Source organism: Pangasianodon hypophthalmus, chromosome 20 (genome assembly GCF_027358585.1).
Source record: "Pangasianodon hypophthalmus isolate fPanHyp1 chromosome 20, fPanHyp1.pri, whole genome shotgun sequence".
Lineage (NCBI taxonomy): Eukaryota > Metazoa > Chordata > Actinopteri > Siluriformes > Pangasiidae > Pangasianodon > Pangasianodon hypophthalmus.
The window spans coordinates 10,311,277-10,376,070 of record NC_069729.1 but is presented as its reverse complement, the minus strand read 5'-3'; the positions used below and the strand labels follow the sequence as shown (position 1 = coordinate 10,376,070).

Here is a 64,794-nt window from a genome sequence, read left to right as displayed (position 1 = left end):
GCAATATTTCCCCACCCCTGCACTGCACCCATTCCCTCCAGTCGAGCAAGTTTTTAGGGCCGGGGTGGACCCAATTTTTCCGGCCTGGGACCACCGCACAGGAACCCACACCAGTGGAAAAGGGGCCTGTGAAAGATGTAAAAGACTCACACATTCAAGAACCACTGAGTGCTAAGTTTATCTAGTTTATTAAGTTTATTTAGTGGTTAGTTTACTTACCCTCACCGAACACTTTATTAGGAACACCTGTACACCTACTCATTCATGCAATTATCTAATCAGCCAATCATGTGGTACAGCAGTACAATGCATAAGATCATGCAGAAAAAGGCCAGCAGCTTCAGGTAATGTTCACATCAACCATCAGAATGGGGAAAAAATGTGATCTCAGTGATTTTGACTGTGGCATGATTGTTAGTGCCAGACTTGCTGGTTTGAGTATTTCTGTAACTGGTGCGATAAAGAAAAAACATCCAGAAAGCGACAGTTCTGTAGACAGAAACACCTTGTTGATGAGAGAGGTCAACAGAGAATGGCCAGACTGGTTCAAGCTGACAGAAAGGCTACAGTAACTCAAGATACTCTGTGCAACAGTGGTGAGCAGAAAAGCATCTCAGAATGCATAACATGTCGAACCTTGAGGAAGATGGGCTACAACAGGAGAAGACCATTTTGAGTTACACTTCTGTAAACCAAGAACAGAAAGCTGAGGCTGCAGTGGGCAAAGGCTCACCAAAACTGGACGGTTGAAGACTGGAAAAAAATGTAGCCTGGTCTGACGAATCTCGATTTCTGCTGAAGCAAACAGATGGTAGGGTCAGAATTTGGCGCCAACAGCATGAAACCCAGCCTGCTTTGTGTCAGCAGTCCAGGCTGGTGGAGGTGCTGTAATGGTGTGGGGAACACTTCTTGGCACAATTGGGCCTGTTAATACTAATCAGTCATCACTTAAATGCCACAGCCTCTTTGAGTATTGTTGCTGACCATGTGCATCCCTTCATGGCCACAGTTTATCTTCTAATGGCTACATCCAGCATGATAATGCTGGAGCAAAGGGAGGCCCTACCCAGTATTAGTACAGTGTTCCTAATAAAATGCTGAGTGAGTGTACCTCTAGTAAGTTGTATTGTGCGTGCATATTAAGTAAGTACGACTGCACTATTTTTATTTGTTTGATTTTAATTAAGCCAAATGAATAATATGGTAATGTTAAGGTGATAAATGTGGTTTCTGGTGTTAGTATGGCTGTTACAGTGAATTCTGCCACTATTATGTATTTAAATTGTAGTGCTGACTTAAAGAATATAAATGGATGTAGTATATTTTTCTGGCTTGTGATATTGTAGTTTATAAATAATCAACATAGAGCTGCACGGATCGTAGCTACTGTATACGCACTGGGTCAATCACACAGTCAGCACGTGAAGACCTCATGTTTAAGAACAGTCTGTATCCGCCTACTAGGAATTCAGTGCTTATTATAGAGAATGTTATAGAGACAACAGTGGAGTCAGTTTAGTTCATTAATTCATACAGTATTTGCCCAAAATTGAGGCAGAAGGATGCTCTGGATGAAAAAAAAAATGACAAAATGCACACATTATCCATTAGTAAAACAAAAAATATGAGGCCTTTACTCATGTTACAAACATGAAGGGCCATGGCTTGAGAATAATTTCATGCAAAATAAAGTCTTGATCTTAGTTTCCACATTTTAGTTCTGCTTTTAAAACGATTTTTACATCCTAGCTAAATGTCTGCTGAAAATTCTGACCTTTAGGTCAATTCACATTCTGTATCTGCCTCAAAATGTCGGTTTGACGCCCACTGCATCACCAATCTAATGTCACTAAATATAAATCTGTAACATCAACAGTGTTCTCCTATGTGATCATTTTTTCCAGACAGAGCATGCCATGACCCAAATGTTCCTGCACAGAACACAGGCAATGATTTTAACTGTAAAGTAATTGTATGTAAAGGTTACATGCATGAGTACTTCAGTCAGGATGCATTCCTTCAGTACAACAGTCATACAAGAAAACATAGTTCATCTTACAGATTTCAGTAGTGCCCCTACTGGCTTAGATTCAAATAACTGTTTCACAGGGTGTAAGTCCTATGAAGCTAAAATTTGTGTACTGCATTGTTGTGCTAATATGTGAGTGGATTTCTACTGTCAACTAGGTTACTTCAAAAAACTTACTGCAACACACGCTTCACAGTTTTAGCATTATGCTACTGTCACCAAATTGTAATAGTTATAGTTTATAGTTATTTAATAGCAGCTATATATAAGGGTCCAAGCAAGAAGTGCTGGTAACCCTATTATTTTAGTTAAGATTTTTCTTCTTCTTATTATTATTATTATTCTGATTGTTCACTAAAACTCGATGGGTAGCCCAAACCGTAAGTCTTAGAAACACCAAACTTTGTCATATCATGCAGAATTCCCACCTGTACTCAGGGAAGTAAAGGGACCAGCATCAGTCTGATGGTGGCACTACAGTGCAAGCATTTTTGTCTTATATTTCGAGAACCATAAGACATGCACTCAAAATTATTTATTCCACTTATTCCGTGTCTTCTGCTGAATTTATCTACACCTGTACTATAATTTCCACCATGACAGATTTTTTGCTAATTTTTTATAATATGCAAAACCTACTTTTGCAAACTAGTCCTAGAATTTTTGACCGATCTTAACAAACCTGGGGTCAAACTACTGAGGAGAGTGTGAACCTCAATAAATTATCAAATTTATGTTGACATATGTAAAAAACTTGGCCGCCACGTCAATCAGTTCTAACGAGGTGGAGCATAAGTTACTCAAAGTGCTGTAACTCATGTAACAAGCTTGTGTACATTAACCTGAAAGGCATGTACAGGACAAGATTGTGAGGTCATGGGAAAAGTGGACATGCATAGGATGCAGCACTAAGGTTAGATGTGATTGGACCTTTGATGATGACCTAATCAATTGAAAACATGGCCACCACTGGCCAATCAGTTTTAAGCAGGCATTTGACAGGGTTAACATTGAGCCTTCTTCACAAAACTTGAATTGTAGGTTAGAGTGTGGACCTACTACTATCTGATGCGATCTGAATGCATCACTACCACTCCACTGGGAGTGATAGTCCTATCTCTTGATAAATAAGAGCCCAGTACAATTTATTGTTAGTATTAGTGGTCTGGCTCAGCCCATATAAACTTGTCATTTGAATAATTTGGCACAACCCACTGCAATTTACAATAATTTGCATAATTTGCGAAACACACTTTTGCGAACTAGTCCTAGAATTTTTGTCGGTGTGTCACATATTTGGTATCAAAATACTCAGGAGAGTGTGAACCTTGATATGTTGATATTTGTAAACAATATGGCTGCCACATGCCAATCAACCCAAGTGGGCTGGAGCTGGTTTACTCAGACAGCTGTACTTCATCAATGTCTGCATGGAATTGCACAAAAATTAAGTTACGTTTAAATAGCTATTTCTCAGAAACCAAAAGTCCAGTCGTGCTAAAATTTGGTGTGCTGCATAAATGTGCTAATCTTTCACTATATTTTTGATTACCACTGAATTACAAAAGCATGGCCATCTTTAGCCATTCAGCTTTCAACAGGTATGGTTTCTTTACTGTTATATGTACACTGGCAAGGACTGGCCACTGGGGGCAATGTTTGCGAAGACTGCTTGGATCCTGCAGATCACCACTTGCCGCTATTATTATTATTATTATTATTATTATTATTACTACTACTACTACTACTATTAGACAGTGGTGGCTTGGTGGTTAAGACTCTGGGTTACTGACTTTGAAGGCTGGGGGGTTCAATTTCCAGTTCCGCCAAGCTGCCACTTTTGGGCCCTTGAGCAAGACTTAACCCTGCACCAGGGCCACCATATCATGATCCCAACTTCCTAACAAGCTGGAATTCACAAAGAAAAGAATTTCACTATACTGTAATGTATATCTGACAATTAAAGGTTTCTTTCTGGCCTTCCTTTCTTTCTCTTCTTCTTAATACTACACTAACAACAACAACAACAACAACAACAATAATAATAATAATAATCTGAATGACCTTAGGATAAAGAATTCAGAGTAGGATAACAGAAAATGTAGATCTATAGACTCCTAGAACTTGGCGTCTGCAGTGAACTGTCTGCATGTGCATTCCCATTAAAGTCTAATCTGAGTGTGTGCAGTAACTCCACCCTTCCTGTATGCTCCACTGCGGCGGTTTTCAGCTTTCGGGAAGAGCAGGAGGATCCGCGACTCAGTTCTGTGCTCATACTGCTTTTGCAGCTGCTGGGCAGCGGGGGGAGGCGCAGCTGTTCATAGAACAGCCAGGCCGAGGAGTCAGTCACATTCTTGGCTGGGATTCAATGACTCAACCAGACACAAACAAACACACACACATAGAGAGAGAGAGAGAGAGAGAGAGACAGAGACTCAGACTCGCTGGTTCAGCGGAGGGGGAGACAAACACTTGAACTGTGCACACAAGGTTTTTACACCAGGTACTGAGCGTCGTCCTGTTTTTTTTCACTGGAACAAGATTTCGTTGGCGAAGGGATCGTTTTTTTCCCCCCGGTTTCAGTACGCTGTGAGGCTACTTACTGTTTTAATATGAAGCAGTCGCTGGAAAAGGAAAAATTATTCGACTCCGTGGCGCATTTAGCTTTTGAAAGTGACACGAAGCTCCAGACTTGCTACAGACTTTTCTGAATATTTTCGTTGAGCTTCGTTGGCGTTTTTTTCTGAATTGATCGGAGAAGTTTAAGCTTTTTTTTCTGTGCTAGCGCTTATAACAATAGAGAACATGGAGGCAGTGTCAAGCTTCCGACCTCATGCGGGACTTCAGCAAACTCTGAAGCAGTTCCACTTGAGCTCAATGAGCTCGCTCGGCGGCCCGGCGGCTTTTTCGGCTCGCTGGCAGCACGACCAACCTTTCGACAAGCAGGGCAAGAAGAGCGCAGATCTGCCGTTACTGCCTAGCCTGAGGACCCAGACACCGTCAGTCCTGCCTGGGCCGCTGCTCATCGCTCCGGACCGCTCCACGGAGCGCTGCGAGACCGTGCTGGAGCGAGAGACCATTTCGTGCTTCGTGGTGGGCGGCGAGAAGCGTCTGTGTCTGCCGCAAATCCTGAACAGCGTGCTGCGCGACTTCACTTTGCAGCAGATCAACAATGTTTGCGATGAGCTGCACATCTACTGCTCGCGGTGCACAGCTGAGCAACTAGAGATCCTAAAGATAATCGGCATCTTGCCCTTCTCGGCACCTTCGTGTGGGCTCATCACGCAAACAGACGCCGAGCGCTTGTGCAACTCCTTACTGCACGGTGGTGCACTGCCGCCGCACCTCGATAAGGAGCTCGCGTGTTCCTCCTCCTCCGCCGAGCTTGAGTACACTGACCGGGCCTTTAAGGTGTACCACGAGTGTTTTGGCAAGTGCAAGGGTCTATTCTTGCCGGAGCTGTATACGAGTCCGCATGCGGCGTGTATCCAGTGCCTGGACTGCAGACTGATATTCCCCACGCAAAAGTTCGTGGTGCATAGCCACAAGCGCTTGGAAAACCGGACGTGCCACTGGGGTTTCGATTCCTCCAACTGGAGGGCCTACGTCCTCTTGGATCAAGATTACGCCGAGAAAGAAGAGAAGGCCACACTGCAGCAGCTTCTCAACGAATTAAAGGGGAAATATGACCTAGGGAACAAGCACAAGAGCTCATCTTTCAGGGTAAGTTGAATGACATTAACTGACTTAGATTCGTGTGTGTGTGTGTGTTGTAGGGACTATTCCAGTGTTCTTCCATGTTCACTTACAGTTGAGTGCAGAAATCTGAATAAATTTAGAACAAAACGAACATAAAGAAACTTAATTTTCACCAAAAGGTATTTAGTGTGTTATGTTTCACGGATGTTCCTTCACTATCACAAATAAAAAAGAGTCAAATAGTGTAAAAATATTAATAGTGGAAGGATTTAAAAAAACTCAGAATGACCAGTGAAAAATTGCATCTCGGTTTCTGACTTTCATATAATATTCTGCAATAATTCCTATGGCATCCTTTGCTTTTATGACTAACATCAAGAGTTTTAATATCTTTTGAATAGCTTTTGAGACATCTCAATTGTAACATTTGTAAGAGTACATGTGTGTTTTATGTTGCAGTTTAGTTTCTTACCAACTTGGTAATTCATTCTGTAATGAAATGTTTTAAGTACACCTACTTGATATAACAGTAAGATTTTAAGTTAACTTGCATTGTGCACTAAATACAGCCAACACTTCCAATAGTCAGCACATTTTAATTATCTTTGTATTATTTAAATTTAAACTTTCTAGCTGATAGTTCTCAAGCCTTTATTATGTACATATCAAGGTCAGATTTTAAAACTCTCACATACATGGCTTGAACTTATGCTGAGACACTTGGACACCAGGTCCTTTGTTTGCAGTCAGGAGTTCATTGGTTGTCTATCTCCCATCATGCTCAAGGGCATCTGCATATGGCATATGAGTTTTGATTGTTGAGTGTATTATGAGAGCTAGAGACAGAGAGGCTGAAAATGGAGATATTGAGGTCTTGGTTGGATGGGGGATGAGAGAGCAATGGTGTGTGGGGTGCAGAAAACTTTGTGTGTGTATATATATATATATATATATTATATATATATATATATATATATATATATATATATATATATATATATATATATATATATATATATATAATATATATAATATATATATATTATGTTGGGGGCAGGGAGGGGTAGAGGTCATCACCCAAAAGCAGTGGTGAGTCTGGAGTCACTGCTGGCCTGGGGGTGTCCCTATATGTGAGCAACTTCTACAACAGGTTCACAGATGCCAAGAGCAGACAATGGTGGTGAGGCATTGCTGCTTCTCCACATGGCATCTGCTGAGTGCGACAGTACTACAAAGACTACACTCCCGTATGTGTTGTGTGTCACCATGTGTTACCATAGCTAACAGAGGCAAAAACTGATTACTATGTAATCAGATCAAATCTGAGAGAAATGTTTATTTAGGTTATGTTTATTAGAGAACTGATATTTCCCCCACATGAGTCAATCTGTTAAAGATTCATTTTCATGCCCTTAAATTGTCTGTTTTTTATTTTTATTTATTTTTTTAAATAAGAAAATTAGCTTATGTTCTGCATTATGGCCTTATAAAAAAGAGCCATGTAACATCTCTGCTTTTTTTAAAACTGCTTAAAGACAGTCTTCATTAACACAGTTTTTCTCTCTTTAACCGTTTTAAGACATTCTAGCTGATTCCTGTTGAGCCATTCTTTGCATTCTTCCCACTTTTTAAGGGGTTATAAAAGAAGTGTTTGTTGTGGTTTATTGTCAGAAGTGTCCCACTAGGTCAGGCAGGTCCCAGGGGAGCAGCGTACCTGGGCATCTGTGTATCATTCTGATGGAAAGCTGAAAGAGCAGACAGGGCTGCTAGCGACTTGTTCTGGCTAACCTACCAAGGAAACAAAGGCCCAGTTCATACTTGATTTGAACATCCATCTTGTGTGATCAGATCATGAGCGGACAGCCGGGACCATTCACACCTGGTATCATGTGTCACGAATGCATCTTCACTGTCCACTTGTGATTGCATTTTGTCAGTAGCAAGCTGCCAAATCTGCCAAAAACAAACTGTCACTTCAAACCCAGACTATATACTAGAAAAACCCAGAGTATTTATATTTAGCCATCAGATGTTGTTTCCTAATTAGATACTCATACTGTCATCTGGCTGTGCCGCATTTTACGTAACCATTGCTAAGCTAATCAAGTTTCATGTGCTTTTAACAATAAAAAAAATAAACAAAATCGAGGGAGGTTAAAAATTGAAATAAAACATAAATAAAACTTAAATTTAGTGACTGCATGGTGAGTGCATGGGTGTATGCTATTTGAGGATTAAAAATCAGCAAAATATAGTACATTTTGTGATTCCTGAGCATGTCCACCAGACATGTATCAAGGAGCTCAGGAGTTTCATGTCTGGCTTGCTAGCTATTTCTGCATTGGCTCAAATGCTTTAATATATCTTTGTGGCCCATAAGTGCAAAACACATTACTAAATTAAAATGCAATTTAAAATTACAAATTAAAATACAACAGCAAATCAGATTGCGCAACAGCAAATTCAGAAATATGGCAGCATTGGGAAGGAATTAATCATTTCTGATTGTAGCTGGCATATGACTTTCACAAGGAAAAAGAAACTCATTACACATGATTAGTGTGTCTAAACAGTGTGGAAAAAGGTGCTTAATTCAGCATGGAAATCACAAACCTGGTAACACTGGTGATTAGGTGACACTGGCAACACAGGTTATTTTGATGATGTCTGCATCAGGACGCATTGGCACTCACACTAAAATTGTATTGTGGCAACATGTATCTCGGATCACCTTCACGAGTGGTCAGAGTGATCATCTTACAAGATGCATTTGACGCAGTTCACGTGTCCACTTGTGAGCTGATCACTTGAGATGTTAATACCAAGTCTCAAAGGGCCAAAGGCTCTGCGTTTTCATCTAGCCTCTGCTACCCTGAGCCAAAGTTGTTTTTTACCTGTCAGACTCTAGCTCATGCTTAGTTCATACACATTTTCTCTGCTTCCCCTGCTTCTCATACATACACACACCACTACTGGCCTTATATTTTTATAGATTGGAAAAAGTCTGGAATAGTACACACATTTTCACATTTTTAAGAAACAAGACGTTTCGGGTGAAGATCTGAAGCAGCATCGTTTTTGTAAAGTCATGCAGTTTGACTAGATTTTTAGCCACTTTACTTCTGAAAGTACTACTTACTTTAAGACAAAACTATATATCTACACATTTTCAATCTTTAGAGTTTTCTGATGAATGATCCAATTCATTGAATATCTGTTTTATGTTATCACATGAAAGGATGCTCCACTGAAACTTTGTTTGGCCTGCTGCATCAGTGGGCAGATTGCTGAGAAAACGTGGTGGATAAGCACTCATTAGGAAAAACTGACTCAGTCACTGGGGCCTTGATGGGTAGTCAAGGGGCCATTAGATGGGACCTCTATGCAAAGCCAATGCCCTCCCCATCCCCCAAGTTTGAGATTGACCAACCAATCATGTGGCCTTTTGGCCTTCCAACTGGACAGATGGTCCTCTGATAAAAGACAGAAACATGTCAAATAAATTAAAGGCAAAATATTTACCACAAAACACATCACCCCTTGGCTCAGGTGTGGCAATTTTTACCAATCTGCATAAGTCATTGAAAAATGAACTTTGGCACTGACCCAGGTAGTTTGCCATATGCCATTTAGAAGAACTCTAAGTATAGATGTTACGCTTTTCTTCAGTTGGAGGAAGTTACACACAATCCAGCTTTATATTTTCATCTCTGGTATACATTTCATGTGTGATCAATGTATCTTGCTGAAGCAAGTAACAGTCTTATGCAGCTATTTGAGCTTTAAGTGGAAATGATATTATACTCTCACTCAACTCACTCATTTCACTTCATAATATGAGCATTCAACCTGAGACCAATCAGCTCTCAGATCTAGGTCCATAGTGGATGGACATCTGAAGTGGAGCAGAGGTGGCCCTGTGCAAGAAAGCTTGCTTGCATAATGCCTTGTTGTTGTTGTTGTTGTTTTTTTTTTTTGTGTGTGTGTGTGTGTGTGTGTGTGCAGGGGGTGTTGGGGTTTGGGTTGGAATGGTTTGCATTAATTTGAGCGCACTGCTTCCCATCTCCATCTGACCTTGTCCGTGAAGGCTGTGCAGTTTTCCACCAGCCATATTTGGTCTTTCTGCCTCTGCTTAACACCCAGATTGCTCACTGGTTTCACTACCTGCTGTCCCTACTGCTAATATTACTGATGTACTAAGCCTCTCAACAGACCCCCAAAACATTCTGATTTGCAACCGAATGCATGCCTACTCAGCTGAATAGGTTGCGATTTATTTTTGGCTGCCTCCTTGCTGAGCATCTCATTTTTAATGCTGCCATTTGATGGTTTAGCCCCTCCTCAGGGATGCTTCTTATCCCATCTCTGTTGGGAAGGACACAAGAGGTTGAGCCCCTCTCAGAGGTTGTGCCCTCTATTCTTTGCTGCCTGACCTCTTGTTTAAAGGGTGTCAGCTGGAGCTCTGCGGCCTGGTGTGGGGGTGAGGACCTGCTGTCCCCTTTGTCTCCACCAAACCATGACGTGAACCATGTTGATGCTTCCCATTGTTTGCTCCTACTGTACCAGCCAAAACTTCACCCTACATGATGAGAATTCTTTGATTTTTGTCTATCCATGTTGGAACATGTGTTCTTGATCACATACACTCGCCATCCACTTTATTAGGAACACCAGCTCAGTCATGTAGTTGTCTAATCAGCCAATCATGTGGCAGCAGCACAATGCAAAAAATCATGCAGATACAGGTCAAGAACTTCAGTGAATATTCACATCAAACATCAGAATGGGGAAAAAAATGTGATCTCTGTGACTTTGATCATGGCATGGTTGTTGGTACCAGAAAGGCTGGTTTGAGTATTTCATAAACTGCTGATTTCCTGGGAATTTTACACACAACAGTCTCTCGGGTTTACACAGAATTATGTGGAAAACAAACAAAAAAAATCCTGTGAGCGGAGGGTCTGCAGGCTGAAACACCTTGTTGATGAAAGAGATCAGAGGAGAATGACCAAACTGGTCTGAGCTGGCTAGAGAAAGTATATAATAACTCAAACAAGCAGTCTTTACAACCTTGGTGAGCAGAAAAGCATCTTAGAATGCACAACACATTAAACCTTGAGGTGGATGGGCTACAACAGCAGAAGACCTCTCCTGTCAGAATCCAATATGAATTAGGCTCACTCTTGCCATCCAAGAACAAGAATGTGAGGCTATCATGGGCCCAGACACACTAAAGACTGTTGAAGACTGGAAAAAGGCCAGGTGATAATTTTTTATATATATATATATATATATATATATATATATATATATATATATATATATATATATATACACTATATTACCAAAAGTATTCGGTCACCTGCCTTGACTCACATATGAACTTAAGTGCCATCCCATTCCTAACCCATGAAGCATTCAAAGTTCCTTTCACTGGAACTAAGGGGCCAAGCCCAACTCCTGAAAAACAACCCCACACCGTAATTCCTCCTCCACCAAATTTCACACTCGGCACAATGCAGTCCAAAATGTACCGTTCTCCTGGCAACCTCCAAACCCAGACTCGTCCATCAGATTGCCAGATGGAAAAGGGTGATTCATCACTCCAGAGAACACGTCTCCACTGCTCTAGAGTCCAGTGGCGGCGTGCTTTACACCACTGCATCCGTCGCTTTGCATTGCACTTGGTGATGTGTGGCTTGGATGCAGCTGCTCGGCCATGGAAACCCATTCCATGAAGCTCTCTGCATACTGTACTTGGGCTAATCTGAAGGTCACGTGAAGTTTGGAGCTCTGTAGCAATTGACTGTGAAGAAAGTCGACGACCTCTTTGCACTATGCGCTTCAGCATCTGCTGACCCCTCTCCGTCTAGTGGCCTACCACTTCGTGGCTGAGTTGCTGTTGTTCCCAAACTCTTCCATTTTGTTATGATAAAGCTGACAGTTGACTGTGGAATATTTAGGAGCGAGGAAATTTCACGACTGGATTTGTTGCACAGGTGGCATCCTATGACAGTTCCACGCTGGAATTCACTGAGCTCCTGATAGCGGCCCATTCTTTCACAAATGTTTGTAAAAACAGTCTGCATGCCTAAGTGCTTGATTTTATACACCTGTGGCCAGGCCAAGTGATTAGGACACCTGATTCTGATCATTTGGATGGGTGACCGAATACTTTTGGTAATATAGTGTGTATATATATATTCCGCCCCCCCCCCCCCCCCCCCCCCCTAATCTTCAGCTGTCCAGTTTGGGTGAGCTTGTGCCCATGATAGCCTCAGATTCCTGTTCTTGGCTGACAGGAGTGGAACCTGATGTGGTCTTCTGCTGTTGTGCCCATCCACCTCAAGATTTGATGTTTTGTGCATGCTGAGATGCTTTTCTGCTCACCAAGATTGTAAAGAATGATTATTCAAGTTACTATATCCTTCCTGGCAGCTCAAACCAATCTGGCCATTTTCCTCTGACTTGTCTTATCAACAAGGCATTTCCACCCACAGAGCTGTCGCTCACTCAATTTTTTTTTGTTTTCGATCTATATTAGATTAGTGTAAACTCTAGAGACTGTTGTGTGTGAAATTCCCGGGAGATCAGCAGTTTATGAAATACACAAACTAACCCTTCTTGTACCAACATCCATGCCACGATCAAAGTCACATGTGAACATTAACTGAAGCTCCTGACCTGTGTTTGCATGATTTTTTCACACGATTGGCTGATTAGATAACTGTATGAGTGTTCCTAATAAAGTGGATGGTGAGTCCACCAAAGTGTAAATACTTAGCATCATTCCCTGAACCTACTAGATGCTTAGCCAAGATCTAGGAGGTGAGAAAGTCCACAGCCTGGATCTGCCCTGTGTGTAGAGAGCTCTTTGGCCTTAGCATGATCTACTTGTGGAAAGGATTTGAAGGATTCATCAGAGGGCATGGTGTGAGGCACAGACTGGAACTGTCACCAGTCAATGTCACTAGATGGTAATATGATTGCTTTGCTGAATTTTTTTTTTTTTTTTTTTTTTTTTTTTTTTTTTTTTTTTTTTTTTTAAATATAAATTTCTCAGATTGGGCCCATCTTCAATAATGATAAATAACTTCATGTCTAATATTTCAGTTTATCATCTTCTTCCATAGACGATCCTTGATTCCGCTTCTGCTGTGCAAAAGGTTGTCTTAACATATCCTCACTAGAGCAAAATAGGAATATAGTAATGTGTGTAGATCAGAATCGTACAGGAGTCTACAAAGCTTTGGCCATAATTACAGGAGTCTGAGCATTTCCCTCTACTGTGTTCTAGTTGTTGCTTTATATACCTTCAGTGTTTTTCTTAGTGGAAGCGTCTACGAGCCTGTGTTATTGCTGGCTTTCTAGGCTATAATTAAGAGTTTATGTTGTACTATTGAGGTAAGCAGTCCAGGCTACATGGCAAGGATGTTTTCTTGGGGTTAGACGGTTTTTGTGCATGTCTTGTGACAAAGCAGCAAGTTGCTCTTGCCCATGAACTGCCCAGTGGCCAGCCCAAAAACTGCTATGAGGATTAGCTTAGATGAAATGAATGCTAAATGTCACTGGCCAAAATGGGCTCACAGACAAACAGTATGGGTGATATTAATGACTTTTACTGATTAAGAATAAACTGATTACCTGATGACTATTATGGCTGCATGGCATCACAGTCAGTAATGCTAAATTATATTTATATTGTTAGTGATATTCACTGCTTTAATGCACACTTTCTGGATTTGAAGTATGCTGTAGCATAGCACATCATCTGCTTAACCTGAGCTCTCTCTCTCTTATGAAAAGAGTGATTTTGTGTTTTTAAGCAGTCTGTGGCCTCTCATTCACTCCTCAGTGGCATGCACACAGCTCCCATTCCACGCCCAGGCTGCATTAGTCACAAAACTTCTGTGATTGGAGAGGCAATGTAGTTGCTAAGCAAAGCTGCTCTTTCTGTGCTAAATAAGAACTCAGTGCTTCCTGGCTGGTGGGCTGAGGGGAACGAGCCAGTTTTCTCCCTTTGCCTCATCCTCTCTTGCTCACTCTTTTTCTTTATAGTTCTCTCTCGCTCTTTTGGTTACTCTCTTCACTACTCTCCCTTGCTCTCTTTTTCTCTCTGTGTCTTTTGTTTCTGCTCTCTGAGTGACACTTTCGCATATACTTTCTCAGCAATACACACACATGCACACACTCAGTTTTCAAGCCCCCTTCATCCACACAGTGAATCTCTTACTGAGCAAAGGAAGTCTTCAGTGAAGGCCTGGAAAAAAAAAACCCTGAGAAATTATATCAGAGTGACCTGATCCACAGCTTCCATTTCCTTACACGAGAGAGCTGTCTGAATGAAAGAGTGTTTCTTTATTTCTGAAAGAAACTGTGGTGAGAGATTTTTTCCTGCACAAACTCTTACAGCATCTGAGGTTGAAGGCTGATTCACTCCTCCAGACCTCAGACAGCTGGCAAGGCCTCCATTTTCCACTCACTGTGATAGTCCACCACAACATGGTGTTTCAGAGCTCACAAAGCAAGATGGCTGTTCTGGAAAACAGAAGCAACCTGCAGGAGGGCATCTGCTCTGAGGTCATGTTAGATTCTCTACATTATGTCATTTTGAAAGATGTCATCATTTAAGGTACCATCATTTCCTTCTTCTTTTTATTTTTTAAAGTAAATTTGATTCATTTTATTCAGCAGTGGTCTGATTTATTTATACATTTAGGGCATTTGGCAGACGCCATTATCCAGAGGGACTTACATTTATCTCTCTCTCTCTCTCTTTTTTTTTATTTTTATTTTTTTATACAACTGAGCAGTTGAGGTTTAAGGGCCTTGCTCAAAGGCCCAGCAGTGGCAGCAGCAACTTTGTGGTGCTGGGATTTGAACTCAGAACCTTCTGATTAGAAGTCCGACATCTTAACCACTGCCCTTGCTTTGTTCTTTAATATTGCTGTATAGTTTGTATTGGGTGAAAAAAATGGGAGAAAAGTTCAAATACTTTGTAATTTCATTTAAACGAAAGAGAACATCCTTTACTATTAAAAAAATAAAAATTATTTACTATTCTCATATCTCATCAGTCTGCCTGAACCCCTTCCCTTCTCCAATTTGTGCTGGAGCTCACGCACACATTGCTGATACAGCCTACAAACTATGGGAGGAGCATTTTTACTTGAACCTAATGTTATTTGCAATGTTATATTGTATTCTGTAGTGTAGTAGTGCCTATCTCTACTTCAGCTTGCAGGTTTTGGATTCAGAAGTCGGGGTTTTCAATCTTGCATCGTTGTCATATTTGTATGTTACACCCAGCATCCGTTAGATGAACACGGATGAACACTTGTTTCCAGAAAGGTCAAAAATGGTTGGCAGTTATAGGACAAAAAAAAAATATATATATATATATATACACCTATTTTTTTTAGGTGTATATATATATTTTTTTTTCCCCTATATATATATATATATATATACACACACAAGTTTGCAGCAAGCATGTGCAATAAGTTTAGCTTTTATCTCATTATAACTAGCATTAGCATTTTCCCCTAGAGTGTTTTCTTACCAACATGACATGAATCATATACTTTAGACATTTGGCTATATTTTTGAGAGTTAGACGTCTAGACTTCTAGCTAGGTCTAACTAGGTCTAACATGGCAAGGAACTGCCTGCTTTCAGGGGAAGACTGACGTCGTAAACGGCTAGCCATGTTTACTTGCCAACTGTTTCAGTGGGACAAAAGATATGAAATGCTCAGTGACCTTTGGGTGGAGCTTCTGAATCTGAAAATATTTTGCTCCGTCTCTAGCTTCCACTTACATTAGCTATTGAGCCTGCTTGGAGCCCACACCCAAATATCTGCACCCAAAGCAGTTTAATCCACAAATGTATTAGTTCCTTCAGGTTACCTCAACAGGGAGTTCTCCCAATAATTAAAACAAGAAATCTCTGCAGAGGAAAAGGTTTGTAGAAATGTTTATACTAGCTAAAGTCAGGTCCATAAGTATTTGGACACCGACACAATTTTTGTAATTTTGCCTCTGTACACCACAACAATGGATTTGGAATGAAGCAATCAAGATGTGATTGAAGTGTAGACTTTCAGCTTTAATTCAAGGGGTTTAACAAAAATATCGCATTAACTGTTTAGGAATTACACCCATTTTTACAGAGTCCCTCCATCACATCTTGATTCATTTCGAATCCATTGTGGTGTACAGAGGCAAAATTACAAAAAATTTGTCACTGTCCAAACACTAATGGACCTGACTGTATATTAGATTAGGTTAGATTTTTTTTGTCTTTGTAGAGTGACCCTTTAAATACACACCAAATTCCTGTTGTTGGAGCTGTGGCAATGGAGTGCTGATGTCTGGGGCAGAATCCTTTACTTGCATGATTGTGTACCAGCACATCCCTGCATGATTGTGTACCATGGAGCATACATAAAACCTACCATCTCCACCTCTGTTTGGCACTCTGAATATCTGCTGTTCATGTCTGTTGCTCTTTCCTGTTTTTCTCTGTGTTTCTTTTATCTTTATTCAAACAACCTGATGTGCTTTTGCACTCATGCCATCTCCAGTTACTCAATCACAGTTTCATGTTTTTTCTCAGTCTCTCACTTGAGTTTCTCTTATTCCTTCATTCTCTTCTACGTCTTCTAATTCTCTCTTTACATGGAGGAGGTGGAAACGATCGATGCGGCTCTCAACATCTCAATTGTGGTAGAAAGCCAGTCTGCATTTATTTATAGTGCTCCAGCAGCCAGAGCCCAGGGCAGAGCAAAAAAAAAGTATCCTGACATAGCCCTACCTGTTGCAGACTAGCACCTGCAGTCAAAGAAGGAAGGGGAAACTAATTGCTAACTTTCAGCCTCAAACAGCCCTAAGCTTACCATTACAAATTTGGTAATCACCTTCCCATTTTGCTTCCCAGCACTATTACTTGCCCATCAAGTTTCTGGAGCCAATTAAATGAGCCCCTGCCCTTTAAACAGGTCAGAAAATAAATTTGATTTACTTCCCAGCCACTAAAAAAGGGCAGTCATATAAATCACCTGCTGTGTTTGGCAAAGCATCAAGGCATGTGTTAAAAATCAAATGAGAGTGAGCATAAAAAACAGGTAAGAGGTGAATGGGGTGTGGAATATAAGATTATGGTGAAATGTATCTGACAGCAGTGCTTTTTATAATGGATTCCTTAGCCTGTCACACATTCTTTATTAAACCAAGGTCTTAAGTTGGTAGGTTTCAAGGTCCTGTTGGCAAACTTATAAGGTTAAAAAAAAGAAGTGTTGGCAGAAGCGCTTATTTAGTTGCATATTGTCAGAACATGTGGATTAAAGCACCACAAAACTGATATGATTGGAATGTCTGGGTCAAACAGCAAAAGCGTCAGTTTTGACCACACCAGAAACAAGCAGAGCCCTGCAGACCAGAGGATCATCCTGACTGAGTAAATGCGCAGCTGTGGTTCAGCTGATCTCAACTGTATAGGTCACTGATTAGTCACCCTATCATCAAGCCTGCTCCCTACTTTATCTCTCTTTGTTGTGACATAGCTTGCAGTGAAAGGCCTTTACTGAATGCAGTGGGTGGAAATGTGCTTTTGTATGGCTGGCAGGTGCTCTGGTGACACTTGCATTTGATCATTCAACTGAGGGGGAAGGGGGGTCTGGGTGGTCTTTTAGTGCTTCTCCACTGAATAGTGCAGCTCATTACAGCTTGGCAACAAATGTAAACTCAGTATTATCCATATACAGGATGAGTGTGTGTTGCTTTACCATCACATAACCCTACTCATGATAGTAAGAGGAGATTTTTGGGAGGTTATCAGGTGGTCTCTAGTCACAAGCATAACTAGTAATCTAGTACTCAAAATTCAAATAACTTTTTAATATCTTTTTAGATGTTAACATGTACATAGTGCTGCTGTGTTTCATGCATAGAGTAAAAGTAAAAGCATGAGACGCAGCAAGTTTGTTCTAATGGCAGCTTGCAAGTATGCCAATATATTAAAGTCTAGTGAAAATAAAGAACAGCAAGCTTTCACTTAATGGCGTTTCCTTAATGGCTACTTTTAATCTTCAGTGAAATTACAGAGGAGTTCAAGTATGGACATTATAATATGACATTAAAAACATGCACACAAGCAGTCATGCATTTTCTAGGGCTGAATCTCAGATGCTTTTCTACTATTCCTGAGGGCTCTTAGAAGGGAATTTACCTCCATTATGTTATATGCTACATAGAGTGCAAATAAAGTGAATAGAAAGCCATTTAAGATTTTTTCCAACAACAGATGATGTTGGATTTTACTTGGATCACAGGGAAGAAATGTAAGAAATAAGAAAATATTACAGTGGGTAAATAAATAAAAATGAATCGGAAACATTAAACTGCTATTTTAAACTGCTTGTCATTGGAATTGCTGTCCTTTGACATCTACTAGATAAAGGACCTTTGAAAAGCTTGAGAAACTTTGGCAGGCAGTAGACTAGCCTACTACTGAAGATACCCAGTCAGAGACATTAATCTGAATGATTCTGTGATGACTGTGTTTGAGCAAACTGTGTTTTGAGGGTACCTAGGCAAGAAAGTTAACCAAATTCAGCACAGGTATTAAGTACTTAGCTTGTCTGCTTTAGCAGTGCTGTTGGACAACAGCTGAGATACCCCAGAAACCCCAGGAACTCCATTTGAATCCTTAATCACAGGCCTCCCTAAGGGATGGCAGTAAATTCTTCAGGCATTTTTTTCCTGTGCTTTTTTTTTTTTCTTGCTTTTTCTCTGCTCTACTCCTCTTCTCCTTTCTCCTAGTCTTCTCCTGCTCACATCTGGTGCACAGTCCTTGACTGCTTTTGCTGTGCTCATTCTCCTATAGGTAAAATGGAAATACATGAGTAGATCTGCTGGGGACATGTGTGATGCACTCCATGCCACTTCAGCTGGAAGTTCATTTCTGAAAGAATTTCATGAATCCCAAATTGATGTTTTCGAGAAAAAAAGCACTGCTTCTGGAACGTGCTCTCACTGGGTTTTAGTAAAGTTTTCAAAGTCGCAGTGTATTTGTACTGAAATTCCAGCCAAGCCTCAGCCTATGTTTGCTTTTAGGAGGCCTCACTACAAAAGTCGAGACAGCTGTGGCCAGTGAAATGTTCACATTCACTACCAAAACCATGCACTACATATGGAGAATGCAGCTGAAATTTCCTGGAATGCAAACAGCCACTCTGTCAGTTTTTTTCAGTATGAGCCAAAAAGGCATCTTTCTGAAATCTTATGAACATCTACCACAGAATCAGCCTTTATGCCTCTCTTAGGTCATCTTTCCACTCTACTTTAATTCTGTTTCTGCTATGCCTCAATCTGTCTATTTCCTTGTCATTTCTATCATTCTCTCTGTCTCTTTTTTCCTCTATTTCTGTCACTGTGCTAGAAAATACTGTAGAATATGAAAAATGTACTGGAACAGCATATGGACAATTTAGGACACACCCTCCCACACCTGTCCCTCATGTCGCACTGCATTGTGGGCTCAATCATTCAGGCATTTTGGTCGGGTTGGTCTTTTGTTTACGTGCTACAGACACATTCGCATACACTGCAAGAGCTGAAAGAGATTGCTTTGTATTTGTAGTTATTAGTACTTGACTTGGCTGGAAAATACTATAGAATATGGAAAATGTACTGGAACAGCATTTGGGCAGTTTAAGACACACCCTCCTGCACCTATCCCTCAAGCGTCACATCGCACTGCATTGTGGGATTGATCATTCAGGCATTTTGGTAGGATTGGTCTTTTGTTTACATGCTACAGACACATTCACACACACTCCAAGAGCTGAAAGAGATTGCTTTGTAATTGTAGTTTTTAGGACTTGTCATGCTTTAAAGTGAATCAAAGGAGAAGGTTGTACTGCAACAGAGGTATGCCAAGTAAGGGCACATGGATAAAATTAGTCTTATTGATGTTGTGAATCCATACAAACTCAACAGACTGGAATAATGATCTAGATATGCTGCCTCCTCTTACATTTTTCACAATTGGCGTGTGGTTGAGCACCTAATTTTTTGAGTAATTAAAAAAATATATATGCATATTTGTTTAAGCATACACTATAAGAATATATATTTAAGCATTAAGTAAGGACATATAACATTAGCAAGTACATATCAAAGTATTCTTTGCACATTAGTATTCCATACTAAATTGTTTTTCCTCTTTTTTTCTGCTCCTGTTCGGTGTCGCTACAGTGGATTACCCGTCCACTTATTTTGATTCTGACACAAGTTTTACGCCGGATGCCTTTCCTGACACAACCCTCCCCACTTTCCGGGTTTGGGACCCGCACTGAGAGTGCGCTGGATATAAAATGTGCCAATAAAACAGTAAATTAATATTTTTTTTTACAAATAAATAAATTTGCTGGTCATGTATTAAATATAACATGATGTTTCTGGTCATGAGACCAGACACACTGTGAATTAGCCTGCCATATTTTCCATGAAATTTCAGTACACAATTACAGAGCCCCTATATGAAATGAAAATATTTGGTAGAGAAATGTTAGAGACATTGATGCCATGGAGAAAACTTTTTAATTTGGCTATTTAAGCATTCACATTATTTAACATTTCCCATAACCTCAAATGTAATTCAATGTGTTAAATGATCAGAGCATTATATTACATATCAAATAAATATTGAAATATCATTTCACTTAACACTGTCCTAGCTGCTCAAAGAAATGCACTGTTTGCACTACTGACACCACACACTGATGAAACAAAGGATGTTTCGACATTTTCTTTAAAACTGCTGGTGCAAATTCTATCAATCAAAATGCATTTTGGTTAGTAAGTAGATTGTACAAAGCCCACCCACGTATCACAGCCCGTATAAAATCAGGTATTCCCCTCATATACCGTAATAATGCAGAAAATGCAAATATGGTATATGGAATATCATTCTATTACATTACTTCTGAAGCTTCTCTAAATTTCACAGCCCATTGTATTATTTTTTCCATCATTGCAGTTTCTAGCACAACAACAGCTTCTCACCATAATGGCTCAAACACTCAGTTTGTATGAAACTTGACTACAAGCTAGGATGACAGGATGACTAACCCTGCAAAAATGGCAGGTCTCCCATAAGACACTGCCTAATGACGACATTCCCAAGCACTACAGATTCATGAATATGGAGCTTTGTGGATGTGGTAAATGATAGTAGCCAATTGAGTATTTGTGTGTTGAGTTTTAGAGATTTAAAATTATAACAAAACTTTACATCATTAAATCAAACATTTTAGTGCAATCATAGTCATGCTGGATGTTCATAGTAAAATGTTGTGAACTTACATACAGTACTGTACAAAAGCCTTCAGCACCCTAATATCTTTTTTATATTCATTTTGTGTTAAATGTTTATTTTATGACGTGTGCGTAACTGGGCCAGTAAAACATTACTTTTCTAACCAAAATTAAATGTTACAGAAAAATGTGTGTACATCAGTAAAGAGGGTAACATATAACAGACCACTTTTCAGACAAAAAATGAATCCTGGCTGTCAGGAATTATCTACAAAACAGAAGCAAGTGTGACAGTCAAAGTCTGCAGATGAACTATGGCAGTTTCTCGACGATGCTTAAAAAAAACTTACCAGCCAATTTCCTTATAAAACTGTTTTCATGCCAGATATTGAATTTGTTTATTTTACTGCAGTTCATTGCTCTTTATGAAAGAATTTATTTTACATCACCTCTAAGGCACCTTCATTGTGACTATTAAATCTAGGCTTTACAATCAGACCAAGGTGAGGTGATGGACAGTGTCACTTGGACAGTGTTTAAAAAAAAAAAAAGCTCAGTGGCAAGGGTGTTCCTAGTTTTATACCAGTGCCTTAAGTCACTGAAGGGATAGTTAACCTTAACTCCAACAGCCCCCAGGCACAGCTCATCTAATGGCTCAGGAAGGCCTAGCTGGGGTTGTGGAGAGGTCAGGTTGAATTGCAGGACATAACAAATAACATGAGCCAGCAGGGTAAATAAAAGAGGTGGCAGCTGAGGTGAGATGGTGTACAAAATGGCAGAGGAACAGCTAATCTCTTAAAGTGATAAACAGGCCACTTATTTGTTCTTTTATCCTGGGGGCTGGTGGTGGTGGTGGTGGGGCTCCCCCCTCTCCAGGGGAGGGGTTGCGGGTTGCCATTTTAAACTTGTTTTTGCCCAGCCAAGGATGAGATGGGATGAACCTAAAATATAATATTGACTCAAATGTAGAGTTGGTTGTAGAGTGTAGAACTAGTAAGTTTTTAATTTTATAGAGCCCTTTCCCACAAAATATACATTATAATAATGAACATATACATGTTACAGGGAGAGGGATCTGTAGTTGATATGCCAGGAAAGGTATCTAGGCCTGGTAATGTGTGAACAAATTCCAGTATTGCTAAATTACATAGTGATGTTTTGATGACTTGTTAATGGAAAGTTATAAGGCAAGATATTGAACATTTGACCAAATAAAGGCTAGCAAGCAATATGCACAGTTTAGTAATTAGATTCAGATATCTGTAACCTTATATCCATTCAAGCTAAGGGAAAAATTAGCACTCTGTGTCAGTAACAATTGTTGGCGTTTCAACACTCAATGAGAGTTAAGCTACAGTTTTGTTTAAAACATGGTTCTGTAAATAAGTAAAAGAGGCAGCAAAATTGTTGGAAGTCCTACAAATATTTTTCATGAATTTGAGTTTGAGTTTATAATTAGTTCTGCTGTATTCATCTCTGCCTGCCCTCCACTTGGGCACCAGTTCCTGTTCCAACACAGTGGTTGCTGCTAGCCTCTCTTGGTTGTGCTACTGTTGATTGTTTTATTTGCCTGTTTGTTACCTGTTACCTGTTCGATAAACTAGAGTTGGAGACAAGTCCATAGGCAAAAGAGTGCGGTGGCATCCATCTCCTCCACCATCTGGCTGCCATAAATGGGCTGGATTTTTTGGGTTTTAGTGCCTTTTTTACAGCCATGCAGGGTGATGCACAGAGAACACAGACACAGGGTCTGAGATACACTCTAGATGCACCCAAGCTGCTGAGCATCCTCTATGCAGGTCAGAAGTTTATTGCCTTTCTGACATACTCAGCTCCCAAGCAGCGGTTGGTTGGAGGTGGCAGAATTTGCAGGCATCTTTTGCAGAATGCACCCAAGGAGGGGGTTTTACTGGGCAGCAAATGTTATTCACACAGATGGTGCTGAGTTCTATGCACTAGAATGACTCGGTGGCGTTCTGTGCGGTTATGCCTCATCTCAATCATCAACAGTTCACTTTAAAACATTTAGCAAAGGTTGAAGAAAATTTGGGATTGTGAAAGAAGAATTATGTAACAGTTTACCTCCATAAAATTTCAGTTAAAAACCCAGATTTTAGATAATAATATTTCTTTAATGTGATTTTTCTTTTTTTTTTGGCGCCAATTAAAAGGCAAACCTGCTTATGGTTATAAAATGTGCAGAAATAGTATTTCACAAGTAATAACCTGCACATAATAGAATCATGTCTTTTGATTGTGTGCTTTAATTCAATTCAGTTTTATTTGTATAGCACTTTTAACAATGACATTGTCACAAAGCAGCTTTACAGAAATAAATAGAATTAAACCAAAATAAATTGTAAATCTGTGAATTTATCCTTAATGAGCAAGCCAGAGGCGATGGTGGCAAGGAAAAACTCCCTCAGATGATATGTAAAGGAAGATAAGGAAGAAAACTTGAGAGGGCCCAGACTCAAAAGGGAACCCATCCTCATCTGGGTGCTAATGGATAGTGCAATTATAAATAAATCCCTTCTATAACTGTGCACTATACGGACAAATAGTGCAATTGTGCAACCAGTAAATTCATCACAGTTTTCACAAGAAGGACTTGTTAAACCTATCCACTGTCCACTGATGGAGTCCTGAGTACAAAGCTGCTCGTGGCAACCACAGCCCCAAAGCCACCACAGCAGTCGCAGGCCCAAGCCATCACAGTACAACTCCCCATATAAGATCCCCAAGCCATCTCCACGGCCCCTAAGTGGCACCATCCCCAGCAGCAGTGAGCGATCTCATCCGATGAGAACTCCAACCATAAGTAGGGCATCAGGATGGATCAGGCAGGTCAGGCGGAGAGCAGAAGGGGTCAGGATCACTGGTATCTCAGTAATAGCATGTGTAGTTCGACAATGAGAGGGAGAGAGAGGGAGAGATTGTTAGGTAAGCGTTTGTCCCGTAATGGTTAAGGACAATGCACTTTGCATGCAGAGTACAAGCAGGGTATCCGGCAAGATTAGCAATGTCAGAATAACTATAAGGGAGAGCCAGAAGGTAACAAAGACATGAGGGCACCCTGGGACATAAAGTGGCTAGCTACTCCAACATCGACAAACCTGAGTGAACATGTGAGAGTGGGGGGGCGACAGCATCCAAACATCCCAGTTCACCGCAACACTCTATGCCTGTGAACCCTCCAGATCTGCTCCTTTACCCAAGAAAAAAATATTCACAAAAGGCTTGACTAAACAAATGTTTTCAGCCTCGACTTAAGCAGTCACTGTGTCTGAGCCCCGAACACTGATTGGAAGGCTGTTCCATAACTGTGGGGCATTAAAGAGAAAGCTGTACCCCGTGCTGCAGCCTTCACTGTTCGAGGTACCAACAAATAGCCTGCACCTTTTGATCGAAGTAGGCATGACGGATCATAAGAGACCAAACGTTCGCTCAGGTACTGTGGCGCGAGACCATTCAGTGCTTTATAAGTCAATAGTAGTATTTTATAATCAATACAAAATTTGATTGGGAGCCAATGCAGTGTGGATAAGATAGGGGTGATATGGTCATGTCTTCTGGTTCTAGTAAGGACTCTTGCTGCTGCATTCTGGACTAACTGGAGCTTATCCAGCAACATCGAGACAGCAAGGCATTACAATAATCCAACCTAGACGTAACAAAAGCGTGAACTAATTTTTATTCATTGTGTAGTGACATTAAATTTCTTATCCTAGCAATATTTCTGAGATGAAAGAAAGCTATCCTAGTAATATTATCTACATGAGCTTCAAATGAAAGACTGGAGTCAATAATCACACCAAGGTCTTTTACTGCTGCACATGATGAAACAGAAAGGCCATCCAGAGTTATTATGTAATCAGAAAGATTACTTCTAGCTGCATGTGGTCCTAGTACAAATACTTTTGTCTTGTCAGAATTAAGTAAGAGAAAGTTAATAAGCATCCAGTGTCTAATGTTCTTTACTCATTCTTCAACTTTATTAAGCTGGTGTCTGTCTGTGATGTTTATGAATAATTTTACCCAGAGGTAGCATATATAAAGAAAAGAGCAGTGGGCCTAAAACAGAACCTTGTGGAACACCAAACATTACCTTAGAGAAGAGAAGTCACCATTTACATCTACAAACTGATAATAATCAGTCAAATAAAACTTGGGCCAGGAAAGGGCCGTTCCCTTAACGCCTACAACGTTTTCTAGTCTATTGAAGAGAATAGCATGATCAATGGTATCAAAAGCTGCACTAAGGTCAAGCAACTCAAGCAAGGAGACACAACCCTGATCAGAGGCCAGTAGTAATTTATTTACCACTTTAACCAGTGCTGTCTCTGTGCTATGATGAGGCCTAAATCCTGACTGATACATTTTATGAATGTTATTCCTATGTAAGTATGAGCATAGCTGCTGTGCTGCAATGTTTTCTAGGATCCTGGAGATAAAGGGGGGGTTTGATATTGGCCTATAGTTAGACAGCTGACAGGGTTCGAGGTTAAGTTTTTTTTAAATCAGGGGTTTGATAACTGCTAGTTTAAAAGATTTAGCTACATAGCCAGTGCTAAGGGAAAAACTGATTATCTTTAGAAGAGGTTTAATTGTTTCTGGAATTATCTGTATGAAGAAAAATATAGGTAAGGGATTTTGATGTTGAAATTAGTGAAATTAGTTCAGTCTCTCAAAGGGGAGTAAAACATTCCAATTGTTGATCTGATATCATTTTATTATTACCTACAGGGTTAGTTATAAAACTGTCTGGTTTTAAATTAATAGTCTCACTTTTTTGGCCTGATATTTTCAATTTTATCATTGAAAAAATTCACGAAGTCATCACTGCTATATAATGATTGTGTGCATGTTTCTATTATGGTCTTATTCCTAGTCAATTTTGCTACAGTATTAAATAGGAATCTAGGATTAGTTTTGTTGTCTTCAATTAGGGTGGAAAGATGCATTAATCTAGCAGCACTAAGAGCTTTTCTATGGCTCAAAAGGCTCTCCTTCCACCATTTACATTCTAGTTTTTGAGTGGTCTGTTTTAAGGTGCATGTGTGATCATTGTACCAGGGTGCTAGCTTTTTCTCTCTAATTATTTTTCTTTTAAGTGGAGTTACCTTATCTAGCGTGTAGCGGAATGTTGATTCTAAGCATTCAGTTGCCTAGTTAAGTTCTTCGGGATCAGATGGTGATCTCATCATGGTTGGTAACTCTGGGAGATTACTGATAAAACTCTGTGCAGTTGCTGACTTGAATGTACGTTTGATGCGGTAGGATGGCAAAGTGCATATATTATGATTGAGATACATTTTAAATGATCAGAGATAATGATCTGCTATAGCTTCAGACTGAAGAAATGTGGCTATATTTTCTATATTTAATCCGAATGTTAGTATTAAATCAAGAGTGTGACCACCACTATGAGTGGGTCCTATTATGTTCTGATTAACTGCTACTGAATAATGTTATGGAACAAAATGTTTTTGTTTGTTTGTTTGTTTATGTTTTCTAGATTAAGCTTCTTTTGGAAAAGATATTCTAAAAATACCTCCATTTCAGTGGCATAAGTCCTAGTATACTTTACCTCTTTAATGCCCCACAAATGTAGTTGACAAGATTTGTAATTTGTTGTTTTGTTGTTCTCCCAGGCTCTTTCTTGGCAGTGTTTGTTTCTGCCTTGATTTCCCTTGAACTGTCTCTCAAAGGAGTTGTGTTTCCACCCTCTTTGCCACACTGAAGCACTGAAGCACACATAGAAGCAAAAAATGCTGACGCAGGAGAATAAAATAAACATGTTTGGCAGGCACACCCTTGAAGGTTTCTCTGTTGGTCAAGTCCATTAAATTTTTAATTATTTCCTCTGTGTGGTATACTGCTGTGCTTAACTGGAGCAGCTGGCTCCATGCTGTCTCATAGCTCCAATGCTAGAAAATGCATTAGACATTTGTGGTTAAATCTGTCCAAACACATACTGCAAACAGGTAAGTTTTTAGTGCAGTTTTTTTTTAACCCCATGTTTATTCAGTGCTAGCCTTACAGGCAAACTGGAATGATGTGTGAATGAAACGTTTCCAGAAGTGGGGAGAGCATGTGTGTTGTAACTGCAAAAACTGCAGTACTTACAACTACATTGTCTGTATTTCCTAAAGGGGCTGCAGAGCACAGACGGCACTTACGAGCTCATTTCAGTTCCTAAGTGCAGCTTTGTCTTTCAGCCTGATGCACTTAGCATCCAGATCCATTATTATTCCCTGCCCATGCCGACAGCCGTAATACAATCTGTGTTGATTTATGAGCACAAGCGTAGTTCACATCACAACTCGCTGCCAAAAGCTGCCCTTGTCCAACACTGTCTAAGAATACCTATTGGATTTGCCTCCAATAATTATCATGATAATGACTTCAAATGTATTTTCATGGCCAGAACCTCTGATTATACTCAACAAGCGACTATTCTTGTCAAGACAAGATGGTGCAGTCCTACAATTTGACCTGAGAGGTTCTTGACATATTTTCACCTAAATCTCTAACTCATTTTCTGTCATGTAGAGTTCTTTTGAGTTTCAGTAATGACAGAAAAAGAGAAGAAAAACCAAATGTGGCTATGGGAGAGAAAGAAAGGAAGAAAGAAGGAGAGAGATTTTAAAATAAAAAACTGGAAATAATGAGCACTATTTTAAGGTGGTGGTTGCATCAACGGGAATGATTCAGGGGAGAAAAATGTAGCTTGTGTGTCTTTAAGAGCACTGAGCTGTCTGTATAATGCATTAGTCCGGCAGAGTAGATGGAGACTGGGGTGGAGGGAGGAGCCTGACCCAGTCGGTGGGGGGGTGGGGGGAGGGGTGGTAGGGGTATGGGTGTTAGGAAGGAGGATGGAACAGCCAAAGTCTCGGCCTCCAGCCTCCTGGCTAGACTGCTGAAAGTTATTATTGAGTTCCTGTGCAGGGCCTCCCCTCCCTTCAATACTGGTGTCTGTTCAGCCTGTGTTCACTTGCTTGCTCAATCTTTGTCTGTGGGTGTGCGTGTGTTGGACTAGCATTGAACCATGGACTTATACATTGCATATGGCCCATAGTTAATAATCATCATTTTATATTTTTAATTATCTTTCATTCATAAAGTCAAAAATATTGCCACTCTTTATGAAATGATCACATACTTGAAACACAAAAAAGTATGAATAGAGATTATGTGGCTGATGGCTGACTGTATAGCGAGCTGAGATGTGCAGCCTGTCTTCCCGGACCAGGAGCTGATAAAACCAATACTCATGGATTTGGATCCCAAGATCCCACAGTCTCGGATGCATGGTGAAACTCTGTGGCTACCAAACACACTCCAAAATGGGAGACTGCTGCAGGAGCAGTACTCTCGGTCAGAGACAGACTAGAGCTCAAGAACAAGACAGAACACCTGGCTCTGACCCAGAATCCTGCTACTGCAGCAGTCAGCCATCTTGGAGTGTGTTTGGCAGCCACAGATTTTCACCATGCATCTGAGACTGGGATTTTTGGATGTAGGTGAAAATGAGGTAGTGATTTCAAAGATGTTGTGTGAGCCAAATATGTGCAAATGTAGGTTTTTAATGGAAGTCAGCTGCAAAAATGTTCGGGTCTCTGTCTGGCTAATGTCAGCCACAGTGGGGTTGCTGGGAGAGGGTTGAGTCTGAGGAAAACCCTGGCGTGTACGTGATAATTTTAGTATTCTGTTGAGTTCTGCTTGTTGAGTCAGAGCTTAGCTGTGCTCAAACTGTTTTGTGGTTGCTATGGAGAAAAAACATTGGCCTCTTCAAATTCAGAGGAGTGTTGTAAAATGGTCCAGGAAAAAGACACTTCCATGAACTCCATTAGGGTCGAAAAGCAGACAGCACATAAAGTGAATGTTATATGTTATAATGTAATGTATCAGACTGTCCATCACACAAATTCATAAATTACTTTTATATTTAATGAACAAGGTGATTCATTAGCTATTCTTACAACAGCTTTGGCCCATGATTAATTAAAGAACAGTTATCGTTCTTTTTTTATTTTATTTTTAGGAAAGATGCAGAGAGCCTCTTCCATCTATTTTAGTTTATTTCCTCCAAAATAAAATATTCTTCTCTTATTTATTTTTATAAATTAATCCTTGTAATCTGGATAATAGAAAAGACAGTTTCCATAAGTAAACGTAAAATTTGTTTTCCAAAATGTTTGCTTTCTATTTCAAGATCCAATATCCCAACCTTACATGCTTATAAGTATTTTGGAAAAATATTCCATCATGAGGATATGCTCACTGTGAGAGTGGTTTGGTAGCTTTTGCTGTATTTTTTTCCCTTCTAATGAAGATTATTTTCTTCTTTAATAATGTAATTTCTTCTTTTCTCCCTCTTTAGTTATATCTAGTGCTTTCTGCCATTCTGCCCTTCCTGTTATCACTCCAGTGGCACTTCTATATGTTTTGATGAGTGCTGATGGAATGTTGGCTTTTCAAAGTGACTGTGCATAAAAAACAGAGCAAAGTAAAATAAATACATTCCTAGCCTTGGTTGGATTTGGACCTAATTAGAGTCCTTTTCCACCTCTCTCCTCAGCTCTGCTCGCAAATTAACAGTGCCTAAGACTATGTCCACATTAATCTGGGTAAATTTGAAAATGCATCTTTTTCTCTACGTTTTGGCCTTCCTTTCACTATTTATGGAAAGTAAAACGCCTGATGGAAATGACGCAGGCCAAAGCTTCTTATGTTTTTATGCCTGTGCAGTATAGGATTGTAAGCATTTTCAGACGTTTCAGTGTGGACGAACAATTTTTTTGGAAAACACCTGAAAACACCAGTGTAGACATAGAGCAGTTTTCAGATCTATCCAGATTAACCTAAGATATGAAAGAATCGGCCATGTTTTCCATTAGGTCCTCTCGTTGAGATTACCGGCAAACTTATAGAGGTCAAATGATGACTTCACTCCTGGGTGGATGGTATATCTATATATATGAATAAGATGTACAGTCAGGTCCATAAATATTGGGACATCGACACAATTCTAACATTTTTGGCTCTATACACCACCACAATGGATTTCAAATGAAACGAACAAGATGTGCTTTAACTGCAGACTGTCAGCTTTAATTTGAGGGTATTTACATCCAAATCATGTCTCCAGTGCATTTTTAGTAGAGGGATTGCCAATAGGGATGGGCATTTTTCAATAATATTGTATGAATATTTGAGCTCATAAAAAACAAATATTTATTATTATTCGTTTAATTAAATGAATTTTAATGAGAGAGACGTTCTGAAATTATTTTTTTAATCATTAATATTTTGATATACCATTTCAGAGCAAGCTTATAATTAGGCTATATCCACAACAAGCTTACATTATATCCTGTGTTTTTTGTAGTTGAAAACATTAAGCAATGTGTGTAAACAAAAAAGTACAGAACAAAAACACTAATAAAATGCTAATAAAGCAGATTGCCCCAATTAACTTACAGAACGTACATAAACACTTGACATATAATGGTTATCATGTTTATATTGTTTCACGTGTTCTTGTTGAGAAAAACAAGCGTATCCACATGCTCGGGTGAAAGTCGGCTCCTTAGTCTGTTAACAATAAGGCCGGCTGCAGAGAAAACACGCTCCGCCGGCACAGACATTACAGGGACACACACAGATAACGGTTTGTTAAGCAACCAAGTTTGTTGAAGCACTTTGTATTTTCTGTCCACCAAAGAATCAGATTCTTATCTGGTGGAATACATGGCTCCGTCAAGAACTGTTCCCACACGTCTTGGCTAGACTCTCTGTAATCATCACTGAAGAACTGGCTCAGCCTTTTCCGACGAGCAGGCACTGTGTCATCCTCTCCATCATTGGTGGCGGCGGCTGCATCCGCACCATTCATAGCATGGGAAAGGCTCTGATATTGTTCAAAAAGATTTTCTCTTACTGCTTCTCTCATCTTTTCGTCGAGCAACCTTAGGTGTTTGTTCTGCGGATGTAGGACAGACATGAGAAGAGTTTTCCCTGCGTTCTGCAAGTTAGCGGTGCTTATTCTTTGGTTGAGAGATGCTGCAACAGTGTTTTTGAATTCAGTCACTCTCCGTGATACTCCACTGCTCAGCTGAAGGTGTCTGTAGATACAGATTAATAACATAAATAACTGAATAAGAAAACTGAATTGTAGCCTTATTCAGCATTGCCTACTTATTTAATTTAGTTAATAAATAATCATTTAAATAAATGCTAAAACAAAAGACGTTCCTCATCAAATTAATTTGTTTTATTCATTTCTATGAATTTATATGTTTAAATTGAAAGAACAACTAGACAATAATTTAGAGCTAAAAAGAGATCAGTAATAAACATCATATGATCTAGAATTAAGTAATGCATTTATTCAATCGTTTGAACTATATAATCTGTAGAGAAACCTGGATAGAAGGTTTTGCACAAGTGGATACTCCATGGAAACAGATATGTAGTTTTTGCCACCCAGTGCTTCACTTGCTATTTTCAGAGACTGGAGAACAGGTAACATTTCCTCAATTGTCTACCAATTATCGATTAACTCCAGTGCAGTATTGCTGGAGAAGCTTCTGCGAAGGCAATTCCAACTCATTGTTTCTGTTTGAGTGCATTTGAGGCAATGGTACTATGATAGAAATGTCCTACAAGTTTACTACAAGCACCAATGAGCCTATTTATGCTTGCAGCTTTAGGTCCATCATTGATGGCCAACTGAAGCATGTGGGCAAAACAAGTGAAGGTAATATGTACCATCTCTGTTTGCAGCTACCATATTGCTAGCATTGTCCTGCATGCTTGCAACCACTGTCCCATCCAGCCCCACTGTTCTATAGACGGTTTCAAATGATCCGCCAGGTTGGCTGCAGCGTGTCGCTCTTCCAGTGCTCAGGTTTGCAGGACATAACTATTCACCTTACCATCAGCGATAAAATGACACGTTATAGTGACATAGGACTCCACAGTTAAAGCTCTCCAACTGTCAGGTGTAATGGCCACAAAGTCTACTGACATTGAAAACAATGCTGAATCTCTATTGAAAACCATGTTGAAGCTCTATTCTCGCTGTTATGGTTTTCCGTCAGGGAATGTTGTAGTCTGGCTCAAGAAACTGTATAACTTCCTTTATCCCGTCTCCCTTAACGAAACTTAAATGAAGCATATCTCTCGATCATTTTTACTATCAGAAGAGTGGTCTTCTTGGCTCGCTTAGGAATACATCTGAGCGTACCTGCAGTGGTGAATGCAGTAATGGACAGCTGTCTTAACTCATTTGATTGGTCAGTACTGATGGTTTGGTGTTTGGACTTCATATGACTTTTCATTGTGGTGGTGCTATTACGGTAACTCAGTTTCACCTGACAACGTTTGCACACAACATATTGATCATTTTCATCAAAGTAATTCCAAACTTCGCTGTGCCTAGAGGCAGACGACACCACTCTCTCATCAAATGCAATCAGCTTGTGTCCACACTCCGCAGTGTCACTCAATGCCTTTAGTTATAACTGTGAGTTTTAGTTTGGGTGCTCAGGATTTAACATGCATTCACTGCATTTACGGCCAGCAAAGCAAAATTTTGCGAAATTCGAGTAGTATTTAAACTTTTCGAATAATTATTGCAGATGGAATATTCGAATATTCCACCAGTCGCGCACACCCCTAATTGCCAAATCTACCAGAAGCAACCCTGTGTTACTTCAAAACCATAACCAAAAATACTAGCCAAACTCAAAATATAGCCTAGCCATCAGACAGCAATTTTCTAATTAAATCATCAGGCACTCAGATTGTTCTGTAAAAGCTATAGCTTCCAGGGTTATCTGGCTGTGTGGCAATTTGTGCAGTTTTTGCTGAGCTAATCACACTTCATGTGCTTTCACACAAATCACACACAACACACAAATAAAAAGAGAGAAAAATAAAGAACAAAATAAAATGTGAGTTGCCTTTATTCAGTGCAATTGCACACTGTTTGTATTTGAAGATTTAAAAAATCAGTCCCTCACACACACAGCTTGTTTACTATCAAATACTGCTAACTTTATTATTTACACACAGCGGTTAGTGTAACATTAGCTTGCTTACTAGCAAGCACAGCTAATTTTAGGAGAGAGAGTAATACAGGTAGATTGATAGAAAGAAATATGGAGAGAGTGTCTGTGCTACTGGTAGATTGATGGAGAGATAGATGAAGTGAAAGTCTCTGTTACAGGTACATCGACAGAGTGAGAGGGACAGAAGAAGGGCTTCAGGCTGTGTGCACACAGGCATGTGTGTGAGAGTTTTGACAGTTGGAGTTTGAAATCTTGAACATTCTGAGCCAAGCTCTGAACATTACATCAATGTAAGTGTATGGGAGTTTTTGGAATAATGGATCGTCCGCTACAGGAAAACAGTAAGTCCGATCATTTAGAAAAAATATAGTGTGATCAGTCTGAACAGCCTGAATGACATTACTGAGTTTGGTGGAAGTAGCTTGAAAGCTCAATGAGTTATAACAGTCAGAAATTTTTTTATGGAAGTCAATGGGAATTTTGGCTATTTTGAGCTTCCATAACGGGAAAACCGCAAATCCGATCAGTTAGAAAAGTCAGAGCACACTAAGTCCGAACAGGATGAAGGTTTGGTGGTGGTGAGTTTGGTGCATGTAGCTTTAAAACTCTGGGCAGAGTAGCATTTTAAACTTCTGGGTCTCAGAATAATTATAATGACTAGATAGGAAAAGTTTGTCATGACAAACTTTGATGTTGGCTTGACAAAGCCAGTCTGAAAGTTTAAAATAGCTATCAGTTTGAAATCTGAAGGTAATATGCAGTTTTAAGATAGATAGATAGATAGATAGGGTGTGTTTTGATATGTCATATGTCTTTGTTGCGGTAGTTTTGTGATTCCACTTATTCGGGGGTTTACATGCATGTGACGTCACTAGAATACCCATAATACAAATCTCCTCGTTGAACTGAATGTTTTAGGTCACATGCCTATGGTTGTGGTAGCCTTGTGATTCCACAAATTTTGGGTGTTACGTGACATCACGTGCATGTTGACATCACTAGAATACCTATAACGCAGTTCTCCTCATTGAGCCAAGCATTCTGATATGGCACATGCCTATGTTGTGGTAGTTTTGTGATTCCGCATATTTTAGGTGTTGCTACTGGTAGATTGATAGCCAGATGGATGGAGTGTGTGGCACTGATTGAGAGATAGATGAAGGGAGAGTCTCTGTTACAGGCACATTGACAAAGTGAGAGGGAGAGAAGAGGGGCTTCAGGCTGTGTGCACACAGGTGTGCATGAGTTTTGAGTTTGAAATCTTGAACATTCTGAGGCAGGCTCTGAACATTCTGTCAAAGTGAATGGGAGTTTTTTTGCCTTTTTTTTTTGTCTGATGTTTGAACATGGTAAGTCGTAACATTGACCCAAGTGTTTTGATATATCACGTCTGTGTTGTGGTATTTTTGTGATTCAACTTATTTTGGGGGTTAACGTGTAAGCAGCGTGCATGTGACGTGCACATGACGTTACTAAAATACTCATAATGCAATTCTCCTCATTGCGCCACTTGATTTGATGTATGACATGGCTGCAGTAGTTTGGTGATTAGACTCAGTTTGTGGTCTGTTGTGTCCCGCTACTGATTTCTCAATGAGTGTGTAGGTGGGAGGGGTGCAGAATTTCCCATTATTATCTATGGGACCGGAATAACGCCATTTTCCGGACACTGCTGGCAAAAATTCCGGAATGCAATGTGTATATGCCAAGTCTACTCCCTAAGACGTACGAGAGGATATGTGATACAAGTATATGAGCCAAACGACATCCGAGCTGTGACACGTTTTTTTTTTTTCCCCATTCATTCTCTATGGGCCAAAAACGTGCGATTATTTTTTTTTTGTCCTTGGTTCAATCATTGTAAATTTGATTGCTTATAAAAGTCGTAACTCAGTAAGCCCATCGATTTGAGCCCACATTCATGTCCGTAGCACAAACGGTGCGGGGCGAATTATGCGCCAATTTTGTCCTGAAGTAGTAATAATAATAATAATGATGATAATGATAATATGTGAGAGAATAGTGATGCTTTGCTCTGCAAGCACCACTAATAATTATAATAATAATTAAAGCTGCAAACAGCATTTTTGGGGGCCAAGCACCCAGACTCAGTGAGCCACACATTCACAGACGCTCTACAGTTTTTGCCTAAGCAATCACAGGAAAGCAGAGCCTTAACTTTAGGCAAAGGGATTCAAGAGTGATTTGTAGTTTTGCTCTTGTTGTGTATGTTTTGACCACAGACAGTGGTGGAATTCTCTTCGCTGTCAGATTTGTTGGCCCATTCTGGACAAACCATTTGGAATATTCAAAATTCTTTTGATAACATTTGTGAGGTTTACTCTGAAGATGACATCTGCAAAATCTGGTGATGATGGGAGAAAATATGTAGGAGGAGTAGTGAAAAAACAGTTTTTAAGAAAATCCAAGATGGCCGACAGGAAGTACACTTGAATTTCAGATGTTATTGTGTATTCACTTGTGCATACTCCAGGGAATTATAGGAAAAATGAACTGTTCAAATGATATAGGAAAAAAGTGAAGGTTGTTACAGTTCTTGACCACAAGGTGGCGCCATCACAACTTCTTTGGTACATTCAGGGCATGGTCCTGAAGATAATTATCAAGTTTTGTGATGATACATAAATGCATTGCTGAGATATACCCTCACATCCTGTTTTTTGCATTTGCCAGCGTGTTACAGGAGAACGGGTTTGAATATCAAGATTCCTTTGATAACCTTTGTTCAGACAGGTCTTTAGATAATGTGAGCCAAATGTGGTGAAGATTGGACAAAATTTGGAGGAGGAGTAGCAAAAATGGCAGTTAGATGTGAGCACTTTTGGCATGTTATTGTAACTTTTGACCAGTAGGTGGTGCTGTCACGAAATTTGTTGCATAGCCTCAGGTCATGGTCCTGAAGATGCCTACCAAGTTTTGTGTCAGTGTGCAAAGTTGTTGCTGAGATACAGCCTCACTTCCTGTTTGGCGGCTTTGCCATCAGATTCGTTGGCCCATTACAGGCAATCCCTTTGGACTATTCAAAATTCTTATGATAACTTTAGTGCACTCTACGTCGTAGAGTGCATTGACCTCGTCTTGACCCAGGGAATCCAGGGATGCCTGGCTTTTAAATTTTGGATACACGGTTCAAAATTTATGACCATAAATGTACTTTCAAATTAGGCTCAAATTTGACCCGATGGTGGCACTAGAGCTTTGGCAACACTTGGCCCAAATTTGGTCAGAATGTTCTTTAGACCCTCCCCAATCAGTGTGCCAAATTTCAACTTTTTACCAGACAGTTCAATGAGCTCCCATAGACACTCTAGCCAGAAGAAGAAGAAGAAGAAAACACAGAATAACAATAGGGTGCCCGGTGCTTGGCCCCTAATAAGAACACTGACGAAAACAATAGGTGCCTACGCACCTTTGGTGCTTGGCCCCTAATAAGTATGAGAGATAACAATAGTCATGCTTTGCTATGCAAGCACCACTAATAATAAGCTTATAAAGCAGAACAGTATGTTGGCTTTGTCAAGCCAACATAATTAAAAAACCATAATTCACATGTCTGGTAGATTGATTTAATGACAGGATGTCAAAATTAAAATTAGAACCATGTTATCCTGTTCCGGCAACAGAGAGAAAGCCTCTATAATGTCTCATCACAGTTATATCACAGCAGGACAAAAAGGGACGCAGCATGGAAAGAAATAGAGGATGAATTACAACTTCCAGATGTGTAGCTAGCTAATATAGCATGTAAACTCTCTGTTCATCGAGTTTATATACTATTATGACAACGTGAAACTATTTCATACAATCCAAAGAGCTACAAACCTGCGTTGTGTCGCTGTGCGCCCAGTATAGCAGAACATAGTTTTTTGTTTTCTCACGTTCATGTTTAAAGGATAAGAATTATATTGTTAATTTCTGTATATTTCTTGTTTATTCTCAGGAAATAAAGTACAAGCTAGTCATTTTGTTTTGATATCTTTACATTTTAAAATGGCTCCACTGGAAATGCTTTGGAAATGGACATGTGCAGTAACTTTGTTATTGTTTTTCTCTTTGAAACAGTCTATATTTCTAAGAATCCACTTCACAGACCACCTCACAAGTAGTTTGAGTAATCGGATCATAACCAGATCTGAATGGGGCCTCTGTTCCACAGTGTTTAGATGCAGACAGGGGGAGGGCGTATGTTAGGCTTAGCCAAATGGAGGCTGTAAATTACAGACAGGTTTATCACCCAGTTTTGACCAATTTCCTCACATCCCAGGGTAGACTCTGTGCACTGACATCACCTGGGACCCTATACACTGACCCTAACTTCACCTTACCCTCTCATAGTGGGTTTTTACAAGCCTTACAGCCTCTCCATACCCTTCCACCTCTTGGCATTCAGCTCCCCTTTCATCGTCCCAAATAAATCCCATGAATCTTCTACAGTCAATGTGTATATGCTGAACAAAATAAGCTTATATATTAAAAACAGCATTTACAGAGCAATTTGAGGATTGGCTGAACAGTTAAAACACATGCAGTGGAGACCAGCTGCCTCAACATTTGCAGGTAAATAATGCAGCAGTCATGCAGGTCCTCTGTAGCACTAACTGGCAGTGATGTGCCTGAAGTAGGAGCAGAGGCAAGTTTTTGTGAATTCAGACGGAACACAGCAGCAGCCTGATAAAGCACATATCCTGTCTGCCCTGCTCTGTTTAACTGTCAGCAGTGATTAATGGGTGACTGGGCCAGGAGATGGTGAGCTCTTTGAAGACACTGGGGAAATTCCATGTACCAAACTGCACACTTCACTTTCCATATGGAGATACATTAAACCTCTACATTAAGGATCTACATTTACGCATTACATTAAAGTTCTACAATTCCCCCAGTTTAAAGCATTTAAGAAAATTTGTTTTTTTTTTACATGAACTCAGTCTCTTTTACAGTGATGTAGATTGCGGGTCAGTCAGCTGTTAGCACTGGTGGGATGAGTGGCTCAGTAGGAACACAGGTTTGTGACAAGAGCACACACTGTTACAGGAGAAGTGCAGGAGTGTCATCTGCTTGATCATTTAGTCATCAGAAATGTACAGTAAGCTAGCCAGAGTAGCCCCATCCTCCAAGAAAGAGAAGGCCTCATCCAAAGAGAAGTGCAGAAGAGCTGATCCAATTCTGAGAGCTGAGGGTTAGAGCAACTGTCTGTTTAAGGGATAGCATCTCCTTCAATCTCATTGTGTAGGTGGTAGCTGATATTATAGCACCATTTATTTAGAGCCCATTCTGTTTGGGTAGGGCTAAGCTTATCCCATGCTCTTAATCATCTTTTTGTTCTCTTTAAGCTCCTAGATGAAAACTTAAGCTAACTCTAGAATTTTTTATATTTTTTTTGTGTGTGTGTGTGTGTGTGTCTGGTAGTTAAAGTGGTTATGAAGCCTCTAGAACATGAGCTTCATGAAAATTGCAGAATCAGTGGCTAAAAATAAACCATGTTCTGATGATCAAGTGCTTCTCTGTGGCTGATATAAGAGTGGCTCTTTGCCAACAAAAACATTCATCTGAGCAGCATTTAATCCTTTGATTAGCCATGTGTAGCAAGAAACTTTATGCATGTTTTTAACAAAGAGAGGAAGTTACCGAAAAATATAGAAGAGAATCAGAGAGGAAAGAAAGTACTGTCACTCAAGACATGAATCCATGAGGTCTTCAGGCCAAGTCACACTGTCACAAATATGTGCCTTTATTTCAGTTTCAGTGAAATGCAAAAATGACCTGCAATCCCTTTAATTTCACAATTATGTCATTGTTTTCCATTATCATGCTTTAGATGGCACCTTATTGGCAGTGTTGAGGATGGCCTGGAATGGAACTGAGCTACAGCTCAAAACAACCCTTTTCCAAAGAATGTGGTATTTCTATTGACAACATTTTTTTAAATTTAGAAATAGGCTCCCTAAAAAGCATGCTTCATCAGAGATATTTGCTACTAGGTTTACTCACACAACCCAACTGTCACTTAAGTACTGGCATATGTAACTCTACGTTCACGGAAAAATTGTAATTAAATTTCATAGACTACACCAGCATCTGCCCAAACTTCCAAAAAGTGTTTCACATTTGTGTGTATCTTCATGTTTCACTTATGTGTCAATCAAAACATTACCACCCACTCATTCTGAGGCTTTATCTATGTTCAGTAAAATGCAGTGTCATCTCATTCCTAGCATGTACAGTCCCCTCCAAAAGTATTAGAGTGGCAAGGCCAATTCTTTTATTTTTGCTATACACTGAAGACATTTGGTTTGAGATCAAAAGATGAATATGAGATGATCAGAATTTCAGATTTAATGTCCTGATATTTACATCTAGATGTGTCAAACAACTTAGAATATGGCACCTTTGGTGGCAGACCACCCAATAATTTATATGAGAAAATGTATTGGGACAGAAAGACAAAGTAAATAACACTTAATATTTCTTTGCATATGCCTTGCTTGCAATAACTTCATCAAGCAGGCAACCCACTGACATCACTGTTGCAGTCTTCTTTTGTGATGCTTTTCCAGGCTTGTACTGCAGCTTTTTCAGTTGATTATTTTGGGGGGTTTCTCCGTTCAGCCTCCTCTTCAGGAGGTGAAATGCATGCTCAATTGAGTTAAGGTCTGGCGATTGACTGTGCCAGGGTAAAACCTTCAACTTCTTTTCCCCCTGATGAAGTCCTTTGTTGTGTCAGTAGTGTGGGTCATTGTCTTACTGCATGATGAAGTTCCTCCCAATTAAATTGGATGCACTTCTCTGTAATTTCGCAGACAGAATTTTTCTGTAGACTTCTGAATTCATTCTGCTGTTACCATCATGAGTTACATGATCAATAAAGATTATTGAGCCCATTCCAGAAGCTGCCATGCAAGCCTAAGCCATGACACTACCTCCATCGTGCTTGACCGATGAGCTTGTATGTTTTGGATCATGAACAGATCCTTTCTTTCTCCACACTTTGGCTTTTCCATCACTTTGGTAGAGGTTGATCTTGGTTCCAGAACTTTTGTGGCTCATCTCTGTATTTATTTGCCAATTCCAATCTGGCCTTCTGATTCTTACTGCTGATGAGTGGTTTGCATCTTGTCATATGGCCTCTCTATTTCTCCTTCGAATGGTAAATTGTGATCACCTCACCCCTGCCCTGTGGAGGTTGTTGGTGTGGTGTGATGTCCTGTTGGTGATGGTGTTTTGGGGTTTTTCTTCATAGCTCTCACAGTGTTTCTGTCATCAACTGCTGCTATTTTCCTTGGCTGACCTGTTTGATGTCTGGTGGTTAGTATACTAGTGGTTTCTTTCTTTTTCAGGATATTCCAAATTGTTGTATTGGTTACGTCCAATGCTTGTGCAATGGCGCTGATCAGTTTTCACTCATTTCTCAGCTTCAAAATGGCTTGCTTTTCTCCCATAGAGAGCTCTTTGGTCTTCATATTGGTTTATCCTTTTTAACAACAAATGTAGTTTTCACAGGCGAAACCCATGGCTCAAACCAAGAGTAGATATTCAGTGATATTAATTGTTAAAAAAAATCAATCTAACAGGCCACACTGAGGCAACAAGAAACAGCCATCAGTCACGTTCCAATATTTTTTATCACTTGAAAAATGAGTGGGTTCAAACAAAAGGAGCCATGTTGTTTAACGAATCTAGATCTAAATATCAGGAAATGAAAGTTGAAATTCTTATCTATCATCTCATATTCATCTTTTGATCTCAAACCCAAATGTCTTCAGTGTTTAGCAAAAACAAAAGAATTGGCCTTTCTGTTCCAATACTTTCCGAGGGGACTGTATATCTTCTTCATCCTTTAGGTTGTATGTGTGTATACCACCACATTTTTGATAAGTGCTTCTCTGTCTTCCAAAGTGCTGAGTCTTCAAAGCACCATGGCACAATAGGCCACTGAAAGAGCATCAGACTGAATAGCCACTTGAGGAGGCTGTACTTCAAGTGTGCAGCTTTGTGACTCCCCTGTGGTCCTGCTTCCCTTAAACACCCCACACCTTCCATTCAGAAACCAGACACACAGAGATGATAGCCAAAGCAAAGTACCACAGAGGAAATGTGGTCCTCTCACTGTCTCTCTCTCAGTTGTGAAACAAGAACATCTAACAATGAATGGATCATGAAGATGCCACATGTTAAATGGGACAGATCTTTGGTTCATATTGTGTAATAATGTCAAGCATGTTTGTATTTAGGTTGTCTGACATGTATGTTCCTTTATATACTTATTGCCAGTGTGCTGGCCTATCAGTGCTTGTGGTTTTGCCCAGCTGCATGGTACCACCTCAGCTATGCAGCTGTGGGTGTGTCATGCATTGGGCTTTTTGATGTGGCCATGAGTGAGAGCCACGTCATGGCTGCCTTGCTCACAGATCTCCCAGCAGGTTCAGGTCATGTATGAAAAGGGTGTGGAGGCACAGACTATTATGTCTGGGGCACTGCACTCTTCTTGGAACTCCAAACCTCAGGGAAGGAACATGAACAGACAGATTGTCTTTGTTGGGGAAGGCAGCAGCAGTGAGTTGAGTCAAGTTTTGTTTTTGGCCATCTGCAGTTTAGTGAAGGGGCGGTTTGTCTTCTTTACATGTAGGAGGCAGAAAGTTCAGGAAGGAGTGTGATATCAGGAGTTAAGTTCATCTTATGTTCTTTTTTCCATGGTACACTATATGTTTTATATAAAAGAATACATGCATAGATTAGTGAAGATATTTCTCTCTCCTCAGCTTGACATGTTTATAAAGACAGTGCTGCATTAAGTCTACAAGAGGCCTCTTTAAACAGCTACACAGCAGTAAAAGAGTTCTTGAAAATGAACCACGCATTGTTGTTCCACATTTTCAAAAGTGTTTGTGCATTAGCTGAGCTCCAAGGCCATTTACAGTAGCCAGACTGTATGAACTGTGTTTTGTATGTCTTTTTTAATCAAACCTACACTGAAGGAATCAGCTCCAGAGAGCTCTAGTCATGCCACATGCACCCATATCTCTTGATAACAGAACTAGCCTAGCATATTAGATGAAAGAGAGCATTGTTAATGTTAGGCCTTGGTTCAGTGTTCTACTGTGCCATCAGAAACCTAGGTGATATCTCCCCCTTGTGTCTGAACATTTACAAAGCCTTGGGTTCTAACTCCATTATGATGGCTTTATTCTAGTCAGGGTCACCATGGATCTGGAGCCTTTCTGATGAACACTAGACTCAAGGCAGGAATAATTGGATCATAACCCTCAGAACTACTGCACTAACCCCAAACAATGTGGCATCTCTCATTCATATATTCAGAGCATTTAATAAATAATACAGGTCAAATTGTCAAATTAGTCTACTCTAATATTGGCTCTGAGGTAAAAGATATAAAGCTCTTTGAATTTCTGAGAGTGAGAAATTGCAGGTCTAGACACATTCAGTGCTGCCATGTGTGAACCTGAGGTCATGATGGATTATTCACGGTCAGGTTTTATGTGTTTTAAAACCTGTCAGCTCCAGTGACACCTTTCTGAATGAATGAGTACCTATACTGCCTTCTCCCTTCCTCACAGACAGTTCTCACAAGTTTTATGCCTGCTTTAAATGTATACCTCTGGTTACCATGACCTACCAAGACCAAGGTAAGGAATCTCTGCATTTTATTCAATTGTGGCCTCAGATTTGTTCAGCAGATCAACTCTGTAAAAAGTAGTTTTTATCAGCTTAGACCAATCTCTAAAATCAAGCCATTCCTCTCTTTTCAAGAGCTATAAAAAGTTACTCATGCCTTTATCACCGCTCATTTAGATTACTGCAATTCACTTTATCTTGGTGTCAACAAGGCATCTGTTGATGGCCTAAGGTTAGTACAAAATGCAGCAGTGAGATTACTCACCGGCATCAAGAAAAGAGACCACATTACCCGGCACTTTAGCAGTGGCTTTCTGTCTACTGCAGGATCCAGTTTAAAGTTTTATTGTTTGTTTTTAAAGCTCTTAATGGTTTAGCTCCAACCTATATCACTGACCTGCTGTGCCAATACTCTGCTCCCAGGTCTTTAAAGTCCTCTGACCAGTTGCTGTTGGCTGTTCCACGATCTCTGCTGAAAGTTAAGGGTGACTGTGCCTTTGCAGTGGGTGCACCAAGGCTGTAGAACAGCCTTCAGCTGGACATCAGATGTGATCCCTTTGTTACAGTCTTTAAATCAAGACTGAAAACACACTATTACAAATTAGTATTTTAATATATTTTGGAACCACATCCAGGATGTCCCCTGCCTTGTGCCCTGAGTCCCCTGGGATAGGCTCCAGGCTTCCCTGCGACCCTGTGTAGGATAAAGCAGTACAGAGAATGGTTGGATGGATCTGTTTTTGATTGTGACAAATAGTTGTTTTTTTTTTATATTTTTTTTCTTGTATTGTTGTCTATACCTATTTTTATGTTTTGTTTTTTTTTTTTACTATGCTTCTATGTGATCTTTTCTATGTACAGCACTTTGGTCAACTTTGGTTGTTTTAAATGTGCTTTATAAATAAATTACTTGCTTACTTACTTAGTATGACTTCATTTTCTGCTGTCGGCCTCCACTGTTTTTTCCCCTCAGCTTCCCCAGTATTCCATAAACTTTTTGTTTTGAACAACTATGAATACAGACATGCAAAAATTGCCAAAAATGTTTTGCAGTTTCTGTGAAACTAGGAAGTTGGCTGTGGCTGGGAGTCCAAGGGGAACATAACCTCAGTGAGTTAGAGCAACACTAGCCAATCATGACTGTACAGAAGAGGGCAGTTAACGTTCATGACCTTGCATGAGCTTCCAAAACATCGAGCTTCTTTGAGCTTCTTCAGCACTCCAGATTGATAGCTTTTGTGCAATATGAGGGAGCTAGGTAGAGAATGAGAACTGGGATTGACTTGACAAACAAAGTTCTTATATTTCTGAAGTGTTCAATATAGCAAAAAAACACACAATGGTAATTGTATAAGTTACTGCAAACATGAGACGTGTGGCCTTATCACTTGGTTGTGGGGTCAGTACAGGCCCATATTTAGAAAAGGTTTGTACTGTATTCTGATTATGTGGTATTTGTACCTGTGGAGTTATGAAATAACTGAAGCTTAGGTGAAAGACCATGCTTGATAGTCCTGTGTACTTCCTATATATTCGCATATACCCATTCCACTCCTGAAATTTTGAAATTTTCACTCACCACCTCCCCATATCTTCCACACTTCATTTCTCTTCAAATAAAAAGGGGGTGGGTGTTTTCTAGCACAAAACATGTCACACCACCATTTGTTAAATATGCAGTTTCTACTCACAAAAACAGAGTAGTCATTAAGAACCTGTTTGTCATACAGTATAACCATACAGTGTTATATTACTGTAGTGTCTGCACCAATCTGTAATCATTTTTTTCATCTTTTACAGGAATATAGTCCCATTCCAACCAAGAAGTCCAAACAGGAGCTTTCATATTCCCCATCAGAGGACAAAGAAAAACAAGTGGAATGGTTGCAGTGTCTGGCAACATCTGCAAACAAGGTATCTGTGCAAATCTTTTTCTGCCTCAGTATAGCACTACCAGTTTCTCTTTTTAAAATACATGGACAAAAAAATAGAGAAAGATATTCAGAGTGTGTGTAGTGGACAGTTAGCCTAAGGAAATGATCTTACATGGCTACTGGCCTTTTCTCTCTGCTCAGGATTTCAAGCAGCTTCAGATCAAGCAGAGGCCATCAGCCTTTCGGCCATGGTCACCTAGAGTTCCGTCCACCGAAAGAGCAGCTCCGAGTCACAGACATGAGCGGTATGCATTTTCATGGCAGATATGCCATCTTGTACACAATAATGATTTATTCATCTGGCCCCTTATTCATCTGCCACTTCTGTTGTGTTTCATGTTCAAATGTTCATGTTTACAATTTATTGTCACTTTACTCTCAGGTCACTACCGAAAAATCCAGAGAGATTGGCATCACTTTCAGACACACTGCAGAAGAACAAGCAGCCAGAGCAGTCTGGTGCTGGAGGCTCCCAGCCTGGCTATAGCCACAGGTCCAGGCCAGCCAAGTGCTGGCCATCTGGCAAGGACCAGACGCAGCCTGCAGCCTGCCTCACTTATCCCCCGCAGTATGACTCCAACTCAGATGCAGAGATTGAGGTAGACAACCGTGATGAGGGTGAGTTGCAGACCTGATGCGTGAAGAATATTCTCTTGATCTTTATGTATATTTCTTTGAGCATGTAAGTTTGAAATACGAAAAACAATGCATGTACAGTTGTTGCTCCCTGTCTGGTGTATACAGGCAGAAAGCAGAAACAATGATTTACTATTTGCATGCATTATCATGAAATTGTTATATACCAGGGGTGAAAAAAGTACTGAGAAATTATACTCAATTTAAAGTATGTGTCAAAATAATCCCTTATGCCCTTGGTGGAAGTATCCAGCCAAATATGTGATATCAGGTGATGACATGTTGACATGTTTTCATGTGAAAACTTTTATAACTATCTAAAACTGTTGTATGCAACTGTGGTGTTTTTGCCTGAAAACATCATTCAGTTTCTGTAAGTTTTCTGGTCATATGCATGACTAACACTACATTGTTTGACAATGAATTAATCAATAATATATTCTGTAAATATGCTAGTCTAACCTGGCATTAGCAAAGGTGAAAATTTATATATCCTAAAGCTAGAAAAATATATCCAGATAAAGCTAAAAAATATATCCAGTTAAAGTTAGTATATTAGCAAAACCTACCTCAACATGCTTTTTAAATTAGATGGATTAGAGACACCTCATTTTGTGAGTCTTTGTTTACTCCAGCATATTGGAAAAAAAATTACCGTGGTAGGGCCAGAGGCACTCAAGAAGCACACAGGTGGCTGCAGCACCAACTACTTTGTGTAGCATGAGAAGGTCACAGCAGATGACGAATTGGCACAATTCTTGATATTTTTTCTACACTGGTGAGCTTGATTGAATGCTTCAAAATATGCAGAAGCCTAACTGATTGAAATATAGCATACAGTCACTGGCTGATTGAGAGGAGAAGAGACCTTCAAGATTTGTAATGAGTACTTTGAAGGTCTAAATAAAAATGTAGAGAGTAAAAAGCACTGTTTTTTTTTTAATTGGAAATGTAAGTGAGTACAAGTATTAAATTTCAGTAACACTCAGGTAAAGTATAAATACTCCAAAATAATACATAAATATTTTCCACCCCTGCTATGTGCCCATAGAGATTGCTCATTGCTGCAAATACAATTAACCAAATAGCTGTTTATGCAATTGTTAATTCAGATTTTTAGTAAACTAATTGGCCAGCCAGGAACACTAATAACAGTTCATAACTGCCAAATCAGAAATTACTAGTAACAGTAATGACAATAATTAGAAAAGTAAAGGTAATGATATTTTCTTTCTGATTGTTGGTTTAAGTATTAGAACGAAGCACTAAATATATGTGATTTATATGTTGAACCACTTTGTTTTGAAAATATCATTATTGCAAAATGATATTTTACAATAATGATATTTTCAAAATATAATTATTGCAAAATGAAACCGTAATACTAACAGATTTGATTTTAGGTTTAATTACATATTTCTTATATTCATCTGCTTATTAAATTTCCTGTGTGTGTTTGTGTTGTTGCAGTACCTTGCTCCCACTCTCTTACTAATGGAGTGGTTGTGGAGCAGTATGAGGGCAGGCACAGACCTACATCTGCCTGTGGCTCGGAACTTGAGGCCCTGCAGCAGATGCTGTACAGCAACCTGAGCTCCAGAGAGGCCAGAGAGAGGTTCCTGCAGGTGATTGTGCATATGCAAGTTGAACAGGAGGAAAAGCTTACAGCGGCTTTGCAGGCCAAGCGTAGCCTTCAGCAGGTACAGCTAGCTGTGCTTTAATCTGATGCTGCTGAAAAGTTTTTAGAGTGACTGACTATGGCTGAGGGTTTGAGGGAAATGTACATATTGGTCCTTATTCATCAAAGTAGAAACGAGAACAGATTTGAGTACACAGCATGATATGGATAAATCTGTGTCTGATTTATGAAATGAATGACTTCAAAACAAACTGTGATTTGAGTGCAAAGGGTGAATCAGCTTCAGCTGTATGGAAACAAACCCACACCCTAATTAATGCAGGTGTTGCGATAATGAGCCAATAAAAGAATGCAGCAGGGTAGTTTTCAAGACTCGATGAAAGAGGTAAATAGAAAGGGGGAAAAAATTGAGGAAGCTGAATTAGAGGTGTTAGTTATTGAATATACTTCCAGTCCATATATCCACTTGAAATTCACACTTCATGTATTTTTACTTTGCACATGTAAATATGAAGAAAATATATGCATTCATAAGCATAAAAACAGATTTAAGGTTTAAAAAGCATGACAGGGAAAAAAGAATTTGGACACCACACATTACCAACATTAATATTTGCAAAGCCGCTGTCGGCAATTTCAGCTTTGAGATGTCTGCAGTAAGAAAGTCAGAAGACATTGGGCCTTATTTATCAAGCTGGGTACAAATGGATTTATGCGTAAATCATTTGTAAGAGAGTTTACACAAGAAATTTGGTATTCATCAATAGTACAGAAATTCAGAAAAACATTTGTATTCTACTCATACTCCTGAGTGTTTGTAAATTATGCATAAGAAGACTAACTAATGTAAACCTCAACTTGACTGACTTCAAATTATTTGCATGGATTACTGCACTTTTATGTATGGAATATACTTTTGAGTTTAAATTTCTTATTTTATTACATTTACGGCATTTGGCAGACACCTGTATCCAGAGCGACTTATAGAAATTCTTTAGAGTCTTTCCACTTTCCACTAATTTACACTTCTGCCTTTGAGCCCTTACCCTGATCGTTCATTCTGAATCAAAATAAATTTCATTTCTGTCTTTCAGCCTTTACCCTGATCATTTATTTCATGTTCCAAGCTGTCTGTGCACTTGAACTTTTTAAAGTTTTGTGGGCATCACTACATGATGAGCTGTGTCGGGAGTGTGTTTTGCACATTACGGGTGATCATATGCACGAGTATAAAGAAAATCAGCCTTTCTCAAACTATTGTAAATCCGGGGGAAAATTTTTGCTCGGTTTGGCTTAGGCAAACATTTACACACAACTTTACTAAAAGATTGATAAATGAGTTGTGTGTAAATTTGAAGTGGATGAAATACACATGCGGTTATATTAAATACTTATTTCAAACTTATGTCCCCTCACTGTGTAGTTATATACGTATGACCATAGATTTGACCATATGCGACTTTGGTGTATACGGCCATTGTGTATAGTAAATGCTGTGTAAAATTTCAGAGACTTTAATTTTGTTTGTTGCTGGTCTAGGAGCTGGAGTTTTTACGGGTGAGTAAGAAGGGGCGGTTACGTGAGGCCATTGAGGCCAAGCGTAACCTGCGAAAGGAGCTTGAGAGGTTGCGCACAGAATGTGAGAGAAAGGTGCACGATGCCAATGAGTCGTGTGGAAGACTGAAAAAGGAGCTGGAGCATGAGCGGCAGATGCACGTGTGTGAGAAGGGCTGTGAGCCAAGCCAGCTGAGGGCCAAGTACTCTACCCAGGCAAGACTGAACATGTTCCTCATTGTCAGACCTTCTTTTTTTTTTTTTTTAAACTGTTTTAAGCCTATATTTGGCTTTGTTCAAAACAGTTAAAGCAGTACATTAGTTTTATTTAAACTTAATCTCTCCATCGCCTTGTGGTATGTTCCAGATTGAGGAGCTCCAGGTGAAGCTGCAGCAAGCCGAGGCCGATCGTGAGCATCTGCGAGAGGAGCTGCTGCAAGAGCATGAAGCTCGACAGAGTCTGGAAAAGGTGGTGCTCCAGCTCCAGCAGAAGCTCAGCCAAGGGAACCAGAAACAAGGCCACCTTACCCAACAGCAATCGTAGCAAGCCATCTGGAAGGACATTGCAGGTGCTGAGGACATTTTGGAAAACAGCATTAGAGGACTTTAGAGGATTTTCCTGGGCCTCATTTTATGAACATAATGAGCATGTGAAAAAAAGATTTATGGGAGCAAAATATCTAAATATACATGTATATTAGCTATACATTTATAGACAGTTGTGGAGACCATATGAGTGGTGTGTGAACATCATTCACAGAGCTGGTCCCACTCCCCTTACATCTTAACCACTCCATCTTAACCATGATAACAGTCCACATGCTCTCAGATCACTGAAGAGGACACTCCAAGAAGGCAGCAACATATGGGACTAATACCCTTTCAGTTAGCTTCTTAAGCTAATCCAATGAATTTATAATGTTATAAGCTATTTAACAAAGATACTTGAAAATATAACGGAAATCTCACTGCCAGGGAAAAAAAAGGAGATTTTTCTGATAGTGAGATTGCAGTAGCAGATAGATGACCTGATCTATGAAACAAGAAGACATTACGAAGCCAGATTATACACAAGAGACACAATATCACTACATATTGTAATGTTTATGATGCTTGTTTTTATGTTCCAATTTGTTGTATCCAAATAATTAGCATGAGCAACAGTTCTAGGTAAGTCATGGGTGGTCTTTCATATAAACATATGAGTAGTTTTTCTCTTTATATTTTTGAATATCTTTTGGTATATTTAAAACCCCTATACTATTATTTTTGGCAATTATTTCTGTCAACCCATAATTATTCTTAATTCCGATGTCTTTTGCAAGTATTTTATTCTGTACAACTCTTGCTTCTGTTAAAATGAACAGTATTGTGTAGGATTTGATAAGTACTTTGTGAACAGTGTTGCTGCAATCTGTTTCAGTGATCAGTCAGATGAACCTAAAACTGTTTTTGTCTGTTGCATTATCAGCGATAGCAAATGCTATTCTGGGTCAAATGTCCACTTTAGTCACTGGTTCTAGGGCTTGTTTATGAAAAAATGTTTGACAATAACATTTTTACTTCTATACAAAATATGGATATATTTTTTTACTCTACCAAAAAATTGCACTTTGTAAAAGAGAAATGTACTCTTATACAATGCACAATTCTAATTGTGCATTTTATGCCCTTTAATGTTGTTTTTCAAATTTCAAGCAAGCAAGAGCTGGTTTAAAATTTTTTCATACTTTTGTTACTTAATGTAAATAACACTTATTACACGTTTGAGGATAATTATTGTAAATAAGCTTGGCTTTACTTGTTAATGCTCACCTATTGCTTTTGCTCTCAACCAATATATCCTATATGAATGTCATATTTTGGGGAAATTTTAGCTAATTATAATTATATGAATCTCACATTGGGGAAATTTTAGCTAATTATATTTCTGGTTAGTGTCAGTCCATTTGGAAATCACTTTAATTTACCAAAGCATTACTATTACTATTTGAGGAAAAACCTGGCTTTATCGTCCCTCCCCACTCCCCCACCCCCCCACTCTCCACATACAATCCATACAAATTTGTGTAGTTATTTAGTATATTAAACCTTCATTCACTTTATTTATTTCTCAGTCATTTTTAGCTACTTATTTTTGAACGGTTTTGCCTGCCTCTCACCGTTTTCCAGCTCCAACCTCCTGAGCCTTAGAAATACACAGAGCCTTAGAGCCTGTAGAAATACACAGTGTTCAGGCTGCTGGCGTAGTTTTGGTTTTGATGTGGCTCAGTTTTGCCACTTGTTTTATGTTCTCTGCATATATTACCCATTAAATAAAAATAACAATAATCACACTTTTGTCTTACATTTCTTCCAGGTTCTGGGCTTTGTGTTTTTTTTTTTTGTTTTGTTTTGTTTTGTTTTTGTTCTTTTGTCTTTTTTTTATACTCAAGATTGACTTTAAATTAATGTGAGAAAATACATCCATAAATACGTAGCATGATAGAAGCACATGTAGCAGTGTATGGCTAGTTGAAATAATATCGAATATTTAGGGTGGTTAATATGCAGTAGTTAACACACACAAACACTGCCAACAGGTGACTACCATAATCTTGAACCACTTAAAGTATGAGTAGGGGAAAAAGATTTCTTCTTGTCTTGCTAGAAACCCAAGTTGGAGAAAGAAAGCATACACTTTATACATATACAAGTCCCTGGACCTGAAACCAGATTTTAATTTTCATAGTTAGAAAAACAGAGAATGAGAATACGCTCAGTCCTTTTCACATACGGAAGTATAAGCAATGACTAGGATGCAGTGTGCCTAATGCTGCTAATACATCCCTATAATTATTCAGTTCAGTTCAATTTTGTTTGTATAGCGCTTTTACCAATGGACATTGTCACAAAGCATCTTTGCAGAAATAAATATGTTCAGGATATAAATTGTAAATGTATGAGTTTATCCCTGATGAGCAAGCCAGAGGTGACAGTGGCAAGGAAAAACCTACCTGAGATGATATGAGGAAGAAAACATGAGAGGACCCAGACTCAGAAGGGAACCCATCCTCATCTGGGTGACAAAGGATAGTGCAATTATAAATAAATCCCTTCTATAACTGTGTACTACATGGACAAATAGTGCACCTGTGTAACCAGGAAATCGATTAAAGTTTTTACATGAAGTCTGTTTTGTTGAACCTATCCACTGTTCACTGATGGAGGCCTGAGTGCTACAATGGCTGCCACATGCACCTTCAACATAGACTTTCTGCTGTCTAACAGTACCTGAAGGAAGGCTAGTACTCTAAAACAAGCAGTGCATTGGAGCCAGATGACTGAGTGAGCATCATTTGTGGATCAGTGGCCAGTGGTGGTATATTGAGAGAGACCTCTCAACTGCATTAACTGTGCTAGCTGCAGGACTGAGCCAAAGCACAGAGGAGGCCCCACTCTGTCCCCTTTATATGTATTAGCAGAACCTTGCTAACTTTGCAAGCTCTGTGGTGGAGAATGTTGTATGGCAGGGGAGCCATACCACTCAACCTTGGTTGAGGGCGCCCTTTGACATAAGCCACTCCACCGTCAACAATCCTGAGTGAATGGGGACGCGACAGCATCCAACCTTCCCAGTTCACAACAACACGCTATGCCTGTGAACCCTCCAGGGCTGCTCCTTTACCTAAGAAAAAACTATTCAAATGCTTGACTAATCAAATACCTTGTCAGCCTAGACTGTGTCTACGTCCCAAACACTAATTGGAAGGCTGTTCCATAACTGTGGGTCTATGTAAGAGAAAGCTCTGCCCCGTGCTGTAGCCTTCACTATTTGAGGTACCAACAAATAGCCTGCACCTTTTGATCGAAGTAGTCGTGATGGATCATAAATGACCAAACGTTCGCTCAGGTACTGCAGCGCGAGACCATTCAGTGCTTTATAGGTCAAAAGTATATTTTATAATCAATGCAAAATTTGATTGGGAGCCAATGCAGTGTGGATAAGAAGGGTGATGTGGTCATTTCTTCTGGTTCTAGTAAGGACTATCACTGCTGCATTCTGGACTAACTGGAGCTTGTTTATGCACCTACTGGAGCATCCAGACAGTAACGCATTACAATAATCCAACCTAGAGGTAACAATCTTAGCAATTGTTATCTTATCTTAGCAATATTTCTGAGATCAAAGAAGGCTATCCTATTAATATTATCTAAATGAGCTTCAAATGAAAGACTAGAGTCAATCACACCAAGGTCCTTTACTGATGCACATGATGAAACAGGCCATCCAGAGTTACTATGTAATTGAGTCAAGTGACTTTATTGTCATTTCAACCATATACAGCTAGTTAGTACATAGTGAAACAAAACAATATTCCTCCAGGACCATGGTGCTACATAAAACAACACAAAACTACAAGAGACTACACATATCTATACAAAGTACACATGCAGACAGCATAGACAGTACAATAACTACCAAAACAAGACAATAGGCATATAAAGAAAGACTACAGCACCAAATAGTACACAGTTCTAGTATGAAAGTGTCAGAAATAACAGTAGTGCAAAAGAATAACAATATAATAAATTGCTGTGAATGTAAACATAACATACTATGACATAGTATTTGGCAGATAAGCTTATACTATATATGGACATAGCAGTTATTGAGGTAGCAGCCAGGTAGAGAGTGCAGTAATGACAAGAAATTGTATACAATATTTTTATAAATACGGTAGCAGCAAAAATGCAGGTAGTAAATACAGAAATGTGCAAAAATTACAGAGAATGGGATGATGTTCAGTTAAGTGTGTGTGTGTGTGTGTGTGTGTGTGTGTGTGTTGTCAGTCCAATCACTGAGTATTGAGGATTCTGATGGCTTGGGGGAAGAAACTGTTACACAGTCTGGTTGTGAGGGCCCAAAAGCTTCGATACCTTTTGCCATACTGCAGGAAGATGAAGAGTTTGTGTGAGGGGTGCATGGGGTCATCCACAATGCTGGTGGCTTTGCGGATGCAGCGTGTGGTGTAAATGTCTGTGATGGAGGGAAGAGTGACCCCGATGATCTTCTCAGCTGTCCTCACTATCTGTTGAAGGGTCTTGGGATCCAAGATGGTGCAATTTCCAAATGAGGCAGTGATGCAGCTGCTCAGGATTCCCTCGATAGTCTCCGCCAGGTCAACACCAAGGAATTTGGTGCTCTTGACGATCTCCATAGAGGAGCCATCGGTTCAGTGGAGAGTGGTCACTCGGTGCTCTCGTGAAGTCAACAGCCATCTTTTTAGTTTTGTCCACATTCAGAGACGGGATGTTGGCTCTACACCAGTCTGTTAGCCGCTACACCTCGTCTCTGTATGCTGACTCATCGTTTTTGCTGATGAGACCCACGACGGTTGTGTCATTGGCGAACTTGATGATGTGGTTTGAGCTGTGCATTGCTACACAGTCATGAGTCAGCTGAGTGAACAGCAGTGGACTAAGCACACAGCCCTGGGGGGGCCCCAGTGCTCAGTGTGGTGGTGTTGGAGATGCTGTTCCCGATCCGGACTGACTGAGGACTCCCAGTCAGGAAGTCCAGGATTCAGTTGCAGAGGGATGCAGTGTTCAGGCCCAGCAGGTTCAGCTTTCCAATCAGGTGCTGAGGAATAGTTTTGTTGAATGCTGAACTGAAGTCTATGAACAGAATTCGAATGTATGTGTCCAGGTGGGTGAGGGCCAGATGAAGGGTGGTGGTGATGGCATGATCTGTTGAGCGATTGGGGCAATACGTGAATTACAGGGGTCCAGTGAGGGGGGCAGCAGGGTCTTGATGTGCCTCATGATGAGCCTCTCGAAGCACTTCATGATGATGGGTGTGAGTGCAATGGGACGGTAGTCATTGAGGCATGACACTGAAGAATTCTTCGGCACAGGGACGATGGTGGTGGACTTGAAGCACGTTAGAACGACGGCACTGCTTAGAGAGGTCATCCACAGCTTCTAGTTGGAAAGTGTGGGGATGATCTTGGAGACAGTAATGTCATCAACGCACTTGCTGATGTAGCTGGTCATTGATGCCGTGTATTCCTCCAAATTGGTGAAGTTGTCGTCGTCCCTGAACATGTGCCAGTCAGTATGCGCAAAACAGATAGGAAAGAGCAGAGATGGCTCCTGCTGGCCAGGTTTTCACCTGCTTCACAACCAGTTTGGAGTGTCTGATGAGCGGTCTGTATGCCGGGATTAGCATAACAGAGATGTGGTCTGAGTAGCCGAGATGGGGGCGGGGCTCTGCCCGGTACACGCCGGGGATGTTTGTGTAAACAAGTGTGTGTGTTCTCCCCTCTTGTTGCAAAGTCCACATGTTCATGAAATTTAGGGAGCACTGACTTGAGATTTGCATGGTTATAATCTCCGGCAACAATAAACAGTCCATCAGGGTGTGAATTCTGCAGCTCGCTAATAGCCCCATACAGTTCACTGAGTGCCTCCTTAGCATTAGCACTGGGGGGGAACGTACAATCAGATTATAAGGACAGTAGTGAATTCTCGCGGTAAATAAAATGGTCTGCATCTAACAGTCACAAACTCCACCAGTGATGAGCAGTAACTAGAAACTAGCACCGAGTTCTCTCACCATTCTGTGTTGATGTAAACACACAAGCCACCACCGAAAGCCTTACCACACAGAGCTGCATTTCTGTCAGCACAAAATGAGGTGAGCCCGTCTAGCTGAATGGCGGCGTCTGGAAGTCTGTCGCTGAGCCATGTCTCCATGAAAACAAAGACACAGCAGTCTCTAAACTCACTCAGGGAGCAGACATTGAAGAGCAGGATGGACAGGAGAGCCGGCCAGCTAGGGTTTGTTTTTAGCCTAGCACAGACCCCCATCCTCTTGCCGCGCTTCTGCTTCCTCGCACACCATTTACGGCATCCCCTCCCCCAGCCACTGGCGTCAGGCGACGCTAATGGGCTGGAGGCCTGGTCCCCGCAACAAGCCGAGATCATGTAGCTTCTCCAGCAGATCATCATGCAGATCGATTGTTGCATGGTTTCTGTACTTTATTAGTGTCTGGCGATGGTAGACACAAACACCGGTTGCTCGGATGTCTATGTGCCATTAAAAAGTCAGGCTAAGAAAAAAATAGCACCATTTTGGATCTGGAGAGGCTGCTGTGTGCTATTGCCGCGCTGCCATCATGGATTTTCTTGAAAAAGCTTACTTTTACCTTAGTATGCATAAAGAAGCCACCATTTACATCTACAAACTGATAACAATCAGTCAAATAAAACCTGAGCCAGGAGAGGGCTGTTCCCTTAATGCCTACAACATTTTCTAGTCTATCAAGGAGAATAGCATGATCAGTATCAAAAGCTGCATAAAGGCTAAGCAACACAAGCAAGGAGACACAACCCTGATCAGAGGCCAGTAGTAGTTCATTTACCACTTTAACCAGCGCTGTCTCTGTGCTATGATGAGGCCTGTCCTGACTGATACATTTCATGAATGTCATTCCTATGTAGGTATAAGCATAACTGGTGTGCTACAACCTTTTCTAGGATCCTGGAGATAAAGAGGAGGTTTGATATTGGCCTAAGGTCAGGTTTTGCCACTGAAATAATTCATCATTCATCAGCAGTCATCATTCCTATGTAATGATTGTGTGCAGTATTAAAATAAGAATCTATGATTATTTGTATTATCTTCAATTAGGGTGGAGAGATACACTGATCTAGCAGCACTAAGAGCTTTTCTATAGCTCAGGAGGCTCTCCTTCCATGCTCCGTCCATGCTTCAACTGTATCAACGGTCTCACAGTAACGTGCCAGTGACATAGTTCCTGTTGAATCGTTTGCCAGGAGTTTCTTGCCTGCGTTGGCATTTAAACTATACTGTTTCGTTCTTTTTTTATCAATAATTTTTCACATTCTTTTCTGCTGTATTTTCGTTTTTTCGAAGAAAGCTATTGTTGTTTTTTTTGTCTAAAGGCAGTGAGCTGAGGCCATCTATAAAGTAATATCAACAAATCTTTGACTAACGTACGTTAAACACGTCAAACATTCAGCTTGTTCAGTGTGTTGAGTGCGGGATGTTTAGTCATTCTTCCTCCATCATTAGTAATATCTTTATTCGTGCTAAATGTATATTAGTTAGCTCTCTGACAGAGAAAATTGCAGCATTAGAGGTGCGCATCCAGACTCTATAGAGGGTTAGTGAGAGTGAGAGCAGTGTAGTTTCTGTAGGGGAAAATCTGGATGCTTTAGGCAGAGTTAGCCATCCCCCAACGCCGGCATTAGAGCCCTCACAGTAGGGCAAATGGGTGACAACCCGGCAGCATAATCGCAAAGCCAAAGCTAAGGCTCGCCCACAGGAGCACGTGTCTAACAGGTTTGCTCTCCTCATTGAAGCACCCGCTGAGAAACCTGAAAGAGCTCTGGTTATAGGAGACTCTATCTTAAGGCCCGTGAAATTAGCTAGGCCTTTAGGGGCACCAGCAGCACTAGTTGGGTGTATACCTGGGAGCCAGGGCACCGGACATTGCAGGTAATCTTAGGGTCTTAGGCAAGCACAGGTTCTCAAAGATAGTTATTCATGTAGGAGCTAATGATATACACCTTTGTCACTCAGAGGGTACTAAGAGTAACATTGTAGAGGTGTGCAAATTAGTGAAGGCAATGTCTGATGCCGTAGTATGCTCTGGCCCCATCCTAATGTGGCATGGCGATTTAGCTTATAGCAGGTTATTGTCACTGAACTGCTGGATATCCAGGTGGTGCTTCGAACACAATGTGGGCTTTAATTGATAATTGGAGTAGTTTTGGGGGCAAAGCTGGCTTGTTAGGGCGAGACGGTATCCATCTCACTCGGGAAGGTGCTGCTCTTATTTCTTGTAGCGTAGCACATAGTCTCAGAAAAAGCCCAGTTAATCGGTGACAATCCAGAGCCAAGGGAACAGACAAGCAGGCTAAACCGATCATCTGCTAGCTGCACTGAGTCGTCACTCAGGCTCCAAGACTGTGTCTGTTCCCTGAGCTAAATAAAAATGTAGAAATACTCAGGAGGTTTGTTTTAGTAACCTAATTAACATAAAATTAAATCACACCGAACGCACAGCCAGCACCTTTGATCTGAAGCTAGAACTGTTAAATATTAGATCTTTTACATCTAAAGCACTTATTGTTAATGAAACTATTACTGATCAGGAGTTTAGTGTACTGTGTTTAACAGAAACGTGTATTAAACCAAATGAGTATGTAGCATTAAATGAAGCTAGTCCTCCCGAATACAGTTATATACATCAGCCCTGTCTAACTGGCAAAGAAGGAGGCGTTGCAGTCATTTATAATGATAATCTAGGGATCACACAAAATCCTAGTCATAAATTCAGCGCGTTTGAAGTTCTTTATACCAACACAACATACATAGCCACAAAAAATATGAATTACCCAGACGATTCCACTAATTATTATTTACAGACCACCAGCGCCATATTCTAAATTACTTTGTGACTTTGCGGATTTCACCTCTAACCTGGTTGTTTCTTTAGGCAAAGCATTAATTGTGGAGACTTTAATATTCATTTTGATAACCCAGAAGACCCTCTGAGAGCAGCAGTTGTGTCCATTCTAGATTCAGTAGAGGTTAATCAGAACATAATAGGACCCACTCATAGTGGTGGTCACACTCTTGATTTAATACTAACATTAAATATAGAAAATATAGTCACATTTCCACAGTCTGTAGCTATCTCAGATCATTATCTCATCTCATTTAAAATGTTTCTCAATCATAATATATGCATTTTGCCACACCACCGCGTCAAACGTACATTCATATCAACAACTTCACATAGTTTTATCAGTAATCTCCCAGAGTTACCAACAGTGATGAGATCTAATGCCGGTCTAATGCTGGTCTAATGCCGAAGAACTTGACCAGGTAACTGAATGCTAGAATCAATGTTCCGCTACACGCTAGATAAGGTAGCTCCACTTAAAAGAAAAATAATTAGAGAGAAATGTGATCACACACGCACCTTAAAACAGAACACTCAAAAATTAGAATGTAAATGGCGTCAAACTAAATTGGCAGTATTTCAAACAGCATGGAAGGAGAGCCTTCTGAGCTATAGAAAAGCTCTTAGCGCTGCTAGATCAACGTATCTCTCCATCCTAATTGAAGAAACAAAAACAATCCTAGCAAAATTTAATACTGTAGCAAAATTGACTAGGAATAAGACCACAATAAAAACATGCACACAATCATTATATAGCAGTGATTTTTTCAATGGTAAAATTTAAAATATCAGGCAAAAAATTCAGACTATTAATTTAAAGCCAGACAGTTTTATAACTAATCCTGCAGATAATAATATAATGATATCAGATCAATGATTAGAATGTTTTACTCCCCTTCGAGAGACTGAACTAATTTCACTAATTTCATCATTAAAATCATCAACCTGATCCAACTAGATCCATTACTAATATGTTTGTTCAAACAGATAATTCCAGAACCAATCGAACCTCTTCAAAAAATAATCAATTCTTCCCTTAGCACTGGCTATGTACTTTAATCTTTAAACTAGCAGTTATCAAACCCCTGATTAAAAAAACAGACCTCAACACCTGTCAGTTGTCCAACTGTAGGCCAATATCAAATCTCCCCTTATCTCCAAGATCCTAGAAAAGCTTGTAGCACAGCAGCTATGCCCATACCTACATGGGAATAACATTCATGAAATGTATCAGTCAGGATATAGGCCTCATCACAGCATAGAGACAGTGCTGGTTAAAGTGGTAAATGACCTACTATTGGCCTCTGATCAGGGTTCTGTCTCCTTGCTTGTATTGCTTGACCTTAGTGCAGCTTTTGATACCATTGATCATGCTATTCTCCTTGATAGGCTAGAAAATGTTGTAGGCGTTAAGGGAACAGCCTTCTCCTGGCTCAGGTTTTATTTGACTGATCGTTATCAGTTTGTAGATGTAAACAGTGTCTTCTCTACACATACTAAGGTAATGTTTGGTGTTCTGCAAGGCTCTCTTTTAGGCCCACTGCTCGTTTCTTTATACATGCTACCTCTGGGTAAAATTATTTGTGAACATGGTATTAGCTTCTACTGTTATGCTAATGACACACAGGTGTATGTTTCAGCAAAGCCAGATGACAAACACCAGCTTAATAAAGTTGAGGAATGTGTAAAGGACATTAGACACTGGATCCTTATTAACTTTCTTTTACTTAATTCTGACAAGACAGAAGTACTTTACTAGGACCACATGCAGCTTTCTGATTACATAATAACTCTGGATGGCCTTTCTGTTTCGTCATATGCAACAGTAAAAGACCTCGTCACTACATGAGGCAGAAAAATTAGTTCATGCTTTTGTTACGTCTAGGTAGGATTATTGTAATGCCTCGCTGTCTGGATGTTCCATAAGATGCATAAACAAGCTCCAGTTACTCCAGAATGCAGCAGTGAGAGTTCTTACTAGAACGAGAAGATGACCACACAACACTGCATTGGCTCAATCATTCAATTTTTGGCTCAATTGATTATGAAATACTACTATTGACCTATAAAGCACTGAATGGTCTCACGCTGCAGTACCTGAGTGAACTTTTGGGCTTTTCTAAGCGCCACAGTTACGGAACAGCCTTACAGTTAGTGATTGGGGCTCAGACACAGTCTCAGTGTTTAGTCAAGCCTTTTGTAAATAGTTTTTTTTCCAGAGTGTTAGTTTTCACAAAATGTTGTGGGGAACTGGGATGTTTGGATGCTGTCGCCCCCCACTCTCACACGTTCACTCAGGTTTGTCGATGGTGGAGTGGCTGGCCGCTTCATGTCCCAGCATGCCCTCATGTCTGTGTTATCTTCTAGTTCTCCCTTTTAGTCATGCTGTCACAGCTAGTCTTGCCGGAGTCCCTGCTTGCACTCTGCACACAGTGTACATTGTCCTTAACCATTATGGGACAAAAGCTTACCTAACAATCTTTCACTCTCTGTCCCTCTCCCTCTTTCTCTCCATCTCTCTGTCTCTTTCTCTCTCTGTCAAGCTACACATGCTACTCCTGAGATACCAGTGATCGTGACCCTTTCTGCTTTCCAGACCTGTCTGATCCATCCTGATGCCCTACTTCCGGTTGGAGTTCTCAATGATTGAGATTGCTCGCTGCTAGGGGTGGCCCACACGGATGGCCTGAAGATCATTGGGATTGCTGGGGATGGTGCCACTTGGGGGCCATGTCGATGGCTTGGGGATCTCATATGGGGAGTTATACTGTGATGGCTTGGGACTGCGATTGCTGGAGTGGCTTTGGGGTTGTGGTTGCTGCGAGCAGTTTTGTACTCAGGACTCCATCAGTGGACAGTGGATAGGTTCAACAAACTGGACTTCATGTGAAAACTGTGATGAATTTACTGGTTGCACAATTGCACTATTTGTCCATGTAGTACACATTTATAGAAGGGATTTATTTATAATTGCACTATCCGTTAGCACCCAGAGGAGGATGGGTTCCCTTTTGAGTCTGGTTCCTCTAAAGGTTTCTTCCTCATATCGTCTCAGGGAGTTTTTACTTGCCACCGTTGCATCGGGCTTCCTCATTAGGGATAAATTCACAGATTTACAATTTATTTTGGTTTAATTTAAATTGAATGTATTTATTTCTGTAACACTGCTTTGTGACAATGTCCATTGTTAAAAGCACTATACAAATAAAATTGAATTTAATTGAATTGTTTGAAATACTACCGATTTAGTTTGCCGCCATTTACATTCTAATTTCGAGTGGTCTGTTTGAAGGTGCACGTGATCGTTATACCAGGGTGCTAGCTTTTTCTCTCTAATTATTTTTATTTTACGTGGAGCTACCTTATCTAGTGTGTAGCGGAACATTGATCTTATGCATTCAGTTGCCTAGTCAAGTTCTTCAGGATCAAACGGTGAACCAATCATGGTTGGTAACTCGGAGATTACCTACCATGATTGGTTGAACTGATAAAACTCTGTGCAGTAGCTGATGTGAATGTATGTTTGACGTGATAGCGTGGCAAAGTGCCTATATTATGAATAACACATTTTAAATGGAATGAGATAATGATCTGAGATACCTTCAGAATGCATAAATGCGACTATATTTTCTATATTTAATCCAAATTTTAGTAGTATATCAAGAGTGTGAGTGGGTCCTATTATGTTCTGATAATCCTCTACTGAATCTAGAATGGACACAACCACTGTTCTCAGAGGGTCTTCTGGGTTATCAAAATGAACATTAATGTCTCCAACAATTAAGGCTTTGTTTAAAGATGCAACCAGGTTAGAGATGAAATTGCCAAATTCACAAAGGAATTCAGAATATGGCCCTGGGGGTCTGTAAATAATAATTAGCAGAATTGACTGGGTAGACTTATTTTTGTGCTACGTATGTTATGTTAGTATAAAGAACTTCAAATGTGTTGAATTTATGACTAGGTTTTTGTGTGCCGCTTGGATTATCATTGTAAATAACAGCAACTCCTCCACCTCTGCCAGTTAGACAGGTCTGATGTATATAACTATCCAGGAGGACTAGCTTCATTTAATTCTACATACTCATTTGGTTTAATCCATGTTTCTGTTAAACACAGTACATTAAATTCCAGATCAATAATAGTTTCATTAACAAAAAGCCCCATAGATGTAAGAGATCTAATATATCTAATATTTAGCAGTCGTAGCTTCAGATGAAAGGTGCTGACTGTGCCTTAAGTATTATCTAATTTTATGTTAATTAGGTTACTAAAACAACTTTTCTGAGTATTACTACATTTTTGTTTAGCTTGGGGAACAGATATAAAATATATACATATACAGATATATAGTGCAAAATTATTGATGAAAAAGAAGGAAACCGTATAGTTTAAACACCCGCATAGGCAAGAACCCCCCAGCAAACGATTATACACACATTAGAGGCAGTCTGTCTATGTGAGATAACATTAAGATAGATAGATAGATAGATAGATAGAGGTGTTAAAAATACAAAAATTCCTGCCCTCAAGTAAATATGCAAATGCACATCTACAAAAAATACTCTGGTAAAAGCTGAAGTAGCTCTTTGGAATCTTTCTGCAAGTTAAATTACAACTATTTAAAATACAAGAATCACACTAATCTTGGTTATTGGTGGTATACTAGTGCATCCTTTCATCAAATAACTATGAACTTCAGCAAAGACTGCTAAATATTTTTATATTTAAGGGAAAATTCTTAAATAACAAGAACTTGTGTTTTTTTCTTCCTTTGTAGGATAGGACACTGTACATACTGTATGTACATGTACAAACAGCCTCAAAATGTTTAAAATTATAAAAGAACAGATATATCCTCTGTTTTTGTCATGACATTTTCATTGTTTGATTATAGAATAATGCTAGTAACTTTTTACTGTCCTAAGGAACTGACACACCTAACTGAAAAGACTAACTGGAAAGATCTTCATAACCACTGCCACACTCCCACTGCTGGTAGGGGTGATGTGATGTTAAGCTTGTGGTACCTAGAGAAAGTTCACAGTCACGTCCAGCTAGCAGCAACACAGACTTCCTCGAGCGACACACCTCAAAAACCCGGCCCTGGGGCCTCTGGTCTGATGGATTTCAGACTTTTGTTTGCTATAAAAATGAGAGGGGTGCATATGAATGCTCTACAGACTCAACTTTAGTTTAGTTTAGTTTTGCAGAACACTGCAACGTTTATTCAACTAATTTACAAAACTGGGTGATAGCTTTAAGAACTCAGTTAAAAATCCTAGCTTGACTTTCACCACTGTAAATATTTTTTTTTTAAACAATCACGGACCTGGCTGTGTCTCATGGATGCTTGGGAATCCCCGGACCCCACTTTGAGAACCACTGCTTAATGCATAGGCAAGGAACACATGGCTGGTGCCTGTATTCAGCTTCTAGGGAACTCAATTTAATTCAATTTTACTTTTGCACACTAAGTCCAATAACACCTGGCGCAACTCAGCTGACTCAAATAATGCCATTGGAGAACCTGACACGGTGGAGAGAATAAGAGGCCAGTGCCGCTCACTGGGCAACAATACAGAGCAAGTTCAAAGATATAACACGCAAACTGTGCAGTGAGTACTAGCTGACAGGGCTGTATTTAAGTATAGCAATGAAGTAATTGTACTTTAAAATTTCCACCAATCCAGATCAGCCCATGTAACATGAATTATATTAATGCGCTTGTTCTTACACATTATCTCTCTTTTATAGGGATTTGGAATCTAATGCTGCCTCTCAATTCGCCTACTATCCATACTAAATAGTATCTGAGATCAGAATTAGTGTGTCCCAAATCGTAGTATGTTGAAATGATTATCCCAAAAGTACCCAGATGGTCTACTATTTTTGGTAGATTTTCGAAGTGTGGAGCCGTGGATACATTTTCAGCTAATATTGCCCACAACTCCTTGCGCAAGGGAGGAGGAGTTTTTCGACGATTTCCTTCACCGAATTCAAGGACGCATTTTAGAGAGGTGTAAATGAAATGTGGAAAAATGAATCAAGGGAATGGTAAATTCACTTATATAGTATAAATTAGATAAGGAATAATGAACGAAGAAAAGTTGAAATGCAGTAGTTTGTTTATGGTGACAGTGTTCTCTTCCGTTACATGATGTGTTAATATGTCCCAGTACTTGCATACTCTTTTGTTACATGCTCAAAAGTATGTACTTTTTCTTCACCAAAAGAGAACATACTTTTAGTGCATAGTGTAAGTAGGTGAACTGAGGTGCAGGGTAAGTGTAGCCAGGGGAGTGCCTACCTGTAGGGGTGTAGTTGGTTAAGTAATGGAAATTGGAGGATTTTTAAGCAGGCACATGTAAGGAGGCCTCCAGATAGTTATATGCTTCTCAAAAAAGAAACATATTCCAGTTGATCTGACACTGTATGGTCATCCATTTGAGCAGGTATCTGTGGATTGATGCAGTATGATGCAGTATGGCTAGATGAAAAATCCATATGGAGAAGTGACTAAATGCAAGAAAGCCCTGAATGTCATGAGATTCCTGGCAGGATGTGAGTGGGGTGTGAGTCACAACTCGCTCAGAAACATCTACTGTGCCCTTATTAGATCTGCAATAGATTATGGTTTCATGGCTTATGGTTCAGCATGTGAAACACTTCTTAAGAAAATTGATGCAGTGCAGACTCAGGCACTTAGAATATGTGTTTTTAGCTTTCAAAACATCTCCAGGAGCAGCTCTGCAAGTGGAGATGGATGAAAT

The 64,794-nt window shown here is 39.9% G+C and overlaps 1 protein-coding gene across 2 annotated transcripts; it reads left to right on the top strand.

Moving 5' to 3' along the window:
• Nucleotides 1-4,253: 4,253 nt before the first annotated feature.
• skib (v-ski avian sarcoma viral oncogene homolog b) lies at nucleotides 4,254-50,878 on the top strand. Of its 2 annotated transcripts, none has more exons than XM_026935377.3 (7): nucleotides 4,254-5,752; nucleotides 44,580-44,693; nucleotides 44,855-44,958; nucleotides 45,096-45,331; nucleotides 46,820-46,974; nucleotides 48,528-48,758; nucleotides 48,910-50,878. In XM_026935377.3, the coding sequence occupies exons 1-7, from the start codon at nucleotides 4,835-4,837 to the stop codon at nucleotides 49,084-49,086; spliced, it is 1,935 nt and encodes a 644-aa protein (XP_026791178.1). In that variant the 5' UTR covers nucleotides 4,254-4,834; the 3' UTR covers nucleotides 49,087-50,878. The 2 variants fall into 2 exon arrangements, with proteins under 2 accessions (XP_026791178.1, XP_026791176.1); XM_026935375.3 differs by having other exon boundaries at nucleotides 46,820-47,049.
• The last annotated feature ends 13,916 nt before the right edge of the window (nucleotides 50,879-64,794 follow it).

Excerpts from the sequence above, each read along its gene's own strand:
- skib (XM_026935375.3), top strand. The coding sequence starts at position 4,835 with ATGGAGGCAGTGTCAAGCTTCCGACCTCATGCGGGACTTCAGCAAACT. Across the intron at positions 44,694-44,854 it reads TGGCAACATCTGCAAACAAG|GATTTCAAGCAGCTTCAGAT; the intron begins GTATCTGTGCAA and ends CTCTCTGCTCAG. Across the intron at positions 45,332-46,819 it reads GGTAGACAACCGTGATGAGG|TACCTTGCTCCCACTCTCTT; the intron begins GTGAGTTGCAGA and ends GTGTTGTTGCAG.